Source organism: Macaca mulatta, chromosome X, assembly GCF_049350105.2.
Source record: "Macaca mulatta isolate MMU2019108-1 chromosome X, T2T-MMU8v2.0, whole genome shotgun sequence".
In the NCBI taxonomy this organism is placed as follows: domain Eukaryota; kingdom Metazoa; phylum Chordata; class Mammalia; order Primates; family Cercopithecidae; genus Macaca; species Macaca mulatta.
This window is the reverse complement of record NC_133426.1, coordinates 148,662,112-148,734,200: the sequence shown is the minus strand read 5'-3', so window position 1 is coordinate 148,734,200 and position 72,089 is coordinate 148,662,112. Positions and strand designations below refer to the sequence as shown.

The window sequence follows — 72,089 nt, the reverse complement described above, 5'->3', positions numbered from 1 at the left end:
TGCACTAGCAGAAATGATAGAAGATCAGGTGATCAGTATCTGAATCTTTCAGCATATTGCAGCTAGGTGATCTCAAAGACAGTAATATTTGATTGGTCGATAACATGTAATATTTTAATCGTCTTTGTAACATACACACACAGCCCACACATATATATATGCACTTACATATATATATTTGTGTGTGTATGTTTGAAGGCAATGCATATTTAAATTATGTTATTGTACACATTTCTTGCCTATCACTTCTTTTTGCCTGTCAATAATGACCCTGTAATTTTATTTGAGGAGTGGGAGGGGGAAGTAGCTAATTGAATAAGTCTGAAATCAAAGTCCGTTTTCTAAGTATCCACAAATTATTTAGACAAATTAAATGAAAATACAATCTATAATAAAATAAGAATACAAAATAGACAAATGAACAATAAAAATGTGCTAACCACAAGTTCAGCCATGTTCTTTGACAGCCATGGAAGAAAGGAAACAGTTGGTTCTAAAAGATCCTGTTAGAGGAAAGAAGAAACGTTAAGTTTTTTCTAAAGATACGATTTCTTCCAGCACTAAATTAAAAAAGAAATGGCTTATACAGTGCTTGATAAAGAAAGTCTCTGAGTAACATAGAGTAAATTATTCTCAACGATGATGATACAGGGGAAAGAGAGAGTTAGAATCCACATAGCTATTTCTCCAAACTGCCATTAGTAAGCACAGTGGGAATAAAAATGCTTGCTGATCTGACAAAGAACTGCTCAATTCATGCAACTTTCTGGTGGTTTCATTTGTTTTTGGTAAAGAACTGTAAGCATCAAGTGGAATGGATATGGAATCCACGGCCCTTAAAATACTTTTGCTAAATACTACATTTTGTCACAGGAGAAATACTTGATTATATCTCTGAGTTAAAATATGACATTCTTAAGGGAGCTACACTTATTCTAGGCAAAATATATACTATGTAATTATGGAGCCACCACATAGCCATTTAAAATCTCATAAATGAGGCATGTATACCCTTATCTAGTTAAATTACTTTCAGAAAAATCTATCACAGCTGACATTTGCCTAGGACCCAAAGGAATAGTCAACCTACTTAAAACATGTGTCCATTAAGCCAAGGGCTTTTCGAAAGAGTTGTCAGGTTTTACTGACATCCACTCACATTTTTCTTAAGGCAAATTGACTCAGTTCCTTACTACTCCACCAAAACTGTTCTTAATAAGGGCATTGATGATCGCTGTTTTGCTAAATTCAGTGAATACTTTTTGCTTTTTTCATCTTTTCTTTATTCATTCCACAAATATTTGTTGATTGCCAATTATGGGTCATGCTCTCTCTTCATAGATAGAAAGATATCAAATAATAAAATTTCAACGATAAGTTCAATGATGCAAAAGTACAGGGTACTATGGAAGTATGTGACAAAAGACATCATGGGAAATCAATTGACCTCTCAGTAGTGCTTGCCCTCTGTGACACTACAATTCCCTGTGATTTCCTCCTTCCCTATTGACTGTTCTTTGTTTCCTTGCTGACAATGCCTTCCCTATTTGACCTTTAAATATTGGCTAAGGATATTTGTGGTTTACACAAAACAGTTCTGGTCATTCTGGCCTAACTATGAACTCTCAAAATTCTCTCCCTTTAACTCTCAAAAGAGTCCAGGTTTGGACTATAAGTGATACGGCCATTTTTCTATGTGATCTCATTCAGTACCAAAACATTAAATAACACATATGTATATGCTGATGGCGCCCGAGCCTTTTCCTCCAATGTGCCATTTGTTTTGAGCTACTGAACTATATGATGAACTGCCTGCTTAGTAACTAACAATTTGACCTCTCTCTGGGAACTCAAGCTCAGAATGGCAAAAACGGAATTTAATATGCGGTCCCCACTACATATCTAGCTGTTGAAGCCACAAACCTGGCATTCAACTTTGAATCCTTCCTCTCTGACGTATCCTTATTGTCAGCCAACCACCAAAACCTGTATACTACATTCTATGCATACCTTAAGTGGTAGTGCTCAAGTCTATCCAACCAATGTCTCTCACCGACATTGTTACAACCATCTCCTAACTGTGCTCCCATGTTTTATGCCCACATTCCCATTAGTTACTCTTCCACATAGCAGTCAATGTGATCTTTCCAAATCTCATTAGATCAACATCTCTTTGAAAACTCTAGTGATTTCTCACTGAATTCAGAGTAAAGACCAAACCTTCAACACATCACATCCCTGCCTTTATTTCTAGTCTCACTTTGTAGCTAATTCCACCTTTGTTCACTACACTCCAGGCACCTTCCTTCTTTCTGCTTGAGAAACTTTGCCTACTATTCCAATGCAACTATCATTTCCTTAGAGAAAGTCATATGTCCTCTTTATGCATTCAGATGTATTTATTTTCATAGTAATCACTACCAGTAAATAGATCACTGTGTCTTAAGTAAGCTAAAAGTTACTTATTTTTGTGTCTGTTTTCTTTTCCTGGCTATACACTCTGCGAGGACAGCAATTTTTGTCTGCTTAAATATTTTTTGTCTGCTAGAAATATTTTTAGCACAGTGCCTGACACATTTTAGACCTCCAATAAATATTTCCTAAAACATGAAATAACGGAAGGGCCATGGTTAGATGGGGAAAAGTGTCTTTAGTCACTTCCTCATGACCTGAAAAGAACTTCAGATCTCTGATACTTCAGAATACACTCTAGATTGAAAGTTTGAAGATAAAAGAAGTATAGGGCTCAGGATGAACTCTTGGAGAAAAGCTCCCTTCCCATTAGAAATACTTGTTTTGCACTTCACATGAGAAAGAAATTGCTGTTGTGTTAAGTCATTGTGATTTATTTCTCTTCAGCAGTTTGTGTTGTCTTAAATATCCTTTGCTTAATACTTCAAGGCAAATTTGAGTTTCTATTTGACAGATGAGATTATCAGTGACTGCAGAGCTGTACCAATTAGTTTCAGATATTTGATTTATGTTAAATTGACTGTGATGATGAGAATGGTTAGAACAAAAACAATCAAAAATATACCTTGATAACCATTAATGATATGTCATGAAACTTTTGCAAGAATATTTCTACATTTTATAATGTTTCAGGAAAATGATATTATTAATTGTTTTCACTGAGCAGGAGCCCTGTTAACTAGAGTAAACTTTTAGATTCAATCCCTTAGTATCTTAATAAATTGGGACCATTTATTTGTAATTGATAGAGGAGGAAGGGTTTGGACGGAGAAGAATACCATAAGCAAAAACGAGGAAGATATTCAGGTTGGTAGGACATTCATACTTGTCTAGTCCTACGGATTGCTTTGAGTTCCTAATGTTAGAAGAACCAGATATTTGCGGAACTGGAGGCCATTGTGTTAAGTGAAATAGGTTAAGCACAGAAAAACAAATAATGCATGTTCTCATTCATACGTCAGTGATAAAAAGTGGAGCTCATGAAGACAGAGGACAGATTGGTGGTTGCCAGGGACCAGGAAGGGGAGGGGAGGACAAAAGGTAAAAAAAGAACACGTGTTTCTGTATTAAGTGTACACTGAACCATACACTTAAAAATTGTAAACATGGTAAATTGTATATTATTAAAACTACTTATGATTTGGGGAAGGGGTGAGGGCAAGGCTGGACACAAATTTGAAGGGAAACTTAGATTGTAGGCACAAGCAAAGCTAAGCTGCTTCAGTTTCCAGGTAACAAATTTTAACAGTTTTTCCCCACCTCTGCATAAAATTTAGACACGTCTTGGCACTTGGAGGGCTAGAAGCATCTACATTTAACATGCTTAGTATAAGCAATAATTTTCTTAGAACTGGTGATAGTCTTTGCAAGATGTCTTCAACGGGACTGATATGCAGCAGATGTAGACCAATGGAAGTAAGTGCAAGAGAGAAATCACAGCCGCATGGTGACTCCAGCTAACAGTCAGGTTAGTGCACATATGTAAGGCAGCCCTTCAGAGATTCCAAGACAGGGGCTAAAATGCAAGCAGTTTAACCAATGGGATCCACTTTTATTTATGAAAAATAAAAGTGTGTGCTTACTTATTAGTGACAAGTAGTCAATTTTGAAATATTTGGGTTATCCTAATCAGCATGAAATTCAGTAAAGTATAATGGAAAAAATTAGCTATTTCATGAGGTTCCTTAATTAGAACTACCATATAATTTTTGTAAATTAGTTGAAAAACTGACCGATCCATCTAATGGCTTTCATGAGGCCACTCAGCTAGTATTCAAAATGAGTTTCTGTTTCTTTTACACTACACTGGAGTAACCTGACCTCCTTGTCTGGTAAGCTCCCATAATAACAACCTCACCTTTTCAGTTGGGCATTTTTACTTCTCTGAACTTTGCATTACTGTTTATATTGTTTGTGTACAAAGTTTATCCTTCCTGCTAAAATGTGAGCTCCTTGAGGACTGAGATAGTATCAGAATTGTTTCTGTGTCGTCAGTGTTAAAACATCTCCTGGTCCATAGCATATGTTCATTAATCTTTTACTGAGTAAACATTTGACTTTTTGTCAAATAAACTATTTAGATTTATAAAAATAGCCTCCTTTCAAACTCTCTATCTCAGCATAATGAAACTCAAATTTAATATCAAAGTATCCTGGGACATTAGTGGCATAGGTCAGTAGACACATGCAAAAAGCCAGGATTTAAGTGGGGCAAAAATGAAGAAGCTAATCAGTCCCTAATGCTGGATGGCTAGAGTGGGACAGACAGCCATCAGTCCAACAATCAGTTCAACAATCAGTGCCCAAAGTGGCATGGTGAACTGGATTTCAACCTAAGCAAATGTTGCTATTTAAGTATATGAGAGCTGGTATCACAACAAGAGTAGAGTTGCATTCTGATGCATGTTACTGGTTTTACGTGGTCCTTCTAGTATAAAGACCCCAGCCACTGTTTACAGTTATGGAGAGCAGAGGCTTGTGCAAGCATTGCAACTGAACTTCACCTTAGGTGTCAATTGAAGTTAATAGTAGAGGATGCCCCAGCACTTATTTGAAAAGGATTATAAAACCACATTTGGCTTCCAAAAAGGGAAAAGCTCATAACTGATTATTAAAGTCCAGCCAGGTATACAGGATGAGAAATAAGCATGGGTAATATTTGTACAGTATTGGCAAGCACACAGCAGAAAATTTAAGGAGATGGTTTCGGCTTAATGAACATGCCAGATTTAAAACTTGGGATAAGATTAATTTTAAAACACACCCTAATTCTGAGGGTTGTACTCCAGTTATCCTGATTGTCCTGGCAAGTATTTGTCTAAGAACTACATGAGATTTGGCTAACTCATTATAAAAATCATTACCAGAAGCTTAGTGGGGTTGAGGAAGGTGGAGGCTGACAAGTTATCTAAAGTTTAGTTAAATCTTAATTTTTGTTTCACACCTAATAACAGATCTAACATATTTAAATGGACAAAAGTTCCTCTTTCTTCTTCTGCAGGGCTCATAAAGTAGGTTCTTGACCCAGCTTCACACCTCATCAGTGATTTGTGATTGTCGAGAGGATGCTGTTTTTTCATTTGTCCCCAAGTTTCCTTGGACGATGTCACCAATGAAATCTTAGTGTTATATATGCCCTTAACTGAGTACAAGCTGCTGGCATAGCCAGTTCCAATGGGAGGAGGAGATTACCATGGATTTCCTGTGCATCACTCTTGGATAACTCGAAACAGGTTTGAAACATTTAAGGCAAAATAAAAACAACATTCAAAAACAGAACGTTCAAAGCCACTTTGGGCTGTTTGCTTCCAAAATACAGTGACAACAACAGTCCTGGTCTACAGTGGCTTGTTTAGAAAGTGTAATATATGTTTTATCTTTTTGCTGTACTGAATTTAAATGTACTATAGGTAAATTAGGACATTCTGGCATAGTCCTAGTCAGTAATATAAAATGTATCTAGAGCAACCAAGTCCTGGCATAGTAACTGCTCTACCACTAAGCTTTCAAGAATAAGAACTAATAATATATTAGACATTAAATGTTCAATGTGCTAAAAATGAAATGAGAAACAGATTGTGTTGATTTTGTTGTTATTTCCAACCATGTTCAATGTCTCAACCCATAAGAAAGTATGTACTACTTTTTCTGTTTTACAAATGAGGAATCTGAGTCTTCATTAATTTAATGTCCATGAAATCACACAATCTGCAAACAAGAATTTGAATAAAAGTATCTTTCTCCTATGTTCTTATATATATATATTTTACTGCTCACTGCTTTCTCAGACTTATCCCTGCCATTGAGCCATGTGTTGGCAGCATAGACCCTAGAATTTAGAGAGGGTTGGGATTGGTCTAGAGGGAGATATTAAGTTGGTGCAAAAGTAATTGCAGTTGTTTTGCACCAACCTAAAATACTGGAAAGTAGCATTGATTTCGTGCTGTAATTGAAGAGTCACTGAAGACTGAAGCAGATTTTAACAAGGAAGCAGATGTTTGTTGGTAGTGGTGGTGTAGGGGGGTAATTTAACCCTTGTGCCAAAAGCGGGCCCAGGAGTAGAGAACTCAAATGGAGAAAGGAAATGTGGAATGCTATAATCAAATGATTGCATTGAAGCAGTAAACAGTTGAAGTAGAGTTTTTGATACTAGAAATAGGAAAGAACGAATGCATAAGAAATAAAATAGATGCTTGGATGTTTAGATGAGCAACAGCAAAGAAAGGCAGAATGACTTGGAGTCATGATTCTGGTTGACTAAGGAAAGGACAGAATTTTTAAACCAAGTAAGAAAGCCAGAAAGATCCAGTTAGAGGTATTGTATCAATATCTAATGACAAAATAAAATGAAGAACTTCCAAGAATAGCAGCTTTGGGATCACTGCCATCCTCATTCCCACATTCCTGATTTTTCATTGAAACTAGTAATGGAATATACAAAAAATGAATACTGGAAAAAAAGGCATGGATACTATTTAGTTATCAGAAACTTCAAGGAATTCTCACTAGATATAATGAGAATTGGATCAGATTGATGAAGGATGTAGAGAGCTACTCAACATTATTCCTCTTGAGAAAGAGTAAGACATCTTTGGCGTAAGTAGGAGAGAAACAAAATCCACCTTAACATGTCTTCATTCAGAAGGTGCGAGATGAACATGGGGAGACTACGGGGCTCTGATATTATATTATAGTCGTATGCTCACTAACGGGTATAGGCCAGAAATATTTGAAACTTATTAGGTCATTGTAGTGACCTAGGATTTGAGCAAACTAAGAAAACCCAAGCACTGGCAAAGTGGCAGGGCCAGGCAGAGTTGTAACACCGCCAAGGATCGTTCAAGAGAATTACCACCAAATTCTAGATCTATATCAAATAGTCACCCCATTTAAAGGCCATGGAAATAAATGTAATTTATTATTTCATTCAACAAATATGTGAGAGCTTTTATTACATTAGTCTCTTTTATTGAGAGTCACTCTTTATCGAGTCTTAGCCTCCTTACTGAGAGTCTACCATGTGTCGTGTGCTGGTGTAGGCACTGGCAATAACTTAATGAAGATGACAGGCAATGTTTCTGCTCTCATAAACTCTACATCCAGTGGAAGGAGATAGGCAATAAATAAACATATGATGTTAAGTAGTATAAGTGCTACAAAGGAAATGAAAACAGTGCAAAAGCATTAGAATGTACTACAGTGAAGAGTGGAGTCTTGCTATTTTACAGAGAGTGAACAGGAAGACTTCCCGAATAATATTTCTCTGAGCAGATAGCAGAATGAAGTGTGGGAGGAAGCTATGCAAAGCCCTAAGGAAGATCATTCCAGACACAAATGATAGAGAAAAAAACACAAGGCGGGAGCATGCCTAGTGTGTTGGAAAAGTGGCAAGGGAACCAACGTGGTTAAGATGGAGTAAAAAAGAAAGAAAATGCTATGGAATGAGGTCAAAGGTGGAGGGAATGAGATCATAGTTCTTAACTGGAGGTATTGAAGCATGAGGCTGTCATAATAAGACTTTCAAATTTTCAGAAATTATGCTTTCCAAAGAAATTACTTAAATGCCTTGCCTGAAGAAATAAAAAAAGAATCATTGAAGAACTGAAGAATGAGGGTATCACCTCTAGAAGAAACTGATGAAGTATGAAATCCAATAAAATATATGGAACTGGGTAGAAATATTTTTTCTAGAGATGGTTATATATTTGATGATATATTTACTTTGAATAAGATGTTTTTATAAAAAAAGGTCATTTCAGGATAAATAAAAGACTGCAGAAATGAAGAAAGAGGTGGATGACATTTGTTAACTACTTTTCTACAACAAACAATAAAAACATTGTTCTGTTATTTTCACTTTGGTGGCAAGTTCGATATAAAATTAAGAATGTTTTGAAAAGTTTTGAGATCACCACTTCTGAAATTAAATTCAGATTGCCTGTCTTTTAAATCACTGCAGAAAATAATAATGAACAAAAATTCCTATAAAAAGTCTAGGTAATATAATTGTATATTATAGTTGAAATGTACTAAGAGAAAAGATATTGCATGTTTTCACCACGTAAAGAAAGGCAACTCTGTGAAATGATAGATACCTTCATTTGCTTGATTGTGGTAATTATTTCACGATGTGTACATAAACCATCACATTGTATACCTTAAATATATACATTTTCATTCATCAATTATACCTCAATAAAACTGAAGGATAACACCTAAATGGAAATTTCAAAATAAGAAGCAATAAAAGTCAGCTTATAAGAAGGTGGGAGAAGCAAAATCAAACATAACATTAGCGATGACAAATGAACATTTATTAACTATCTTATTGAAAAAAAAATCCTCAGGCTTTCAGTTGCTTTATCCTAAAATTAGCTACTTATGAGACACATAGTGACAATAAAACAATAAACAAAATTCAGGGAAAGCACTATATGAAATAAAATAATGTATATCAATAAAATACATTACCTATAATAAAAAAGCAAGTGTGGGACTTTGTGTGTGATAACGACACTAAACTATACAAAAGCGAGAAGTTCTATAAATTGAATTTAAAAAGAAAAATAGGAAGGAAAGTAGGGAGAAAGAATGAAAAGAAAGAAAATACTGATAAAAACACAGCACAGTCCAGTGCAGTGAAGATTATACATAACAGTCAAAATATGATACATCAAGAGAAAAATCACAAGTAAATAATTATATAAAAGATGTTATAGTCTGAGTAATAAATGTTCAAATATATGTATGAGTTAAATTTGTTGGGAAGCCCTTTGACTGTACTTAAAAATATAAACAGAATCCGGCCAGGCACGATGGCTCACACCTGTAATCCCAGCACTTTGGGAGGCCAAGGTGGGTGGATCACTTGAGGTCAGGAGTTCGAGATCTGCCTGAACAACATGGTGAGACCCCATCTCTACTAAAAATACAAGAATTAACTGGGCGTGTTGGCACACGCCTGTAATCCTAGCTACTTGGGAGGCTGAAACAGGAGAATCGCTTGAACCCAGGAGGTGGATATTGCAGTGAGCCAAGATTGTACCACTGCACTCCAGCCTGGGTGACAGGGTGAGACTCTGTCTCATAAAAGAAAAATTATGTAAACAGAATCCATCTGTACATAACAGCCTGCATGGCTACCATCCTCATCCAAGCCAGAGACAACTTTTCATTTTACTCAGAAGAAAAGCCCTGGTTTATGATGTCTTACAAGATGTAGAGTTACATTAACTCTTTCTCGAAACTCCTATTACTGCCCATACCCCATGGAACACTTGATTGCAGCTACATTGGTATTCTTACCTTTCTGTGTATAGGGCCTTTGTAATGGCCCTTTTCCTATTTAAATGTTCCTTTTCAAAATAGCTGTACAGACGCCTTTCATCAAATATGACCTTCTCTATTTACTCCTACTCTCTTTCCTCTTCTTTATCTTGTTCCATTGCACTTAACACCTTCTAAGTATTATATAATTTACTCATTCATTATGTTGTCTGTATACACACACACACACACACTCAGTAGAATAGAAGCTCCATGGGGACAGACAGGGTCATTTGCCTGTTTTAGTCACTCATATGTTCCCAATTTCTAGGACACTGTCTCACATGCTGCAGGTGCTCAATAAATATTTGATATATGGATAAAAACACTATAGATTGTGAATAATATTTACTCATTAGTGACGCATGATTTTGTAGAAATATATAACGCGAAAGGTAATTTTAACACAGTATTATATGAGTTAAAAGACATACCAATATATTCAATATGCTATCTTTTGCATGAGAAAATATGTCTGTATTTATGTTAATGTGTGCACAATAAAATATATTGCAAGGATATATATCAAATTTCTTTGGTGTTTTTATGTAGGTGGCGATTATGGGTGTTTTTATTCTGCTTCAGTCTTTGTATCTCCTAGACTTTCTATAAGATGCATACATTAATTTTTAATCATAAGAAAACATGAATGTTATTTTTAGAAGCGATAAGACTGTCTAGTCCAAAATTATTCTAAAAATCTTTATAAAACTACCATGGTTGACTTGCAAAACTGAAATAAGAACCAAGAGATAGATCAATGGATTAAAATATTGAATAGATTAAAATATTCACATAGGAAACCACCAAAGTCTAATCCCAATCAAGATTCTGCAAACAGGTTTCATCATATATGTTAGTTTGATTAGATACTAGTAGCCATCTGGACCTGGAGTTGAGAAGGCTTGTGAGGCCAGATACAGGCTTGATAGGGAAGAGTGCGGTGAATGTTTAGGCATATCCACCATGAATACAAGAGAAAGCAGCAGCGTTTCTAACATCCTGAATGTAGTGTTTGCAAAATGAATGTTCTTAAATCCATGGAGCATGGTTAGATTATGTAATAAATTTTGTTTGGAGTAATTATTACTTCGAAAATTGTCTAATTTGGTTTTCATCTCAAACATCATGGTGTACACCAAAGGAGGGTGGGGAGACTTAGATGGATTAAAGAGCTGTACAATTTTAAAAACTTATGAAAAAGAGGGAATTAACACTGATTTTTAGGTTATAAAGGGATGCTTCACTCATAAAGAAAATAGAAGTAATAAAAAGAAAGTAATAAAAGTTGATAGTGTTAACAGTAAAAAATATATACCTAGATATGCCTAATAATAAGAATGAAAGGAAATGTCCTATACTTAGCACATTTAATTTCTTTACATTTAAAAAAATTTCTTCCAATTTCCTATTGTAAGTATGCATTTCCTTTGAAATTGGAAAAGCACATATATTGTACAATTAAACATATATCCTCCACATATGTAGAAATAGAGAATTAGAGCTCCAACAAAAAGTGAGGTCTGATGAAGTATTAGAAGTAAATATATCCAGGAATGGTGGCTCAAGCCTGTAATCCCAGCACTTTGGAAGGCCAAGGTGGGTGGATGACTTGAGCCCAGGAGTTTAAGAGCAGCCTGGGCAACATGGCAAAATCACAACAAAAAAAAAGGAGGAAGGAAGAAAAGAAGGAAGGAAGGAAGGAAGGAAGGAAGGAAGGAAGGGAAGAAAGAAAGAAATAGTTAGCCAGGTGGTGGTGCGTACATGTAGTTCCAGCTACTCCGGAGGCTGAGGTGGGAGGATCACCTGAGCCCAAGGAGGTCGAGACTGTAGTGCACTGTGATCATGCCACTGCACTCCAGGCTGGGAGACAGAGTAAAATCCTGTTTCAAAAAAAGAAGGAAGGAAGGAAGGAAGGAAGGAAGGAAGGAAGGAAGGAAGGAAGGAAGGAAGGGAAAAAGAAAGAAAGAAAAAAGAGAAAGAAAGAAAGAAAGAAAGAAAGAAAGAAAGAAAGAAAGAAAGAAAGAAAGAAAGAGAAAGAAAGGAGGGAAGGGAGAGAGAGAGAGAAGGAAGGAAGGAGAGAGAAAGAGAGAAAGGAAAGAAAGAAAGAGAAAGGAAGGAAGGAAGGAAGGAAGGAAGGAAGGAAGGAAGGAAGGAAGGAAGGAAGGAAAGAAATAGCCAGGTGGTGGTGCATGCATGTAGTTCCAGCTACTCCGGAGGCTGAGGTGGGAGGATCACCTGAGCCCGAGGAGGTCAACACTGTAGTGCACTGTGATCATGCCACTGCACTCCAGGCTGGGAGACAAAATGAAATCCTGTTTCAAAATAAGAAGGAAGGAAGGAGGGAGGGAGGGAGGGAGGGAGGGAAGGAAGGAAGGAAGGAAAGAAGGAAGGAAGGAAGGAAGGAAGGAAGGAAGGAAGGAAGGAAGGAAGAAAGGAAGGAGGGAGGGAGGGAAGGAAGGAAGGAGAAAGAAAGAAAAAGACAGAAAGACAGAAAGAAAGAAAGAAAGAAAAGAAAGAAAGAAAGAAAGAAAGAAAGAAAGAAAGAAAGAAAGAAAGAAAGAAAGAAAGAAGTTAAGACACAGAAAGTACTTCGGAGACACCTCTTCAGAGTAGAAGCACGAAGGATGAAAGAAACTTCCAGTTTTCTTAACTTAAAGCTGATGAAGATCTAGGAGTGTTCTGCCAGCATGAAGGGCTTTCACTGCATTCTATAGATTTGGAGCAATGAAAGCTTCTCCTTTTCTTTTCTATTTTGTTTTCGTTTGTTGGATCATTTGCTTTTTCATCAGTCTTCCTTTTTTTAGTACAGGCAGGGAATGAGGATGACCCTTCCTGCTAAGGGGATTCTCCCTCCCTTTACTGGGCTCCTATGGGTTTGGGCACTTACCTCAGTGCCAGGGTTTCCTACAGGGTAGTGGGACCACAGGACACATCTCTCTCTCCATCAGGCTGAGTACCTGAAGAACACAGCCTGCATCCTTTTATCTCTGCCAAGCATCTGGCACATTGCCTAACCATTTATGATCGTGGAAAAAATGTTGACAAAAAATGGTGAATGGCATGGTGACAGAGAAAAACAAAATCCTAGTGGCATTTTCGCCCAATCAAGTCCTTTTAACAGATTTAAAGGATATCTGCGTCAACATCTAAACAAAGTAGTAGAATAGAAAGAGGATAGGCCACATTAAAACAGAGCCCAGACTTTGGAGTCAAACAGATCTCAGTTCAAATCCACACTATCCCTTACCTGTGTTGACTTGAAAATTTATACGCTGACTATCTGTAAATGGGGACCATAATACCCACCTCCTAAAACTGTCACTGGGGTGAATGAAGTATTCAATGTGAAATGCTCTGTAAGTTGTTCAGTGCTACATGAAATAAAGGGCTATTGTTAAAAACTTAATGAAGGTCTAGACGTTACAGTTTTTCCATATATGAACAGCAGAAGTTCCATTGGATTTTCCCAGGATGCCACAAAGAATAAGCTCTGCCCAAAGGTCACAGTGAATTCATGTGGGGATAAAGCAATGTAGATTGTGAATAACTATGTTTAACCACCCTAACCTACTATAGCTGAACTTGTTAAAATTTCATCATCTTTTCTTGTGCCTGGCACACAGTAGGGATTTAATAGTTGTTTATTTAATTTAACCTAATCTTGGGCCTTCACAGAGGCCTAATGAGTGGTCAAGTTACTTCACAATCTACCTTCTTTATTATGTTTTCCTCTTTAGTATAAATGACCTTGTGAGGTAGGTGAAAGGTGAATTTTGGAATGAATGATTGAAAGGTTTATCTTGTGTTATATTTGAGTCAGATCTACATGACAAACAGTTCAAATATATTACTTTATTTTCCTTCTGGAAAATGTGTTCACAATTCCAAATATGAAACCAGAATCTGGCTACCCAAAGGTGTTAAAATAGCAAAAAATGTTACGTGGATAATTATTATATATGAGGAATTGAACTAGAATGGCACACCACACATCGTATCTCTAATATTCACAGCAAACTCGTGAAGCAGGCATGAATAACTCTAATTGACTACAGATGAGAAAACTGATGCTCAGAGAAGCTAAGTTACTTTTCTACCATCAATAGCTAGCGAGAGAAAGAATTAGACTGTTTTAACTTGCAAATGTCCAAAGCTCAAGACGAATGGAAACCAAATAGCAATGTAAATATAGCAAACTAAAACTTTTAAAAGGTGAAAAAGTACAAAGCATATAAGGTGAAATGAGGAAAAATGAGATGATAATAGTCAACAGATTTGGGAGTATAGAGAAAAAAAGGAAATATGACTAATGCAGAACAGATATGAGGTGAATGAAGACGAAAAATGTGCTGGGCTTAATGATGATCTGACATGAAGCTCTCAAACGAGTGTTGTATTTGTTCTCCTAAAGCACAATCCTTGATAGGGCTGTGGGAAGAGTCTATGTCTTCACCAGGAATCCTTTTTGGTAATAAAACAACAAATACGTAGAATGCTTGTGAAGCTATTATTGCCTAGAACACTTATTAGAGACAGATATTTTTAAAAATATATTTGAAATATTATCTCATTTCCTATCAAATGCTTGTTTTTCTTGAATTGAAAGCTTCCCAATAAATTTTATTCTCTGTATTAGTTACTTTTTTTTCTTTTTACTGCACCTGAAATAACAAAATTGTCCCCAGGTTAGCAGACATTTTTCTTTTAAACAAGACTTATTCTGAAAATTAACACACTTTGTAGCTCAGAAGTGCCATAAATATTAATAATGTACACATTTTAATTCAATTTGACCAATTGTTAGATCTCTCAGAAAACATGGCAAATATAGATGCTGGTTACATCTTTTAAGTTCCCTTAGAAATATATCAGTGTTACTTCTCCTAAGGGAAAAATGAGAAAGACTCACATAATCTTCATCACAGACACTAATAAAAGTTATTCAGAGTGATGAAAACTTAACCCTTTATCAGATATGACCAGAAGATAGCATTTTATGAATTTATTGCTATTAAAAATTTCATCACTTGATAATTTCAGGAAATACATAACAATATTTGAATAATAATGTTGTAGACTGCTCATTTGCAAATATGTATAGACTAAGAGAAATAAATTTTACTGCAGAAATTATTAATATTCAAAATGAGATGGCAGTATTTCTGCCATGTAGGAAACAAGTGCCAAAACTATTAACTTTAGCAGAAATTCCTCAACATTTATAGCAAGTGGAAAACATTGTTCTTTCTTTCTTTCTTTTTTTTTTTTCAGATGGAGTTTCTCTCTTGTTGCCCAGGCTGGTGTGGAAAGGCGGAATCTTGGCTCACTGCAACCTCTGCCTCCCGGGTTTTAAGCGATTCTCCTGCCTCAGTCTCCTGAGTAGCTGGGATTACAGGCATGTGCCAGCATGCCTGGCTAGTTTTGTATTTTTAGTAGAGATGAGGTTCCTATGTCTTGGTCAGGCTGGTCTCGAACTCCCAACCTCAGGTGATCTGCCCGCCTCAGCCTCCCAAAGTGCTGGGATTACAGGCCTGAGTCACTGCACCCAGCCCAACATCATTCTTTCTCTACTGCAACATACTCCTATGGTTTTGGTTTAGGTTCTAGAAGGGAGAGAAAGTTCTGATAGCACTTATCCATTTTTGGATTAGCATGTAGTCTATTTATAAGTAAATTCCAAAAAAAGGAATAGTGTGTAAGACATACCATGTGAGTATAATAAAATAAAAGTAAAAAGTACTAGCTAAAATTTACAAACAAAAGAAACAAAATGGAAAGCCTCTATTTAAAAAACTACTGGATAATATAGGAAATCAAAACTTACATGAGATCATTCACAAAATTACAAAAGTATAGTACTTAATAAATACATGATATGAAGCCAATGTATAAGAGTGCTAATCCTTTAGGGCTAAATGCTTTTACTACAAGAAAACACTCAAAACATTAATCTCGAAAGATTGGAAAAAGAACAACAAATTCAATGAAAAATGAATAGAATAGGACCATAAGATCATAACTGATAACATCGAAAAGAGGAAACTGATGAAGTTGATTAATAAGCTAAATAACTTATTTAGAAAGAAAGAAAAAGGTCAATTTTAAAACATCTAGGTACTGTAATCAAGACACAATGAAAAAAAAATAAGTATAGACAGCATTGGATATGTTAATAGGTTATGAACCCGATACAGATGTATTTGTAAACTGAAAGAAATAATTTCAGTGTTAAATTTTGACAAACTGATGATAAACTAGGAAATGAAATTAAACAAAACTGGTTGAAGTAGAAAACCGCCAAAACTTAAGAAAAAGTCAAATAATATGGTCAGGAAAACAGCTGCACATAGTTTTATCATTGTTGAAATTGAAGAAATATGTTATATAAACACCAGAGTAAAGGTAAAAATTGAAATTTTCAAATTTATGGCATCATAACCTTGGCAGCAAAATCTGATAAAGATACGTGAGAAGAAGTATAGGTCAATCTCACTTAGGACTGAAGTTACCTATATTTAGACACATGATGAAATGCATTATTTTGTTTTATCTGGGAAGGATAGAACACTTAAAATTAAGAAAACTTTTTTTCAGCTTTACTGAGGTATAATTAACAAATAAAATTTATATATTTAAGGTGAAATAATTGATTATATATGTATATATTCTGAAATGATCACCACAGTCAAGTTAAAACGTTCATCACCTCAGTTACTCTGTGTGTGTGTGTGTGTGTGTGTGTGTGTGTGTGTGTGTGTGTTAAGAACACTTATGATAGGCCAAGACGGGCGGATCACGAGGTCAGGAGATCAAGACCATCCTGGCTAACACGGTGGAAAAAAAAAAGGAACACTTATGATATATTCATTAATATATGTCGAGCATATAATAGAGTATTATTAAGTATAGTCACAATATTGTATATTAGATTTCCAAAATTTATTCATCTGTACTTACCCTTTGACCAGTATCTCCTCATGTTCCTAAACTCCCTGACTCTGGCAACCACCATTCTACTCTTTGTTATGAGTTTGACTTTTTTAGATTCCACATATAAGTGAGACAATACAGAATTTATATTTCTGTGTCTGGCTTAATGAATTCATTATAATGCCCTCCAGGTTCATCTATGTTGTTGCAAATTGCAAGACTGCCTTCCTTTCTATGAATAAATAATACACTATTTCATATGAGTCTCACGTTTCTTTCATCTATTGAGGGGCACTTAAGTTGTTTGCAAATCTGAGCTATTGTGAATAATGGTGCAATGAACATTAAAGTGCACATACTTCTTTCAGACTCTGACCTCATTTCCTTAGGATACATATGCAGAAGTGGTATTGCTGGATCCTAGGTAGTTCTAATTTGCATTTTTTGAGAAACCTCCCTAGTGGTTTTCATAATGGCTGTACCAATTTACATTTCTAACAACAGTGAACAAGGGTTCCCCTTTCTCCACATTCTTACCAACACTCATCTATTTTTCTTTTCCATAATAGTAATTCTAACAAACGTGAGGTGATGTCTCCTTGTGGAGGTTTTGATTTTCATTAGTCTGATAGTGATGTTGAGAAACTTTTCATTCGTGAACCTATTGGCCACATGTCTCTCTTCTTTGGGAAAATATCTATTCAGGTCTTTTGCCCATTTTTAATGGAGTAATCTGCTCCTTGGCTATCAAGTTGTATGAGGTTTTTATATATTTTGGATATTAATCCCTTATCAGATATATGGTTTGCAAATGTTATCACATTTCGTAGGTTGCCTTTTCCTTTTGTTGATTGTTACCTTTGCTGTGCAGATTTTTTACAGTTTGATGTAGCCTCACTTGTTTATTTTTGTTTTCACTGCCTGTATTTTCAGTGTCATATCCAAAAAAAACATCACCAAGATTGAAGTCATGGAGATTTTCCCCCTATGTTTTCTCTTAGGAGTTTTGTAGTTTTCGGTCTTAATTTAAGACTTGAATTCATATTAAGTTAATTAAGTGGGTAGTATGAGAAGGGGGGTCCAATTTCACTTTTTCCCAGTTTTCCCAACACTGTATATTGAAAAGGATATCTCTTCCCTATTGTCTATTCTTCATGTCACTATCAAATGTTAGTTGACCTTATATAATTTGGTTTATTTCTGGCCTCTCTATTCTTTTTTCTACTGTGATTAACATACCTTCGTAATAGACTTTGCAATCAGGAAGTGTGAAATCAGCTTTGTTCTTTCTCAAGATAGCTTTGACTATTTGGGGTCTTTTGTGATGCCATAGAAATTTTTGATTTGTTTTCTCTTCCCATGAACAATGCCATTGTAATTTTGATAAGGATTGCATTGAATCTGTAGTTTGCTGTGGCTAGTATGGACATTTTAACAATATTAATTATTCCAATCCATGAACATAAGATATTTTTCCATTTGTTTGTGTCATTCTTAATTTCTCTTATCAATGTTTCATAATTTTCAATGTTCATATCTTTCATTTTCTTGGTTAAATTTATTCCTAAATATTTTATTGTTTTGATGCTTTGTAACTGGGATTGTTTTTTTCGTTTTTAGATAGTTAATTATCAGGGTGAATAAATACAACTGATTTTTGTATGCTGATTTTGTAAACTGCAACTTTACTGAATTTGTTTATTAGTTCTAACAGATTTTCTTGGTTCAGTCTTTAGGATTTTCTGTACATTAGATCATGCTATTTCCAAAGAAAAACAATTTAACTTCTTCCTTTTCTATTTCAAAGTCTTTTATTTCTTTTTCTTGCCCACTTGCTCTGGTTAAAACTGTCAGTACTTGAATAGAAATGGAGAGAGTGGGTATCCTTGTCTTTTTCCTTATCTTAAAGGAAACGCTTTCAGCTTTTTATTATTGAGTGTAATAATATCTGTGTGCTTTTCATACATGGGCTTTATCATGTTGAGGTTCACTTCTTTTATATCCAACTTGTTTATAGTTTTTATAATGAAAATATGTCAAATCTTTTCAAATGCTTTTTCTCCTACTATTGAGACAATAGTATTCATTCTGTTAGTGTAATATGTCAATTTTATTGATTCACTTAGTCTTCTATCTGCTTCATTGAATCTACTGTTGAAGCTTTCATTGAAATGTTGTAGTGTAGTCACTGGGTTCTTTATGGAGAAATTCTGGTTTTCTTAATGGTTTCAGTCTCATTTTTTTTTCCAATTACATTTAGCTGTCTGTGTTTCCTTGTGATTCACTGAACGTATTTCAGAGGATTATTCTGAATTCTTTGTCAGTAATTTTGTAGATCTTCATTTCTTTATGTTTGGTGATCTATATTAGCTATAACATTAGCTATAACATGGATCTAATATACTGGATCTATATTAGCTCTTTGGTGGTCTCATGTTTCCCTGATTCTTCAAGATTCTTGTATTCTTTCATTGATGTCCCTGCATTTGAGAAAGACTCACCTCTTCCAGTCTTTACAAGATTACTTAGGCAGGAAAAGGCCTTCGCTAGTCAACCCACCGTGGAGGTTTTGACTTGGCACCTGGTACTGTCTGCAGGGAAGAGGGGTTTGCTGCCAGCATCTCTGGTCTTCTGAAGCCACAGCCCATGCTCTGAGGTTGTATAGGGCTGCTGACTGGGTTCCATGTTTAGAGGGGGCCACATGATGTGCTCTGCAGCAGGGTGGTAAAGCTGAATGGTTTCCCTAGGTGACTGAGGCCGCAAGCTTTGCTTTGGAATTAAGTAGAACTCCCTTTTGTATATATATGTTACATTTTAAGTTCTGGAATACATGTGCAGAACATGCAGGTTTGTTACATAGGTATACATGTGCCATGGTGGTTTGCTGCACCCATCAGCCCGTCATCTAGGTTTTAAGCCCAGCATGCATTAGGTATTTGTCCTAATGCTATCCCTCCCCTTGCCACCCACCCCCAACAAGCCCCATTGTGTGATGTTCTCCTCCCTGCATCCGTGTGTTCTGATTTTTCAACTGCCACTTGTGAGTGAGAACATGTGGTGTTTGGTTTTCTGTTGCTGTGTTAGTTTGCTGAGAATGGTGGTTTCCAGCTTCATCCATGTCCCTGCAAAGGACATGAACTCATTCCTTTTTATGGCTGCATAGTATTCCATGGTGTATATGTGCCACATTTTCTTTATCCAGTCTATCATTGATGGGCATTTGGGTTGGTTCCAAGTCTTTGGTATTGTAAATAGTGCTACAATAAACATACCTGCGCATATGTCTTTATGGTAGAATGATTTATAATCCTTTGGGTATATACACAACCCCATCAAAAAGTGGGCAAAGGATATGAACAGACACTTCTCAAAAGAAGACATTTATGTGGCCAACAAACATATGAAAAAAGCTCATCATCACTGGTCAATGGAGAAATGCAAATCAGAACAGCCTTTCTTATATCTTCACCCACAATGGGCTACTAGCTGTCCTCTGTGGTCAGGTACAGTCATCAACTATGTTCAACAATTAAGCAGGGTTAACAGACTGGCTCTGTAGCCAGACTGAAATGCTGGCTGGGGACTCTAGCTGGGCAGAACTTCTGACCACAGGGTCAGCTCTGTAGCTGGGCAGGATCGTTAGTTGAGTTTTCTAGCTGGGTGAAGTTGCCAGCAGGGACAGAGTGCCACCACAAGATTCATGTTCGCGGGCCATGATTCTCATCCCTCTTCTTTGTTCCCAGTAACCCTGAGTGGTCTAGCCCTGAAAATTTCCCCAGTGTTCTTCATGAGGTGAGACAAATTGGACCTCCCAGGGAACATTCCAGAATGCCGGGGAAGCTTAATGTTTACCTCAGTCTGTCTTTTCCCCACTCGAGAAACTACATGCCCAGGGGCTCCTTTTTGTTGTGGTGCTGTGCCAGTTTGGGTGAAGAGGAATATGGTCAAAGTGAAACTGCTTCTCTTACCCTTGGAATGATGCTTTTCTCAGTTTCTGTGTTTTGAAGGAGTGTTTTGCCTCACCCTTGGGTTCTGGGATTTTCACAGAGGGATTTTTGTTTGTAGATAATTGCTAATTGTTTTTTCTGTAAAAGGGACCAGAGCTAGGGACTTCCTCTTCTGCCATCTTGTTCTAAAATTAAGAACATTTTAATATAAATGAACTTATTAAAAAGACAAGGGAAGAAAATTATGTGAGTATTTAAGTAAATACCCAAACCACTGAAATTTTCTCATAGAAAATTTGTCCAAGTCAATATTAAATATAATACTATACAATCAATATCTCAATTAGGTCATTAAAAGGTGGCTTAAAAATTTAATCTAAGATTTATATAATTCAAATAGAATAAAATGCAAATATTAGCAAAGGGAAACATGTAGTATCCATTATTGAAATATTCTACTAAATCATAAAGTAATACAGAAATGGAAAGGAAAATAGGAGGTCCACAAAAAATCTTAGTTTCTATAATAAAGTTTATAACAAAAAGAAATTAAATATATACTAAAAGTGGTTTAAAATCACAAGAAGAAGATGGTGTATTTAACATGTTATGGAACCAATTAGTTAACTATTTTAAAATGCATTTTGTGTGTGTGTATAAAAATATACATATATGTATGTATGTTATTTATATGATACAAATTTGATAAATATACCACACACCCAAAGTCTAGATTCATTAAAAATATATGTAATAGGCAAGCCATGAAAGACCTAAATTTTTTAAAATAGGCTAATATGTATATATGTATATAATCTCAAGTTGATTACAAACAAAAACAGAAGCCCAAACAAAAAGATTGATGAGCTAAGCTACATACCAAAATATCAAAGTATATATTTTAGTTATTCTACTTACTCTAAGAAGTAATAACTGTTATTAATGCTATTGGTTCAAAACATTGTGTAAAATCAGTTAAAGGTAAATACTAAACTTGAAAAAAGCTTAAAACATATATGATAAAACCTTACTGATTATTATATAAAGAATAATTGTAACTCAATAAATACAGAGAAGCAACCCGATAGAGAAAAGGGGAAAAGGACACGAAAAGACAATTCAAAGGAGAAGAAAAACACAACTCTTGATCACCGCAGAGCATGAGGAGAAAAGGGCAGCATCCACAAGTAGCTAAGGTGTCTAAACACAGGTCATCTGCTAAATACCCAGATTATGGCTCAGGACATAAGATGGTGTCTCATATAGCCCTTGAATTTAAGCTGATACCTCTGAATCAGTGTCTTAGTCCATTTACATTATTATGAAGAAATCCTGGAGGCTGGGTAATCTATTTACAAAGAGTTTAAATCATTTTCTGGGCTGTACAAGAAGCATGCCACCAGTACCTACATCTGGTGAGAGCCTTAGGCTGCTTCCTCTCATGGTAGAAGGCAAAGGGGAGCAGGTGTGTATAGGGAGCATATGGCAGAGAGGAAGAGAGAGACAAAAAAGGGAAATGCCAGGCTCTTTTTAACAACCATTACTGTGAGGACAGCACCAAGAGATTCATGAAGCATCTGCCCCCCATGACCAAAACACCTCCCATTAGGCCCTTCCTCCAATACTGAGGATCAAATTTCAAAATGAGATTTGGATGGGACCAAACAAATTAAAATATAGCAATCAGCAAATATTTGGATAATAGTCCTTTACTGCAAATGTTTCCAGCTTAAATTTTCTCCAGAATTAGTTCTCTGTATGTTTAATTCTATTTGCCTTCTTTCTCTCTTTAGTTTTTTTAATTACTTCAAGTATTGGGTCTCTCCATGACACTCTTGCCTTCCAGCACGGTTGTATAAAGTTATTACTTGAATACTATCTTTTCTTATACTTTATTACATAAAATATAGTGTAAACATATTAGCTCAGTCTGTCAACTAGAAATCATTCATTATCCTTCAATATTTTATGACAGTTTCAATCATATGTACTAAAGCTTTCAAATTTACTGCTGGTCAGCCCACAACTTTTTTCCAAAATAAAGCATCCAGTACATAGGCCTTCAAGACAAGCCTTTGGTGAATGTGATTTTTACCTAGTCACCCCACCATCTTTTGACCACAACTGATTTTATTTGTATAGATAGGTAGATAGATAGATAGATAGATAGATAGATAGATAGATAGATAGATAGACAGACACATATACATATACACACACACACACACACACACACACACACACACACACCCTACAGAAGGATTCTTTATACACTGATTTCCTATTTTTAAAAGAAAAAAGAGAAGTGATAATTGAAGCAATTACTTATGAAAGCCATAGTTTAAAGCACAAGATGCTTTCAGCTATGACTGTGTAGGTCAGAATTGTGTTGCAAGCCAAAATTATTATTGAAGCTACTCAATACATAGTATAACAGAGGATAAGCCTGGAGAAAAGCAAGGAAACCATGAGTAAAAGTTATGAGTTCTAGAGAAACTTCAGTCCTTGCCAGCTTTGAATTCATGTTCTCATCCAGAATGCACTACCATACTATTACAGTAAATTAAATTAATACATTAGTTTTCTATTTCTGTACAACATATTACCACAAACTTAGCAGCTTAAAATTACACACATGTATTATTTTATAGTTTCTGTGTGTTAGAAGTTTGAGTAGAGCTTAGCTACATCTTTTTCTCAGGGTCTTAAACAACTGCAATCAACCTGTTGGCCAGGCTGCGTTCTATTCTGGGTCTTACAGTCCTATTCAAAGTTGAATCATGTTGTTGGAACAATTAAGTTCTTTGCAGTTGTAGAATTCACATCTCTGGTGTCTTTCTGGCTAAGGCAGGACCCATATTCAATTTCTAGAGACCCCACAATTCCTTGCCATGTGACCTTCTCCTTTGGCAACTTACAACAGTAATGCTGGATTTTTTAAGAACAAGAGGGATTTTTGAAGAACAAGAGGAGAATTTCTTCCTCCAGCCTGCCAAGATGGAGGCTTATAATAAGAGTGACATTTCCTACTCTTCACCCTATTATACTGGTTATGAGATGAAGCAGGGATCTTTATTATGGTCCTGCTTGCCTAGGCCCCATCTTAAATTCCTCCAAGGGAAATTCCAGGTACCTAGCTAGCCCTGAGAAGTCAATGAGCAACTTGATAAGAAAGAAGGAAATAATAGCTTAAAACAATAGCCAAAAAGTTAAAGTCACAAGATGTTTGATTTCCTATAGAAACTAAAGCATCTTAACATATGTCCCTGAGTTGTTTTTCAGAAATGCAGATCCCAACCAAATGGATTTGCTTGCATATAGACCTCAGATCAGAGGAAAACAAAGAGTATTGTTCTAAATTATTCCTGAAGGGCCTGAAGTAAATAATGCCCACAGGCCACACCTTAACATTCCTTTCTGCTGACCTCAAGTTTTTAGACAAAGTTTCCTTTACTAATTGCAAATCAGAGTCTTTGAATCTGCCTATATCCTGTAAGCCACTATTTCCCCTTCAAGACGCCCTGCCTTTTTAGGCCAAACCAATGTATAACACCATGTATTGATTTACAAAGCCTGTAACTTCTGCTTTCCTGAAACTTACCGCTGCCTTTAAAAATTCCTGCTTATAAGCCATCAAGGAGGTCACGTCTTAAGCATGAGCTGCCTGTTCGTCCTTGCTTGGCACCCTGCAAATTAAGGCCCTTCTTTCTCCCACTGCAAAACCTCAGCAGGGTTGTTTGGTTTTACTGAGCTGACTGAGCAGATGTGGATTTGGGTCAGTAACAGTTAGTAGCAAGTCACAGGTCCTGTTTAGACTTAAGTGGAGAGGACTGTACAAGAGTGTGGCTCATTTGGGGTCACCTTTGGGTGTATGTAGCACAGTGAGTTTTTTCTGCTTGTGATCAAAAGTGGCTAGTGAATATATTACCTCAAACTCTGTGAAGGAGGCAAAGCCTTAACAAATAGATATGAAGACACTCATACATTGGCTTTTAATTTTTTTTTTTTTTTTTTTTTTTTTTACTTTTTATCAACATCTACTCACTTTGAACAAGAAATAAGAAACCATTTTCTTCATTAACATAATATCTCTACAAACAGAATGCCAGTTGGCAAAAACTACCGGTCTGAACGTCAGGGGGTTTGGTTAAACTAATTGAAGAGGTATGCACTCTGTTTAATTAACCATTACTCATTGATTTCCTTCTTTTTAAAGTCTGGCCTTAGACACTGCATTGCTACTTAGTAAGTTGAATTTATGCTCCTAGAATTGCCAACATATCACCTTACTTTTAAATCTGCCTAACTTTATCAAACATATAAAAATAGAGGGGAAATACTTGACCAAATACAAAGCTACTTAGAGAGGTTAAATGATTCCAGAATCTAAAATATAAACAAGCAGCTGTTATGTAAAAACACATTTTATTGGTTTTCTGAATGAAGTATTTATTTTTACTAATTTAGACTAAGTAAAAAATGTGACAACTAATTGCAAGAGCCTTGGTTTTACTACCAGGAAAGAAAGAAAAAAAAAACATTCTATAGAGAATAAATATAAAGCCCAAATTATGTAAAATGGATATTTTAGCATGCTTTCCCAAAAGACAGTTGTTTCATTATTTTTGAAAGTGTGACTTTACTATGTTGGTGTCAAGCAGAACTTTGCCTTCACCCTCTGAAAGTTCACTGAAAATCACGGATGAAAGGCAGATTAATGGAAGAAAAGGCATACGAATTTATTTGGCCATATTTTTACACAACATACGAGCCTTCAGAATGAAGAAAGAAGATCCAAAGATATAGGAAAAACCTTCTATTTTTGCACTTACGGTCAACAAAGTATGGAAAGCCACGTAGAAATAGGACTGGACGAAAGGGGTATAATCTAATGTCAATAGACTGAGTAGGGAAACTCAGCAGTACTTGTCTGTCTAGATTCCCGTTGTCCTCTCTGAGCATGCACTCTGCCCTTCTGGGTGTGGGGCAGGACCCTCTATGGAATGGGAGTCTTACAACCTACAATCAAACAAGGTAGGTCAGAAAATTTCTGTATGGTCAGTTTTCACATGATAAGATACAGAAAGTTAGAGTAATATTTTTAGGTTTTGTGGCTAGCTTCGTGGGAAAGGAGTCCTGGTTTCTGTGACCTACCTTAGGGAAGAGGGATTCTGGTTTCTGTACGTAGCGTTAAGGGAAAATGAGAGGTCAGAAACAGGAAGGCAGAAGGTCAGAAAGAAACTTATTTCTGAGGTTGCTTCTGAGGCCTTTATTTGGGATATTGTTTTCTGGGTCCTAACAACTGTGTAGGAAGAAACAAAGTTTGCTTCTATACTCTTTTAAGTTTTTACTTGGAACAGACACTCTAACAATATACAGATTATCCAGAGAAAAATAACCAGAAGTTTATTAACATGTATACATCACGTATGCATGGAAGATACCCAGGGAATGAGTGACACTTCAAGATATGGCATAAAGTTCAGGCTTAACTCCCATTGTCTACTGCAACAAACAAAGAAGGACATGGGAGGCCAATTATGGGGAGATACCCAGAAAAAGCATGGCGAATAAGGATAGATTTGTCTTGCAAATTTATGTCAGTGCCTCCTCTATTGACAAAGGTCTCTACTGATTTAGAGTGATCATCCTCTTTCTGGTACATGGGGACAATACCCTTACAAATGGAGATTTTCTTTATAGATATAAATTTCCCTTATAATGGGATAACTTCTACTCTGTGTAAAGAGTTTCTTTTGTTCTGCAGTTTCTCAAAGTAATCAGCTCTAAATAATACTTACACCATAAAGGTTTATTTTGAAGTGGCATATTCTGGTATCCTAAACTTATAATTTGAATTGCCATAATTTGGTCCATAAATGCAACCTCTAAGTCTAAAGAAGATAATACACTATATATCTTTTTTTTTTTTAAATGTGCAATCCTATTAGGAAAGGAGAAAGATGACTTGTTAAATATTAAATTAATATAGCCTACTTCATTGTATATTTATAAATGCAAATAAAACTCATAAAGTCAAAGGAGTGTATATTTATTTATTTTAAAAGATAAATTTTCTTCATCTAAACAAGCTGTGATAACATTAATTTTAAGTATTTATCTTTCTGTAAGAAAATCTTTTGTGCAACCTTAATTCAAGGCAATTCACGTATTAACATCCTAAAAAAGTTAATGGCTACTATAAATCATTCTACTATAAAGACACATGCACACGTATGTTTATTGCGGCACTATTCACAATAGCAAAGACTTGGAACTAACCCAAATGTCCATCAATAATAGACTAGATAAAGAAAATGTGGCACATATACACTGTGGAATACTATGCAGCCATAAAAAAGGATGAATTCATGTCCTTTACAGGGGCATGGATGAAGCTGGATACCATCATTCTCAGCAAACTAACACAAGAACAGAAAACCAAACACCGCATGTTCTCTCATAAGTGGGAGTTGAACAATGAGAACACATAGACACAGCAAGGGGAACATCACACACTGGGGCCTATCAAGGGTGGGGGGCAAGGGGAGGGATAGCATTTGGAGAAATACCTAATGTAGGTGACAGGTTGATGGGTGCAGCAAACCACCATGGCACATGTAATGTAACAAAACTGCACATTCTGCACATGTACCCCACAACTTAAAGTATAATAATTTTTTAAAAAGTTAATGGCTACCTTTCTGAAATGATTAAATCAAATTTAGTTGACATGTGTTTTCTATTTAATACACATCCTTCTTATTGATACATTATGAAGGACAGCATAAATAAGGAAGCATACAATCCTCGCTTATGAGTAGATTACCATCAAGTTAAAAATTCCAGTTGTCAACATAGAAAATGGAACAAATGTGGTAAAGATGAAACAACGATAAAAAATAGAAATATGAGAAAGGGGACAGGGTAGTCATGACTGATGTTTAAATGAGTCACAGAAAATGGCTGCAGGATCTTAGATGAGGGATAATTCGCTAATAAGAATGGTATTTCATTGAATAAAGCACCATCACTTAGATGGTTAGAAAGAGTGTTCCATTTCTACTTCTGTTAGTTTCAGTAGTCTAGTTGTATGATCTACAGAAATCTATTTTCCTTCCCTTGGTTTTGTAAGGATAACAGGAGGGCTTTACCCTCTGTCCTTGGATGATTTGCTGGAAATAAACAGACAATAGGCAGATTAATAGGAGAAAAAGTCATACAAAATTTATTTAATGTCCGTAAGACATTAAATGTCCATAAAACACAGAAAAGTGTTTCTACAATAAGTTAATAAGGTTCAGATGCTTATATACCCTTTGTCACAGTGGAAGAGAGATGGAGGAAATGTGGCAATTTTGAGTGATAGTAAATTATTTTTAGGAGGTATGAATGGGCCCAATATTCAGGCAATTGATAGTAAATGATTCTCTTTGGGAATTTAATGAGGACTAGAGAACAAACAATGGTTTGGGACAAAGTTTGAAGTTCCTCTTGTCTCTGGGTGTGGTGTTTAATTTTCAGTCTCTTCCTTTGTAATATGAATTTCAATATTTTCTAATTAATGACATTTCAGGGAGGGGATCAAAAGCAATTGTGTTACTCTTGGACAGGTCAGGCTTCTAGGTAGATAAAGGGACTTCAGAGAACGACCTGATTGTGTGAGAGACATTGAGGCTGATTCTTTAGTTTAGCATGTCAAAGCATCATATATTTTGGTATTGTTTTCTAAGCCCTGACATTTTCAATTCCTACATTTATAAAATGAAAACTGGCTATCATGGATGGTATACAAAGTTCTTTCACCGTATCAAAATATATGCTCTAATTGTGGCATCAACCAAAATAGTCAAATTCTGTAAAACATTTGAAGAGATTTATTCTAAGCCAAATATGAGTAATTAATAGCCCATGACACAGCCCTCAGGAGACCCTGAGAACATGTGTCCAAGGTAGTTGGGACACAGCCTCGTTTTACACATTTTAGGGCAACATGATATATCAATCAAATACATGTAAAATGTACATTGGTTCAATCTCGAAGGGTGGGACTGCTAGAAGTGGGGACTTCCAAGTCATAGGTAGGTTTAATAATTTTCTGATTGGCAGTTGGTTGAGTTATTATCAATGAAAGGATTGTCAGGGTTATGAGAAGGGTTTGTGGAGACCAAGATTTTATCATGCAGATGAAGCCTCCAAGTAGCAGGCATCAGAGAGAATAGGTGGTAAATGTTTTTCATCACACTTAAGATCTGTATTGATGTTAATACTGGTGGGCTTTTCCTGAATTCCAAAAGGGATGGGGAGTATAATGATGTAAGTCCGACCCCGCTTCCATCACGGCCTGAATAAATTTTTCAGGTTAACTTTGGAATACCCTTGGCCAAAAGGAGTGATCCATTCAGATGGTTGTGGAGTCTTATAATTTAATTTTGGGGTATAAATTTTCCTCTTTCCAGCCAAGATTTGCCAGGGGCAACATCAGTGGCCACCTAATGTTTTTTTCCCACAGCACTGCCAGGGTGGCATGACTGCCTGCCCTGGGTCCATCTTGTCCCTTGGTGGGATTCCCCCCATGTCCAAGGGACTTACAGTCGAAAAACTTGTAGCCAATTTAAATATTCTAGGCCAGATGGGAATGGAAGTGAACAGACATTCACTAACCTTCAATTTTTTTTTTTTTTTAAAGTAAAAGACCAACAAAGAGCCAAGGATGAGGTCACAAAACTGAGCTACTGTAGTCCTGGTTTTAGTTACAGATATATAGTAATTAGCAGTACAAAAAATAAGCACTGTTAAAAATTTTTAAGCTAAATCATTTTAGAGACTTGTTTTGCTGCAGTGCTTTTTGCAGTCTTTTAGTAATTTGCCCTAAGGGGGTTGATAAAAATTTTTAATATATATCTGCATAAATTTCATAACTAGGAATATTATATCCAGGAGGCTTTCTCATGAGGTATCTTTATATTCTCCCAGCACTAATTTTAATTCTACAAGAAGCAGAAAGTTCTTTATGGTTGGGATGGATGAAAACGTACCACACAATAGCTCAGAAGGCAAGGTCCCTTGTTTTACCAGCTGGTTAGGCATCTGTGTACTCATTCCTGATTTAGAGGGTCTGAACTAATTTTATCTTTCAAACCAGCTATTACAACCTCATGTGTCTACCTCTTCCATGATAGTCCCTGGGTCTAGAATAAGGGTGTTTGTATAATCTTAGCAGCAGGGAATTTGTGGTGAAAAACAAATCCCACCCAGTGGTATGCCATATGAGGGAGAGTCACATCTCCAGTCTTCAGAATCCCATGATTCTGGTTTCCTCGGTAGTAAAACAAGGTGAGATAAATAACAATATTTTGACAATCAAAAGAGTACTTGTGTGACAGAACAGAAAAAGAAACCTATTCCATTAGAGCACCAAAATTAAGAAGAAAAATTATAATCTGGTACTCTTCAGAGAATTATTGTAGCCAAGAAATAATTCGTGACTCAATCTGCTGCAGTCAAAAACAAATGTCAGGGCTGAAATCTAGTAACAAGTGTTACACTCTTGCATTGAAATGATTTTTTCTCCCTTTCTGGCCCTCGTTTTCTGCTAAAGATAAATTATAGTAAGACCAATTTGTTTGCAAAATAAGTTTTAGGCTTACTATACGTGGCTTGATTATGTGCAAAAAGTGTGGTAGGAATTCATTGGCCACATAGGCTCTTTTAAGTTGGCTTTGCTGAAACTTTACTTAAAAATAGGTTACTCTAGTCAAAGTCTTGGTAAAATAACCAGTGTCTCCAATTGTCTTGTTTTAAAAGAAAACACTCTTACTACACTTATAAAATCCTGAACAGTTTTTCAATTTTGGGGAACTCAAAGAGAGAAAGGTAAATTTGCTTACAAAAACATAGTTCACCCAAATGCTCTCAACTATAACTCAAAAGAAAAAAAATTTTGACTCTTCTTTAACCAGAGCAGCAGGTTTCCAAACAAGATGTCGTTTATTCACCTTGAAACTGCCATTCACACTCTAAGCAGATCTTGTTAGATGAGAGCTGTTTATCAGGCATTGTAGAATCTAGCAGTTCCCCACATAGAGTCCGCCCTAGAGGGGAAGAAAAGGCTTCCTGCTCATGAGATCTCCTTGTATCCCCAGGTAACGAGATCCTATGTAAACCACTTTTATTTTAACATGGAACTCTTTGGGGCAGCATTATTTCCATTAGCATAGGGGTAGCTTCAGTTACCATTCTACAACATGCCAATAAATGTCCCGTAAGTAGAAATTCTCTAGTCCAGCAGTTGTCTTTTGGAAGTGCTCACAGTCTTTTGCCATAAGGCCCGATAAATGCTCCAGAAAGAACTACTAAGTGGAAGATTTGTCTTAACTAGCACTTCAGCTTTTATCCTATATTCTGCAGGCTCGGGCAATCTTATTAGTTCCCATTTAGCATGTCCAGCTAATATTTCTCAAAGGGCAGATTTATATGCCTTCAGTTTTATAGTACTAGACAGGGGAAGCATCCGCGAATTAGATACAATACTGATTTTCATAAGACATTTAGGTAAAAGAGTCACACCTACCTTACATAAAGCCTGTTTAAACATCTCACATTTCACAATCCTGTAATAACCTGTACTGTTTGATGGTCTGGTCCCAGGAGCTTTTCTTTTCTACGCTCATACCATTTTACCTTTCCTCGTGGAAAAATATTAGGGTTCCAAGCACAGAGTTGAGCCAAGAGACTCAGGCTCTTTTGTCAATTTTTATCTTGCCTCAGGAAATGTCAGATTTTTCATTATAACCTTTGGCTTTTGATGTCTTCAAAGTTTCCTCAATCTGAGGCAAATGCAGAAAACTGGTGCAGGGCCTTTTATGTTGGGGAACCAGTGAGGGTTCCCTTTGGTTCACTCTACCTTTGATAGCATTGCAAAAAACTTTCTTTTAAACTCATCACCTTTCTGGAGCGAGTCCATGGACTCCCTTTTGCCTTTCCTATTTTTCTTTCTTTTTTTTTTTTTTTGTTAATTACCCCAATATTTTATTAAGTATCTATTAAGTCCCATGAGAGATAGCAAATTTGATAAGGCTTCTCAAACAGTTGTATAATTCTGCAGGAATAATGTCACCTGTGGTGATCATGTAAAAGTGACCCCTTTAACCCCAACATTTACCATAACCTGGGTAATAGGCATATTCGGTGGGAAAATATCCCACTGAAAATATCATTATAAATCCAGTCCCATATTGCTTGAATATGAAACATATCAGCTGCTTCATCAGGTGCTCCACTTGACATTTTATAAGGAGAGGTGGGTAGCCCCCTTCTCAGGGTAAACAGATCTTATGGTGGTCATTTACGCAGTCCACTAGGCTGGTCATTCTCTTCGGAATAACTACCTGTGCATTTGGATCACATATATACATTAGTGATTGCTTAATAGTGATCTGTGGGCCTTGCGTCAACCCAAACATGGTCTTTCATTCTGTAGCATTTAAAATTAAGCACAATTCCCCTAAAATAATTATTTTTACATTCCATTATAGTAAAGGTTTTTTAGGATGCTTATGACACCAATCTACAAAATAGAACAATTCCTTTATATCATATCCTCTAGTTTTAATAGTTACTGGGGTTTGCCCTTTCCCCACATTGACTATCTTTTTGGTAACCACAGGTCTCAGAGGTAATTTTTCGTTGTCCTGGTTTAATTCCTTCTTTTGTGGATAGCATTGAGGCTAGTGGCCGGAGGTGAGACAAAACCACATCTGAGCATAGTCCAGGCTTAAGGCCCAACCCAGCACACTTTTGCTTTCTTTTTTTTTATTTTTAATTTTTGTGGGTACATAGTAGGTGTATATAATTACGGGGTACATGAGATGTTTTGAAACAGGCATGCAGTGTAAAATAAGCACATCATGGAAAATGCAGTATCCATCCCCTCAGTCATTTAACCACTGAGTTGCAAACAATCCAATCATACCCTACAAGTTATTTAAAAATGTACAGTTATGTTATTATTGACAATAGTTACCTGTTGTGCTATCAAACAGTATGTCTTATTCATTCTAGTTATTTTTTGTACCCATTAACCATTCCTGCCTTCCCTCCAGTACCCCACTACTTTTCTAAGCCTCTGGTAACCATCCTTCTACTCTCTATGTCCATAAGTTCAATTGTTTTGATTTTTAGATCCCATAAATAAATGAGAACATTCGATGTTTGTCTTTCTGTGCCTGGATTATTTCACTTAACATAATGATCTCCAGTTACATCCATGTTGTTGCAAAAGACTGGAGCTCATACCTTTTTTACGACTGAATAGTACTCCATTGTGTATATATACCACATTATCTCCATCCATTCATTTGTTGATAAACACCTAGGGTGCTTCTAAATCTTAGCTATTGTAAACAGTGCTGTCACAACCATAGGAGTACAGACATCTCTTCAATACACTGATTTCATTCCTTTTGAGTATATACCCAGCAGTGGGATTGCTGGATCACATGGGGGCTCTATTTTTTTAGTTTTTGAGGAACCTCCAAACTGTTCTCCATAATGGTTGTCCTAATTTACATTCCCACCAACAGTGTGCGAGGGCTCTTTTTTTGTCCACATCCTCGCCAGCATTTGTTATTGACTGTGTTTTGGATATTAGCCATTTTAACTGGAGTGAGATGATACATCTGTAGTTTTGATTTGCATTTTTCTGATGATCAGTGATGTTGAGCCCCTTTTCACATGCTTGTTTGCAATTTGTATTTCTTCTGTTGAGAAATGTCTATTCGAATCTTTTGGGCTGGGTGCATTGGCTCATGCCTGTAATCCCAGCACTTTGGGAAGCCAAGGTGGGTGGGTCACCTGAGGTCAGGAGTTTGAGACCAGCCTGGCCAACATGGTGCAACCTCGTCTCTACTAAAAATACAAAAAATTAGCTGGGCATTGTGGTGGGCGCCTGTAATCCCAGCTGCCCAGGAGGCTGAGGAAGGAGAATCGCTTGAACCCAGGTGGTGGAGGTTGTAGTGAGCCAAGACTGTGCCATTGCACTCCAGCCTGGGCGACAACATCAAAACTCTGTCTCAAAAAAATAAAAAAATAAACAAATAAGAAAATTTTTTGCCTATTTTTTGATCAGATTATTAGATTTTTTCCTAGAGTTGTTTGCTAAGCCCCTTATATATTCTGGTTTTTAATCCCTTGTCAGGTAAATAAATTGCAAATATTTTCTCCCATTCTGTGGGTTGTCTCTTCACTTTGTTGATTGTATTCTTTGCTGTGCAGAAGCCTTTTAACTTGATGTGATCCCATTTGTCCATTTTTGCTTTGGTTGCCTGTGCTTGTGGGGTACTACTCAAGAAAGTTTTGCACTAACCAATGTCTTAGAGATTTTCTCTGAAGTTTTCGTATAGTAGTTTCAAGATTTGAAGTTGTACATTTAAGTATTTAATCCTTTTTCATTTGATTTTTGTCTATGGCCAGAGATAGGGATCTAGTTTTAATCTTCTGCATATGGATATCCAGTTTTCACAACATTTATTGAAGAGACTGTCTTTTCACCAGTGTATGTTCTTGGAACCTGTGTTAAAAATGAGTTCACTGTAGGTGTGTGGATTTGTTTCTGGGTTCTCCATTGTGCTTCATTGGTGTGTGTGTCTGTTTTTATGCCAGTACTATGCTGTTTTAATTACTCTAGCTCTGTAGTACTATTTGAAGTCAAGTAATGTGACTACTCTAGCTTTGTTCTTTTTGCTTAGGATGGGTTTGGCTATTCTGGATCTTTTGTAGTTCCATATAAATGTTGGGATTTTTTTTTCTATTTCTGTGAAGAATGTCATTGGCATGTTGATATGGATCAAATTGAATCTGTAGATTGCTTTGTGTAACATGGACATTTTAACAATATTGATTCTTACAATTCATGAACATTGGATTTTTTTTCATTTTTTGGTGTTCTCTTCCAGTTTGTTCATCAATGTTTTATAGTTTTCATTATAGAAATCTTTTACTTCTTTACTTAATTCCTAGGTATTTAACTTTAAGTATGATTGTTGTAAATGACATTACTTTTTAAACTTATTTTTCACATTGTTCATGACATATAGAAATGCTACTGACATTTTATGTTGATTTTGCATAATACAACTTTACTGAATTTATCAGCTATAATAGTTTTCTTGTGAAGTCTTTAGGTTTTTCGAAATATAAGATCTTATCATCTGCAAACAAGGATAATTTGACATTCCTTTCCAATTTGGATGCCCTTTATATCTTTCTCTTGTATGATTCCTCTACCTAGGACTTACAATACTGTGTTGAATAACAGTGGTGAGACTGGGCATCCTTGTCATGTTCTGGATCTTAGAGAAAGACTTTTCAGTTTTTTACATTTAGTATGATACTGACTATGGGTCTGTCATATATGGCTTCTAGTATGTTGAGCTATAGTTTTTCTAATCCCAGCTTTTTTTAGGGTTTTTATCATGAAGGGATGTTGAATTTTATCAAATGTTTTTTCAGTATCAACTGAAAAGAACATATAGTTTTTTTTTTTTTTTTTTTTTTTTGAGACGGAGTCTCATGCTGTTGCCCAGGCTGGAGTGCAGTGGCGCGATCTCGGCTCACTGCAAGCTCCGCCTCCCGGGTTCCCGCCATTCTCCTGCCTCAGCCTCCTGAGTAGCTGGGACTACAGGCGCCCGCCACCGCGCCCGGCTAATTTTTTGTATTTTTAGTAGAGACGGGGTTTCACTGTGGTCTCGATCTCCTGACCTTGTGATCCGCCCGCCTCGGCCTCCCAAAGTGCTGGGATTACAGGCTTGAGCCACCGTGCCCGGCCGAACATATGGTTTTTATCCTTTATTCTGTTAATATGATGTATCACATTGATTGATTTTTGTTTGTTGAAGCATCTTTGCATCCCAGTGATAAATCCCACTTGGTCATGATGAATAAACTTTTTAATGTACTGTTGAATTCAGTTTGCTAGTCTTTTGTTGAGGATTATTGCATCAATATTCATCAGAGATACTGGCCAATAGTTTCCTTTTATTGATGTCTCTTGATCTGGTTTTGGTTTCAGGGTATTACTGGATTCACAAGAATGAGTTTGAAAGTATTTCCTCCTCCTGATTTTTTGGAATAGTTTGAGTAGGGTCGGTATGAGCTCTTTAATGTTTGATGGAATTCAGCACTGAAGCCATCAGGTCCCAGGCTTTTTCTTACTGGGAGACTTCTTATTACAGCTTTGATCTCATTACTTGTTATTGGTGTGTTCAGGTATTGAATTTCTTCCTGGTTCAATCTTGGTAGGTTTTATCTATCTAGAAATTTGTCTATTTCTTTTATATTTTCTGATTCATTGGCATATAGTTGCTCATAGTAGTCACTAATGTTATTTTGAATTTCTGCAGCATCAGTTGTAATGATTCCATTTCATTTCTGATTGTATTTATTTTGATTTTCTCTCTTTTTTTCTTAGCCTGGCTAAAGGTTTGTCAACTTTTTGTAACTTCAAAAATAATCTTTTTGTTTCATTTATCTTTTGTATATTTTCACTTCAATTTCATTTATTTCTGCTCTGAAGTTTATTATTTCTTTTCTTCTCCTTATTTGGGGTTTGTTTTTCTCTTGCTTTTCTAGTTATTTAAGACACATTGTTAGATTTAAAAAAAAAATTTTTTTTATATATAGGTACTTATAACTATAAACTTTCCTCTTAGTACTGCTTTTACTGTATCCCATAGGTTTCGGTATGTTGTGTTTCCATTAACGTTGATTGCAAGACATTGTTAAAATTTCTTCTTAATTTCTTCTTGACCCACTGATCATTAAGGAGCATATTGCTTATTTCCATGTCGTTTTATAATGTCCAAAATTCCTCTAGTTATTAATTTCTAAATGTATTCTATTGTGGTCAAAGAAATTGCTTGATATCATTTGAACTTTTTGAATATTTTAAGACTTGTTTTGTGATCTATTATATGGTCTATTCTTGAGAATGATTTATGTGCTTAGGAAAATGATATGTATTCTGCAGCTCTTGGATAACATGTTCGGTAAATATCTATTAGATCCATTTGGTCTATAGTGCAGATTATGTCTGATGTTTCTTTGTTGATTTTCTGGCTAGAAGATCTGCCCAATGCTGAAAGTGGGGTGTTGAAGTCTCCAGCTATTATTGTATTGGGGCCTCTCTCTCTCTCTCTAGCTGTAATAATGTCTCCTTTATATATCTGGGTGCTCCAGTGTTGGGTGCATACATATTTAAAATTGCTTTGTCCTCTTGCTGAATTGACCCCATTAACATTATATAGTGATCTTACTTGTCTCTTCTCATAGTTTTGGCCTTAAAATCTATTTTTTGTGTTATAAGTATAGTGATTCCTGCTCTTTTTTGGCTCCCACTGGCATGGAATATCTTTTCTCATCTCTTTATTTTCAGTCTATGTGTGTCTTTTTTATTATTTAAATAAGAAAAAGTCTACAGTACCCAGTATTACCAGACAGTCTCCAATCCAAGTATTAACCAGGCCCAATCCTGCTTAGTTTCTGAGATCACACAAAATCAGGCATATTCAGGGTGGTATGGCCACAGACTCTATGTGTGCCTTTATAGGTGTTTCTTGTAGGTGACAGATCAATGGGCCTTGTTTTTTGATTAATTTAGCCAGTCTATGGCTTTTATTGTAGACTGTATTTCATTTATATTCAATGTTATTACTGATAAGCAAGAACTTACTCCTGCCATTTTGTTATTTGTTTTCTGGTTGTTTTGTTGTCTTCTCTTTGTTTTTTCTTTCACTCTTGTCTTCTTCTAGTGAAGATGATTTTCTCTGGTGATATGGTTCAGTTTCTTACTTTACATTTTGTGTATATCTATTGTATGCTTTTTGGCTTGAGGTTACCATGAGGTTTGCAAATTCTATCTTATGACTCATTATTTTAACCTGACGACAACACTATTTGCATTAACAAATAAGCAAGAATAAAACTAATAAAAACTCAGTTTAACTTGGTTCTCCTCATTTCTTAACTTTTTATTGTTTCTATTTATATCTTATTGTACTGACTACATCTTGAAAAGCTATTTTAGTTATTGACTGCTTTATCATTTAGTCTTTCTACTTAGAATAAGAGTAATTTATATGCCACAGTTACAGTGTTATAATATTCTGTTTTTCTATGTATGTAATATTGCCAGTAAGTTTTGTATCTTCAGGTGATTATTTATTGCTCATTAAGGTCCTTTTATCTCATTGAAGTATTCTCTTCAGTATTTCTTGCAGTGGGGGTCTGGTATAGATGAAATCTCTCAGCTTCAGTTTGTCTAGAAAAGTGTTTATTTCTCCTTCATATTTGAAGGAAATTTTTGCAAGATCTAGTATTCTAGGATAAATGTTGTTTTCTTTTTTTTCCTTCAGCACTTTAAATATGTCATGCCATTCTCTACTGGCCTGTAAGGTTTCCACTGAAAAGTCTGCTGCCAGATCTATAGGAGCTCTAAAGTGTGGTATTTGTTTCTTTTCTCTGGGTACTTTTAGGATCTTTTATTTATAATTGACCTTTGGGAGTTGATTATGAAACTCCTTAAGGTAGTCTTCTTTGGGTTAAATCTGCTTGGTGATGTATATCTTTTTTGAACGTGGATATTGATATCTTTCTCTAGGTTTGGGAAATTCTCTGTTATTATCCATTTAAATACATTTTCTACACCTAGCTCTTTCTCTCCCTCTTCTTTAAGGCCAATAACTCTTAAATTTGCCCTTTTGAGACTATTTTAGATCCTGTATGCATGCTTCATTGTTTTTTATTCCTTTTTATTTTGTCTCCTCTGACTGTATTTTTAAATAGCCTGTCTTCAAGCTCAAAAATTCTTTCTTCTGCTTGTTTCAGTCTGCTATTAAAGAACTCTGATGTATTCTTACATGCACCAATTGCATTTTTCAACTACTGAATTTCTACTTTATTTTTTAAATTATTTCGATCTATTTCTTAATTTTACCCAATAGAATTCTGAATTCCACCTCTATGCTATCTCAAATTTCCTTGGGTTTCCTCAAAACAGCCATTGTGTATTATCTTTTTGAAAGCTGACATATCTCTGTTACTCCAGGATTGATCCATGGTGCCTTATTTAGCTCATTTGGTGAGGTCATATTTTTCTGGATAGTGCTCATGTTAATAGATGTTCCTCTGCATTTGGGCATTGGAGAGTTAGGTATTTATTGTAGTCTTCACTGTCTTGGCTTATTTGTAGCCATCCTTCTTGGGGAGCCTTTGCATATATTGGAAAGGACTTAAGTGATGTTATATAAGCTGTATCTGCTTTAAGGGGTGCCCCAAGCCCAGGTCTTGCAGACTCGTAGAGGTACCACATTGACGGTCTAGGACAAGATCCAAGAGAATTCTCTAGATTACCAGGCAGAGAGTCTTGTCCTCTTCCCTTACTTTTTCCCAAACATATCGAGTATCTCTCTCTCTCTCTCTCTCTCTCTCTCTTCTAAGCCATATACAGCTGGGGATGGAGTGACACAAGCAGCCCCTGTGGCCTCCACCACTGTGACTGTGCTGGATCAGATCTGAAGCCAGCACAGTGCTGGGCCTTGCCCAAGGTCTGTTGTCACCACTCCCTGGCTTCTGACTATGTTCACCCAAGGCCATTGAGCTCTACAATCAGCTGGTGGCAAAGCCAGCCAGGCGTGTATTCTTCCCTTTAGGAGAGTGAGGTCCTTTAGGCACACAGTGGGTCCAGTAGTGCCATTTGTGAGTCCAAGACTAGAGTCAAAATCTTTAGAAGTCTACCTGGTATTCTATCATATTGCAGCTTAGTTGGCACTCAAGAAGACAAGAAAGCAGGAGAGCTGGGCCTTGCTGAGTGTGATTTGACCAAACAAGAGGCAGCAGGAGGATATTCTCTGGATAGGAAACTCCCTCATCCAAAATGTAGAGGCAGGTAACACAGGTATAATAAATTAGAATTCATTGACATAGAATCAGCATTTTTCCTCTTTTTCTGATTTTGAAGTAACATTTTACTTGTTTTATTTTGTATAATCAAAATAATAAAGAGTTTTATTATAATATAAAACTCTTTATGAAATGCCTACGCTTCATTTTCCAAACCACAACCAACATTACAACATTGGAAAGCAACTCTAAATAGACATTCAGCACTATTGCTTTAAATGAACTGTGGATTGCTTAAAGTAAGACATAAAAAATCCAAAACTTTTCTCTTCACAATGGATCTCAGGTCAGATCTATTAATTTCCAGTTTTTCTATTTGAAAGTTAAAATGAGAAAAAGAAAAATGTAAAACTTAGACCGATCAGAATCTTTCTCTTTTCAGGAGATGTGCCAAGCCCTAGTCTTTATTAAATTTCTTGTCATTTGATGAATTAAATATAATTACAATAAACTCACTTGGGATTTGATTATAATCTGTGTGGTTTTTCCTACCAATTATATAGCTTCATATTAACTCTTAAATGTAAATGTGTAACCTTTCTCTAAAACCTAGTGTCACATAACTCTGAGTACTTTACAGAATTGTTATTTGAAAGAATCGTAAAGACCCTCATTACATCTTTCAATAGCACTGTGAGGCAGGTAAGTAGCACATATTATACTTTCTTTTTTTTCATAGGTTGACAGCTCCAGACCCTAACTCATTCTAAGGACTCAAGGGACTGATAAAAGGTCTCTGAGCTTTTGCCTTATCCTCATGCTCCTATTGGTCAAATGAAAGCCCATATTCACTTCTCATTCACTAGATATTTAATTTTGGCCATTAAGTGAGAGAAGTGGCAAATGAAGACTATGGGAAAAGCCTGGCTCTGTCATCTTAACAAATGAATTGTTAACCTCAGGCCTCAGGTAATATGAGAAAAGAAAACTTGAATGTTTTTGTATGGTTGAATGGATACTTGAACAAAGAGTTGATATCGAGCCTTCAATGTTACAGAATACATAGGGAAGACTTCTTTTACTTGTTCATTTATTCATTCATTCATTTTGCTTTTGGAATATCAGTTTGAATGTTGATATGGCTTATCTGTCAACCTCTGAAAACATTTATAAATTTTATCTTCAGAAATTTTATAAAATTTATTTAATTCTTTTTTACTATTATTATTATAATTAAAGTTATGGGATACATGTGCACAATGTGCAGGTTTGTTACATAGGTATACATGTGCAACAGTGCTTTGCTGAACCCATCAACCTATCATCTACGTTTCAAGCCCCACATGCATTAGGTTTTTCTCTTAATGCTCTCCCTCCGCTTGCCCCATACCCCTTGACAGGCCCCGGTGTGTGATGTCCTCCTCCCTGTGTCCATGTGTTCTCATTGTTCATCTCCCACTTTTGAGCGAGAACATGCAGCATTTGGTTTTTTGTTCCTGTGTTGGTTTGCTGAGAATGATGGTTTCCAGCTTCATCCATGTCCCTGCAAAGGACAGGAACTCAGTCCTTTTTTATGGCTGCGTAGTATTTTATGGTGTATATGTGCCACATTTTCTTTATCTAGTCTATCATTGATGGGCATTTGGGTTGGTTCCAAGTCTTTGCTATTGTCAATAGTGCTGCAATAAACATATGTGTGCATGTGTCTTTATAGTAGAATGATTTATAATCCTTTGGGTATATACCCAGTAATGGGATTGCTGGGTCAAATGCTATTTCTGGCTCTAGATCCTTGAGGAATTGCCACACTGTCTTCCACAATGATTGAACTGATTTACACTCCCATCAACAGTGTAAAAGCATTCCTATTTCTTCACATTCTCTCCAGCATTTGTTGTTTCCTGACTTTTTAATGATCACCATTCTAACTGGCATGAGATGGTATCTCATTGTGGTTTTGATTTGCATTTCTCTAATGACCAGTGATGATGAGCTTTTTTTCACTTGATTGTTGGGCACATAAATGTCTTCTTTTGAGAAGTGTCTGTTCATATCCTTCCTCCACTTTTTGATGGGGTTGTTTGGTTTTCTCTTGTAAATTTGTCTAAGTTCCTTGTAGATTCTTGATATTAGACCTTTGTCAGATGGATAGATTACAAAAATTTTCTCTCATACTGTAGGTTGCCTGTTCACTCTGAGGAGAGTTTCTTTTGCTGTACAGAAGCTCTTTAGTTTAATTAGATCCCATTTGTCAATTTTGGCTTTTGTTGCCATTGCTTTTGGTGTTTTAGTCATGAAGGTTTTGCCCATGCCTATGTCCAGAATGTATTGCCTAGGTTTTCTTCTAGGGTTTTTATGGTTTTAGGTTTTATGCTTAAGTCTTTAATCCATCTTGAGTTAATTTTTGTATAAGGTGCAAGGAAAAGGTCCAGTTTCAGTTTTCTGCATATGGATAGCCAGTTTTCCTAGCACCATTTATTAAATAGGGAATCTTTTCTCTGTTGCTTGTTTTTGTCTGGTTTATCAAAGATCAGATGGTAGTAGATGTGTGGTGCTATTTCTCAGGCGTTTGTTCTGTTCCATTGGTCTATATATCTGTTTTGGTACCATTACCATGCTGTTTTGGATACTGTAGCCTTGTAGCATAGTTTGAAGTCAGGTAGTGTGATGCCTCCAGCTTCGTTGCTTTTGCTTAGGATTATCTTGGCTATACAGGCTCTTTTTTGGTTCCATATGAAATTTAAAGTAGTTTTTCCTAATCCTGTGAAGAAAATCAATGGCAGCTTGATGGGAATATCATTGAATCTATAAGTTACTCGGACAGTGTGGCCATCTTCACAATGTTGATTCTTCCTATCCATGAGCATGGAATTTTTTTCCATTTGTTTGTGTCCTCTCTTATTTCTTTGAACAGTGGTTTATAGTTCTCCTTGAAGAGGTCCTTCATGTCCCTTGTAAGTTGTATTCCTAGGTATTTTATTTTCTTTGTAGCAATTGTGAATGGGAGTTCACTCAAGATTTGGCTCTCTGTCTGTTATTGACGTATAGGAATACTTGTGATTTTTGCACATTGATTTTGCATCCTGAGACTTTGATGAAGTTGCTTATAAGCTTAAGGAGTTTTGGGGTTGAGACAATGGAGTTTTCTAAATATATAATCATGTCATCTGCACACAGAGATGATTTGACTTCCTCTCTTCTTATTTGAATATGCTTTATTTCTTTCTGTTGCCTGATTGCCCTGGCCAGAACTTCCAATACCATGTTGAATAGGAGTGGTGAGAGAGGGTATCCTTGTCTTGTGCCGATTTTTAAAGGGAATGCTTCCAGCTTTTGCCCATTCAGTATGATATTGGCTGGGGGTTTGTCATAAATAGCTCTTATTATTTTGAGATATGTTCCATCAATACCTAGTTTATTGAGTGTTTTCAGCATGAAGGGTGTTGAATTTTATCAAAGGACTTTTATGCATCTATTGAGATAATCATATGGTTTTTGTCATTAGTTCTACTTATGTGATGGATTACATTTATTGATTTGCATATGTTGAACCAGCCTTGCATCCCAGGGATGAAGCTGATTTGATCGTGCTGTATAAGCTTTTTCATGTGGTGCTGGATTCGGTTTGCCAGCATTTTATTGCGGATTTTCACGTCTATGTTCATCAAGGATACTGGCCTGAAATTTTCTTTTTTTGTTGTGTCTCTGCTAGGTTTTGGTATCAGGATGATGCTGGCATCATAAAATGAGTTAGGGATGAGTCCCTCTTTTACTATTGTTTGGAATAGTTTCAGAAGGAATGGTACCAGCTCTTCTTTGTACTTCTGATAAAATTCAGCTGTGTCTCCTTCTGGTCCCAGGCTTTTTTTTGGTTGGTAGACTATTAATTACTGCCTCAATTTCAGAACTTGTTATTGGTCTATTCAGGGATTTGACTTTTTCCTGGTTTATTCTTGGGAGGGTGTATGTGTCCAGAAATTTATCTACTTCTTCTAGATTTTCTAGTTTTTTTCTGGGGTAGAGATGTTTATAGTCTCTGATGGTAGTTTGTATTTCTGTGGGATCAGGGGTGATATCCCCTTTATTGTGTTTTATTGTGTCTATTTGATTCTTCTCTCTTTTCTTATTAGTCTGGCTAGCAGTCTATCTATTTTGTTAATCTTTACAAAAGACCAGCTCCTGGATTCATTGATTTTTTGAAGGTTTTTTTTGTGTGTCTCTATCTCCTTCAGTTCTGCTCTGATCTTAGTTATTTTTTGTCTTCTGCTAGCTTTTGGATTTGTTTGCTCTTGCTTCTCTAGCACTTTTAATTGTTATTTTAGTGTGTCAATTTGAGATCTTTCTAGCTGTGTCATGTGGGCATTTAGTGCTATGAATTTCCCTCTTAACTTCTTTTATTTGTTCATTTATTCATTCATTCATTTTGCTTTTGGAATATCAGTTTCAATGTTGATATGGTATATCTGTCAATCTGTGAAAACAATTTTAAATTTTGTCTTCAGAAGTTCTATAAAATTTATTTAATTCTTTTTTAAAAAAGTCTTTTTATGTATCTAGGCTGATCAAAGTTCAAACTTTCTTTGCTGCTTTAATTTGAAGTTAAGGATTTATTTATTTCACAACTATTTTCCATGCCTCGTGCTATGCAGTGTGACGAATAAAACAGTGTAATGTCTCAATGCCTGCTCCAAAAATCTTAATATACAGTGAAAATCAGGCAATTTTTTTTTTTTTTGAGACGGAGTCTCACACTGTCACCCAGGCTGGAGTGCAGTGGCGAGATCTCAGCTCACTGCAAGCTCTGCCTCCTGGGTTCATGCCATTCTCCTGCCTCAGCCTCCCAAGTAGCTGGGACTACAGGTGCCTGCCACCACTCCTGGCTAATTTTTTTTTTTTTTTGTATTTTTAGAAGAGATGGGGGTTTCACCGTGTTAGCCAGGATGGTCTCGATCTCCTGACCTCGTGATCCACCCGCCTCTGCCTCGCAAACTGCTGGGATTACAGGCGTGAGCTATCGTGCCCGGCCGCAAATTTTTAAACAAGTAGTAATACAGTAGAATTTTAAAATAACCAAGCTGAACTATATACAAATTGCTATGGGAACCCAAAGGATGGAGTATTCCTGCATCAGTGGAGAAGGTAAGTAAGGCCATTGCCCTCTATCAGTCCTGAAGGCAGCATTCATGGTATAGTGTATGTGTTGTGGAGTTTTATAAAGTATCAATATATAAGGGAAATGCCTAGAAAGGCTTTCTTGAGGAAGTAGTGCGTAAGTTGATCTTTGAACAAACAGTAGAAATTTGTCATCCAGAGAATGAGAAGAAGAACATTTCAGGTATGAATACAGCATATTCACAGACTTGGATGTGTGAAAGTGCATGTCATATCTAATGAACGACAACTCAGGTGTTTGGGGACTCTCGAATTAAGTTCCAAGAAACGTCAACTGTCTCCAGAAATGGGAATGATGTTCACAATTTTTTTAAAGGCCCAGACTTAAACTTTGATATGACAGGATATGATACTAGTGTTTGCTTAACTCATTGAAGATATAGCTTCTCTTCAACTTTGTGTGAATTATCAATGAGCAATGCAGATAAGAAAGGAAATTTATATTTATGAATGGTTCTCTCAGTGAAGAAACTTTTTTTATATATATAGTAAAATTTTATCATAAACCACTTTATAAAATATGTTAAAGATAACCCTATGGAAATGAATCAAATATATGTTTAGCTTTATTCTGTTGTCCATTTTTCTGTTTCCATTCCCTTGGCATGTTCTCCTTCTCTCTCAGTTAATAGGTTATGTTTTGTAAAGCTAAATTATTCACAGTGTCTTTTAAAGGGAGTGTCAAATGTCTACACCACTCTAGCCCAAAGGATCTTCTGCCTACTTCATTAAAAAATCACAACACGCATGTCTGTAAAATATAATAGCTGACCTTGACGCTCCGTCTGTTCTTCAGAGCAGGGCCTGTATTCCTTTGCTCCTATATTCTTTCTGAGCAATGGATGAAAATCTGTGATAATATCAATGTTTTTATACTTACATAAGTGGCTGCTGTACATCATAACTCCTGTCAAGAAAAATTTGCTTGGTCACCCAAGATGATACTGCCATGATGATTGTGTCTTGGTTAAACCATGGCCCCACAGATTATCAAAGTGACTCTTAGGCCAAATAAGAAACAGAAAACAAATTTTCAAAAAGGAGAATGTGCTATACTTAGAAAAGACTGATGAAAAATCTAATTATGCAGTGTTCAACACAGGTGCATCTTTGTGCTTTACTGGCAGACATTTTATTCTTTCGAGTCTAATCTAACTCCATGCCTTTTCATCCCTTCTATGTCCTCATCCATTTTACATTTCTCTGTGATTTACTACTCACGATGCTTAGCACAGTTTATATTAGGTACAAAGTAAATGTCTGTTGAATAGAAGAAAGTCTATGCCTCTTTATGTGAATCCTTTATATATATTCTAAAATTGTATACCTAATATTACAAACACTACTCCCTGGGTCAGTCACATGGACCAAGTAATTCTTGACTTCTCCTCTAATGAAGACAACAAGAGACATACCATAGGAAGGCCCATGACTTCCATCATTTGCTTAAATATATGGAAACTTTTCATATTCTTATATTCTGTCCCCTCCTGGGTCAAATTTCTCAAAGCTGTGCTTCATGCTGTGTAAAAGTGAACTTCAATAGGGTTTTACTTTATTGATGTGAACATGACTACCTTTAATGTTTTGACTACGGTCAGTTCTAAAGCTTAGTCAACACACATCATTTCTTGTGTCTATTAAACAACTAAGTAATTAATGTGGCTATGGAAAATATCTATTTAAATATGCAAAATATGACACGTGTGAGTAACCACCATGCTCCCTGTACAAAGTGTCTCTTGGATTTCACAAAGTTCTGAATAACAGTTTGAATTGTATCGGAACAGAGGCCATAAAGAAATAACTTTCAATTCTCATTGCTCTACTATGGACTAATAAAAATAGGTGCTGTTAATATTTGCTCTAATTTCAAAGAGAAACACAGGGAAACAAAGATAGGAGACCTGTGTCTATAAGATGGAGAACTCTTGCTAATTGGCAATAGGAATCTGTTTGGTATTACTAAATACAACTTCTGTATACTGGATATCCATAATTTCTAGGTGTAGAAGCTTGGCATAAGGATGACACAAACAAAATAGATGTTTTTCATGGAAAAGCAAAACTGTAAAAGATTAGAATAGTAAGGAATATTATTCCAGTTGACCCAAACATATTTGAACATCATTGTCACTTGCAAAGACAGTTGACTGACTCTAAATGCTAGAAGACCATCAGCCCTAGCAGCCAGGCTGATTAGCATTCTGTAGCTTTGATGTTTAAAAGTTAGCCCCAGTGTGAGAAAATGAAATACGATCAAGCTTTGAACAATTTGCCCATAGTTTATAAAGAGTTATTATATCATAGGTATAAAATGACTTTTTATATATAAAAGTGACAAAGGTAATGCTTAGCAGTGGAAAATCTGTGTTAAAACTGATTATCATTTCAGCTTTCAAAACATCTTGAAAATTATCTGAAGAGATGTCAATATTGGCAGAACCTAATGTATATCTCTGTTATGACTGTTCATAAAAGCCTTCTAAAGTGGTTTTAAAAGAATGTTATTTGAACTTTTTGTTTTTTGTTTTTTGTTTTTTTTTTGAGACGGAGTCTCACGCTGTTGCCCAGGCTGGAGTGCAGTGGCGCGATCTCGGCTCACTGCAAGCTCCGCCTCCTGGGTTCACACCATTCTCCTGCCTCAGCCTCCTGAGTAGCTACGACTACAGGCGCCCGCCACCGCGCCTGGCTAATTTTTTGTATTTTTAGTAGAGACGGGGTTTCACTGTGGTCTCGATCTCCTGACCTTGTGATCCGCCCGCCTCGGCCTCCCAAAGTGCTGGGATTACAGGCTTGAGCCACCGCGCCCGGCCGAACTTTTTGTTTTATTTGATAAAGGACCACTCACAGTTAAGGATAAAGACTTGAAAATGGGTATAAATTAAAATATTCGTTTGAATTTCAGTTTCTGTAGGATTTTATGGTAAATTCCAATTTTTACCTTCAGGAATACTTTAAATTCACAATTCAACAATCAAAATTTTATCTGTTAAATTATATATATATATATATATGTATGGGTATATTAAGATATGTTTAATGATGTCTACATACTGATCTTAAAGGTTGGTTCAAAAGAAAGTAACTTTTATGAAAACCTTCTCTACTTTTACTGCCTTGTCTTTCTAGATCCTGACTTTATAGATGAATTATTCTATAACTAGAAAATTATTACTATCTGTTATAAAACAGATAAGCTATACTTTAATGTTGAGTGTGTGAAAAAACTAAATTCTGTTCCACAGGTTGAGACCTCATGCTATTAGGAATTTGTAAGAGTCATTTATCTAAGCCCCCAAATCCTGACTAATGTCAACAACACAGCTTGTATCTATTGGAAATGCTCTTACACTAAGCATTGTTAGTACAGGAAGCAAAAAGCTCTTTCTTACCTTATGAATCAAATCAAAGAGAATTACACAATGGAAACCAAACAAAATTATTCAGTTTCAGATAATTTTTTATTTTATTTTTTTGAGACGGAGTCTTGCTGTGTCTCCCAGGCTGGAGTGCAGTGGCGCCTTATGGCTCACTGCAAGCTCCGCCTCCCGGGTTCACGCCATTCTCCTGCCTCAGCCTCCTGAATAGCTGGAACTACAGGCGCCCGCCACCACGCCTGGCTAATTTTTTGTATGTTTAGTAGAGACAGGGTTTCACGGTGTTAGCCAGAATGGTCTGGATCTCCTGACCTCGTGATCCACCCCGCCTCGGCTTCCCAAAGTGCTGGGATTACAGGCATGAGCCACTGTGCCCAGCCAGTTTCAAGATAATTTTAAAAATATTTTTATAAGAGTTATGACTCAGTTTGAAGAGTTTCTAAGGAAGAGAAGCCAATTCCCACAAACCCTGACACATTCTTCTATCTAACTCTTTGTTTTCGGTGTTTCTCTTTGATATTCCAGTGACTAAATATCTGCTGTGGGTGGATATGGAGGTGTTATTTTTAACTGGCAGAAATACGTAATATTATACATGGAAATTATAATAATGATGGTGTATGTTTAGGTTTGCTTGGATGGGGTGGGGAAGCTGGAGCAGGGAAGCTTCCTGTATCAGAAAGTAGCCTACTTCGGTGATGTTACCAAGATTGCCAGAACTGGAGATCATTATATTAAGTGAAATAAGCCAGGCACAGAAAGACAATTATTGCATGTTCGCACTAATTTGTAGGATCTACAGATCAAAACAATTGAACTCCTTAAGATAGAGAGTATAAAAATGGTTACCAGAAGGCTGGGCGCGGTGGCTCAAGCCTGTAATCCCACCACTTTGGGAGGCCGAGACGGGCGGATCACGAGGTCAGGAGTTCGAGACCATCCTGGCTAACACGGTGAAACCCCGTCTCTACTAAAAAATACAAAAAACTAGCCGGGCGAGGTGGCGGGCGCCTGTAGTCCCGGCTACTCGGGAGGCTGAGGCAGGAGAATGGCGTAAAAACCCGGGAGGCAGAGCTTGCAGTGAGCTGAGATCCGGCCACTGCACTCCAGCCTGGGCGACACAGCAAGACTCCGTCTCAAAAAAAAAAAAAAAAAAAAAATGGTTACCAGAGGCTGGGAAGGGTAGTAGGGGATTGGAGGGAAAGTGGGGATGGTTAATGGGTACAAAAAAAAAATTGAAGGGATGTATAAGATCTACATTTTTTGTTTTGTTTTGTTTTGTTTTTTTGAGACAGGATCCCACTTGGGTTGCCCAGGCTGGAGTGCAGTGGTGCAATCTCGGCTCATTGCAGCTTCTACTTCCTGGGTTCTACTGATTATCCCACCTCAGTTTCCCAAGTAGCTGGGACTACAGATGCATAGCACCACTCCTGGATAATTTTTTTGCAGGGGGCAGGATCTTAGTACAGATGGTGTTTTGTCATGTTGCCCAGGCTGGTCTCAAACTCCTGAGCTCAAGCAATCTGCCTGTCCCAGCCTCCCAAAGTGCTGGGATTACCGGCATGACCCACTGTGCCTGGCCAAGACCTACTATTTAATAGCATATCGGGGTGACTACAGTCAATAACAACTTCATTGTATATTTTAAAATTACTTAAACAATATAATTGAATTGTTTGTAAGTCAAAGGATAAATGCTTGAGGGGGTGAATAACCCGTTCTCCATCATGCCTATTTCATATTGCATGCTTGTATCAAAACATATCATGTGCTCCATAAAAATATATACCTACTATGTACCCACAAAATTTTTTAAAATTAAAAAAATATATATATAGACAGCTATGCACAAGCCAAAATAGTCCAGGAGACCATTAAAGAATCTGCAGCGACACTGGAAAGAAAAATGGAAAATATCCACATAGAAAGAATTGCTGGTTAGAATGGCAGAATTAAGACATCAGGAGACAGGAGCCAAAAAAAAAAAAAAAAAAAAGAGGTAAGAAATATTATCCATAAGGCGGGAACCATCATGGGCTCAGTGGCCTGCTCCTCAGAGGACACTGGCATCTCTTGCCACTGATCATTACTGACGAAGAACCATGGAGAGGGACACATGGCTACACATCCCTCTCCAGCCCAAGCATGGTTGAACTACATTGGAAAATGAGCCCCTCCACACTATTGCCCTGATCCTGGAGCTATGGTCACCCCGCAAGTGCCCACACTCTAGATACAGGCTCTATGGCTGTGTTGTATCCACCCATGTCTCAGACACCAAAGTAATTACTGTAGTGAGCTAATTCACTCGCTGAGTCCCAGAGTCAAGCTTTCATTGTGTTTGCCTATATTTCAGGCACCTGCTCAGCCATTGTTGAGAGACAGAACCAGTCCAAACCCCAGAGCTGCTGAAGCTAACACATGCCTATGTTTTGAATCCAGGCACCAAGACTGCACCACATGTGCCATACTTCAAACATCAGAGTCACCACCAGAGCAAGCTAGTTGGCACTCTGGGTCCCAGAGCCAAGTTCTCAATGGCTGTACTCCAAGCACTGGCTCAGCTGTCACAAAGAGCTGGGCACCGCCCAGACTCTGGAGTCATTCTAATGCTGCCCCAACCAGAGTTCCCATTCTCATCTCCCAGAGGTGCTTTAAAAGCATCCATGCTTCATATTCTGTCACAAACTAAGCAGCCAGGGAATCAGTACCCTGAGCACAATTGCCATTATCACCCTAGACCCCAGAGCCATAGTCACTCATGCATGCCTGTCCTTCAGGCTTCAGTTAAATGAATGCGGGTTACACTAATCGGATACTGGTGTTACCACCAGTGCAAGTGAGCTCACAAACCAGACCCAAATCTAAGAGAGATCCCTTCAGCCACAAATTCCCTTGTGGAAGCAAAAAAGATTGCAAGGACATTAGCAACCATTGCTACCAAAGATGCCAAAACCCAAGCAGCCATTATATAAATCCAAAGAACTGGCCACTATGCATCCCTGAAATATTTGTCAACACTGACCTCAGCAGCCAGAGCTTCACAGGGACTACACAGGCAGCACACTGTGGTGCCAGAACTACCACACTTCATCAAGCAAGCACTCTCACACCTCCCCATAGGCAACGAAACTAATCCCTAAAGTCTGCAAGATGTGACTACTCCAAAGAATGTGCAGACATCAACACAAAGAAACATGAAAAGTCAAGAAGACATAGCACTACTGAAAGAATATAATAATCTCCTAGTAGCTGACCCCAGTGAAATTGTTAAATGAACTACACCAATTCAAAATAACTGTTTTAAGGAAACTCAGCAAACTTTTAATATATAGAGATATAATTTAATGGAATAAGGAAATTAATAAATAATCAACAATAGATATTTAACAGGTAAATTGAAATTATTAAAAGATGTAAACAGAAATGCCAGAGCTATAAAATACAATAAAGGAAATAAAAATGCAATAGAGAGCATTAATGACTGAATTGATCAAGCAGAAGAAAGAATCCACAGACCTGAAGACTGGTTATTTGAAATCTCCCAGTCACAGAAAAAAAAAAAAGAAAAGAAAAAGAAGAATGATAAGGAATGAAGAAAGTTTACAGGAATTATGGGACAGTATCAAAAGAGCAAATATTTGAGTTAAAGTATTTCAAGAAGAAAAATAGAGACAAAGGGTTAGAAGATTGTTTAAAGAAATAATAACATAAAGCTTTCCAAATATGGAGAAAGATATAAATATCCAGTTACAGGATGATCAAAATTCTGCAATCACATTCAATTTTATTTTATTTTATTTTTCTTTATTTTGAGATGGAGTGTCATTCTTGTTGCCCAGGCTGGAGTGCAATGGTGCGATCTCGGCTCACCACAACCTCCACCTCCCAGGTTCAAGAAATTCTCCTGCCTCAGACTCCCAAGTAGCTGGGATTACAGGCATGCACCACCATGCCTGGCTAATTTTGTATTTTTTTTTTAGTCGAGACAGGGTTTCTCCATGTTGGTCAGGCTGGTCTCGAACTCCTGACCTCAAGTGATCTGTTTGCCTTGGCCTCCCAAAGTGCTGGGATCACAGGTGTGAACCACCATGCCCAGCCCACATTCAATTTTAATAGGACTACATCAAGATATCTTATAATCAAATCATCAAAAATAATAAAGAGGATTCTGAAAGCAGCAAGAGAAAAGAAGCAAATCAAATATAAGGGAGTTTCAATAAAGCTAGCAACGGATTTCTGAGCAGAAATCTTACAGGCCAGGAAGAGAGTGGAATGATATATTCAAAGTGCTGAAGGACAAAATAACAGTCAACAAAGAATACTGTATGCAGTAAAGTTGTACTTTATAAATGAGAAAGAAATAAAGACTTTTCCAGAAGAATAAAATCTAAAGGGAGCTTATCATTACCAGACATGTCTTACGGAAATTCTAAAGGGAGTTCTTCAAGCTAAGAGAAGATAATTCTAATTAGTAATACACAAATATTTGAAACTATAAAACACTGGTAAAAGCAAGTACATAATCAAATTCAGAATACACTAATACTATTTTGGTGGTGTGTAAGCCTCTTTTATTTTCCATATGAAGGTTAAAGGGAAAAACAAAGTACTATTAGCTTGAATAATTTCTTAAGGGATATAAAATATAAAAATACGTAAACTGTGACATCAAAACATTAAATGTAACAAGGTTGAGTAAAAATCTAGAGTTATTTTATGTGATCAATGTTATGTTGTTATCAGGTTAAAATAGTCTTTTATAACTATAAGGAGTTTTAAGTAAGACTTACGGTAACCAGAAAGCAAAAATCTAAAGTAGATACACAAAAGAGAAAAAGTAAGAAATCAAATCCACTAGAGAAAAATCATGTAATCTCAAAAGAAAAAAGCAAAAGGAGCAGAGGATCTACCAAACAATAAGAAAGCAATGAACAAAATGGCAGTATTAGGTCATTACCTGACAATAATTATTTTGTACATTAATCAATTATTTAATCAAAAGACACAAAATATCTGAATAAATTAAAAAGAAAGCCCCGGTCCGGGGCAGTGGCTCATGCCTCTAATCTCAGAACTTTGGGAGGCCGAGGAGGGCAGATCATTTGAGGTCAGGAGTTTGAGACCTGCCTGGCCAAATGGCGAAACCCCATCTCGACTAAAATTACAAAACTTAGCCAGGCATGATGCCGCACATCTGTAATCTCAGCAACTCGGGAGGCTGAGGCAGGAGATTTACTTGAGCCTGGGAGGCAGAGGTTAAAGTGAGCCAAGATTGTGCCACTGCATTCTAGCCTGAGTGACAGAGCGAGACTCTGTCTCAAAAAATAAATAAATAAATAAATAAATAAATAAATAAATAAATAAATGAAAAAGAAAAACCCAACTATAAGCTCCCCACAAGAAACTCACCTCATACTTAAGGCCATGAGTAGATTACAAGTAAAAATACAGAAAATATATCCATGCAAATGAAAACCAAAGAGAAGAAATGAAGCTATACTCATATTAAATAAAATAGACTTTAAAAACTTTGAAAGCTCATTTTATATTAGAAAGATTTCAATTCATAAAGATGGTATCTATAACAGTTGTAAATACATACACATCCAAGATCAGAGCACTTACATATATAAAGCAAATATTAACAGATGTCAAGGAAGAGGTAGATTATAATGCAATAAAGTAGGGTATTTTGACACTCCACTTGAAGCAATGGACAAATCATCCAGACAGAAAATAAATACGAAAACATTGAACTACACTTTAGACCAGATGGACTTAACACACCATTCATTCTGGCAACAGAATTCACGTTCTTCTCAATGGCACACATAACATTCCCCAGGATAGATCATTTATTGGGCCACAAAATAAGTCTGAACAAATTTAGAAACATTGAAATCATTTCAAGTACCTTTCCTAACCACAACGTTATGAAACTAAAAATCAATAACAGAAATTTTGGAAAATATGAAAATATATAAAACTTACACAGCATGCTCCTGAACAACCAAAGGATCAAAGAAGAAAATAAAAGGGAAATGTAAAAATAGCTTGAGACAAATGAAAATAGACACACAACATACCAAAATGTATTCAATGCAGAAAAATCAATTCTAAGAGAGATGTTTGTAGCAATAAACATCTACATCAAGACAGATGAAAGATTCCAAATAACCTAATGTTAAAACCAAAGGAACTAAAAAAAGCACAAACTAAGCACAGCATCCATAGAAAAGAAAGAGAAAAGATCACAGCAAAAATCAGTCAAAGAGAATAGAAAAAAATAGGAAACATCAATGAATCTGAAGGATTTTTTAAAAATACACAAAATCAACAAACCTGTGGCTAGACTAAGATAAAGAGTGAAAAGACTCAAATAAAATTAAAAATGCAAGAGGAGACAGTGCAACTATTACCAAATCAATACAAAATTTCATAATTGACTATTATGAACAATTATGTGACAACAAATTGTATAATTTAGAAGAAATGGGCAAATTCCTAGACACGTAAAACCTACCAAGACTAAATCAAGAGGAAGTAGAAACTCCTGTACAGGCTAATAACAAGTAAAAAGATTGAATTAGTAATAGTTTCCCATCACATAAAACCCCGGGACCTACCTGATGGCTCCTCTGCTAATTTCTACCAAATGTTTAAAAAACTGATATCAATCTTTCTTAAGTTGGGGAATGGGGGAGGGATAGCATTAGGAGAAATACATAATGTAAATGATGAATTAATGGGTGCAGCAAACCAACATGGCAAATGTATACATATGTAACAAACCTGCACATTGTGCACACACACTCTAGAACTTAAAGTATCATTTTTAAAAATTAAAGAATAGGGACAATTTCAAAACTCACTTTATAAGGCCAATGTTTCCCTGATGTCAAAGTCAGACAAGATACTATAAGAAAATAATATTACAAGACAATATCCCTGATGAACACAGATGCAAAAATTCTCAACAAAATGCTATAAAACCAAATTCAAACACATGTCAAAAGGATCATTCACCATGATGAAGTGGGATTTATCACCGGAATACCACAATAGTCCAACACACATAAATCTATAAATGCGGTACACCACATTAACAGAATGAAGAGTAAAATAACTGAAGGACAAAACCATGTGATCATTGGAATACATGCAGAAATGCTATTTGACAAAATTCAATATCCTTTCGTAATTAAATCTGTCAACGATTAGATATAGAACAAATTTATCTCAACAGGAAAAAGGCCATATATGACAAGTTAACTGCTAAAATCATGTTCAACAGTGAGAAGTTGAAGCTTTTCCTCTAAGATCAAGACCAAAACAAGGATGCTGACTCTCACATCTATTTAACATAGTACTAGAAGTACCAGCAGGACAAAAAATTAACGTACAAAAATTAGTAGCCTATCTATCACTAATAGCGAACTATATAAAAAGAAATCAAGAAAGGAATATCATTTACAACTGCTACAAAAAATAAAATACTTAGGGATACATATATGATATATATTATATATTATATATTCCAAGAAGGTGAAAGATCTCTACACAAAAAACTATAAAACACTAATGAAAGTAATTGAAGAAGACACAAATGAATGGAAAGATATCCTGTGTGCATGAACTGGAAGAATTAATACTGTTAAAATATCCACACTATCCATTGTCATCTATAGATTTAATGTAATCCTTATCAAAAATCCAGTGGCATTTTTCATGAGAAAAAAACAAACAATATTAAAATTATTTTATCACAAGAGATCCTCAAAAGCCAAATCAATCTTAAGAAACAAAAGAGCAGGAGATTTCATTCTTCCTGATTGCAAAGTATATTACAAAGCTATAGTAATCACAGTAGTGTGTTACTAGCATGAAAACAAACACATAGACCAATGGAACAAAATAGTCATGACATTATCTCATTTGCATTTGAATAACTAATATTTGACAGTGGCACCAAGAATAAACAATGGGAAAAGAATATTCTCTTAAATAAATGGTGTTGGAAAAACTAAATCTCTACCTTCCAAAAGAATGAAATTTGACCCCTATCTTATACCATTCATAAAAATTAACTCAAAATAGTTTAAAGTCTTAAATATGAGATTTGAACCCACAAAACTCCTGGAAGAAAACAGAAAAATAACTCTTTGATATTTGTCTGGAAATTTTTTTGTATATGACCTCAGAAGCACAAGCAACAAAGGCAGAAATAGATAAATAAGATTACATCAAACTGAAAACCAATCTCAGCCTGGAAACAAGGTTATAAATTCCAGTGGGCTCCTGGGAAGTCCATGCAAAACCGAAGAGCAGGATGCTATAACCCTACATTATATGGCAAAAAGATTGCATGTTCATTGAGTTACAATGCTTAATATAATATCTGGAAAGTGTAGGAACTCAGCAAGTGTTAGCTATGGCGAAACCAAAGAGATTTATACAGTCCATTATTCCAAAAATCCCACAAAATGGAATTAAAGCACATTCCTAAGAAATACGAAATAGCATCTCTTGTCACAAAGCTGGAAGTCAATTTTCATGTGTAATTAAATGGAACTCAACTCATAAAAAATACATATAGATATATACATGTATATATTTATAGAATATGTGTGTTTATGTATATATATGTGTGTATCTTGAAGGAAAAATCTAATAAGTGACCAGCATTAATTAAATTATAAATTTAGCAGAGGGAGCCACTTGACGAAGTCAATTAGTTGCTATACTATTGTCATTAAAATTAATTGACAAGATTTTTAAATGAATATTCTCAAAATCCTGTTTTGGCAGTTATAAGCACTGATTATGTCTCCTGGACATAATTGTTGCCACATTTATTCTTCGACAGCCATAAGGCTCTCACGGTATCAGATGCATGCTGCCTAGACTCATTCTATCATGGCAGGACGGTTAATGTTTCACACTACAGTGCTAACTGCACTTCAAGGACAACTTATCTGAGCAAAGGGCAGTGCAAATCTGCATAAAATACGACAGATGGGAAATGGTCCAGTATTATTTATGTGAATGACCACTGAAGATTTAAGATGCTCTTTTTAGCCATTTCCTCGTGATTAATGCACGTTTTCATACCCTCCTAATTCCTGGCCTTTTAGATGTTATTTAATTATGTAACTTTATAGCCAAATCTGGTAATTACGTGAAAAGAACTTACATGCATACATTTTTCAGGATTATTTTAGATGAATGGTTTGCTTTTCTTCTACTATTAGTGCTTCATATGATAAGGGAAATGAACCACAACAGACATATTTTGCAGAAAAAGCAATTTTCCAGAGGTACCAGTCACTTGATATAGCCGCATCTTTTTCAATACTTTTCACTGAAAATCCAATTCAAGAAAAAGTTTTCTTCAAGAAAAAATATATAGATTATGAATCACACTAAGAGTTGAAGGCATGAATTCTGCTCCCAGTTCTGCAACCAACCCACTCTGTAACTCCTGTCCTCCATTTTCCTTTTCACTCTCTCCCCTTTGTTTCTTCTCTAGAGTTAATGCAGTAGCTCCCTTTTCACATTTTCCAAACTGCAGTCTTGACACCCCAAATGATGATACACGCTACCACCAAGTTTACCTTTGTAAGATATAATTATTAATAATTATAATTATTCTCAAAAGTCAATGGTTCCCAACTGTCTGAAGAATGTTGTCAAAACATCTCAACTTGTCAGTCAAGGCCACGTCAGCATAGTGTCAACCTATGCTTTCTGTCTTATGTTCTACATCTGCCAATCATCCAACGTATATGCAAAGTCAAAATCCCAGTGGATGTGTTGAATGTGCTGTGGTCTTTACCTGAGTTACTCTGTTTTTTGGTTTTTTTTCTGCTTACCTGGATGAAAGTATAGTAAAAAAGCAATTTAATTAAAACAACTAAGTCTCAAATTCCTCAGTTCTAAAATGGAGATATCAGTACAATACTTCTTGTAGAGTTGTCGTCAAGCCAGTCATAATTCATACAAATTATTGCACATAAGTCTTCAATAAGTTACTAATTATATTTTTCCTTTCAGAGTATAGGTACTGGAGGTGGATGCACCTGGATTAAGATGCTGGGTCTGTCATTCCTCAGCTGTGTGCCTTTGGGAAAGTCACTTAACTTATTTGAGTCTGGTTTTTTTTTTTTTCATCTCTTAAATGGGAACATAGTAGTACTGCTCATATGGGGGCTGCAGTGAATAATTCATTTGAAGCATTCCATAGTACGGAAAGAAGTACAATTTGATGAATACTCTTGATTATCAATACTTCCTTCTTCCAAATTCCTGTTCAAATATCCTTCTTCCAAGATACTATTCTTTATATGCCCATCCAAAATTTACTTTTTTTCTGCTTTGCAATCTTGTAAAACATTTTAATTCATTTTTACAAACGATATATTATTTCTTATAACTCCTTTTATGTATGTCTGAACTAATCTTTCCTACTATACATTCTAAGCTCTTTGAGGGCAAAGAGTGTTAGCTTGACCAGGTTATTTAGGTGTGACAGTGGTACTGTTCTTCACAAGTAAGTGTTAACTAAAAGAAAAAAAGAAAAGATTTGTGAAAAAGCATTCTTTAACTAAAATTTGAGACCTCTTCTGTGGAGACTATATATATATTTTTTTTCTATCTTCATCTCAGTAAGTGGAGGATTTTACTCACTCTCCTATAGGATACTATCTGTAGACTAGTGTTACCAAGTCCAGCATAGCTGTTTCTCTCACAGTATGCCATATATCCACCAGAATGTCTAAAATTTATATATAAAAAAAGACAATGCAAACTGCTGGTTAAGATGTAGAACAACAGAAACCCTCATATATTTCTCATGTCAGTGCAAACTCTGAAAAACATTTTGGCCTTGCCTAGTGAAATTTAATGTATGTGCTTTATGATCTACTTAAACTCAACAAACATGTGAACAGATGTTTATCAAAAGACATAAAAATATTTATAACAACATTTTTATAATAGTCCAAAACTAGAAATACCTCAATCCCCATCAACAATATTATCAGTTAGTAAACTGATATTTAATAGAAGACTATACAGGAATAAAAGGGATGAATTTTATGAATACAAGCAACAGAATTCAGACACTAAATACATACTGTATAACTCAACCTATTTAAAGCTCAAAAATAGGAAAAATGAATCCACAGTTTTTACACATACTTCGGTGGGAAAAATTTTTTTAAAGGAAACAAGAAACTATGATAGAAAACAGGACACTTACTATCTTTAGTGGCATGGGGGAGGAGTTGTGATTGGGAAAGAAGATGTTAAGTGCTTCTGGCGGGCAGCAAAATTGTATTTCTTAAACTGAGTAGTGGTTAAATGAGTGTTTGCTTTTATAACAATTAATTAAATGATGTATTTATCTTTTACGGATGTTTCTGTGTATTTCAAAATAATTTTGAAATAGAGACACACAGAATAAAGATACAAGTCTTCAGAAGAAACCCTACCACGTACTTATCTGGATACAAATGAATAATAATAATTTAAACAATAAGAACAACATGTAAAAAACATTTTGAAACCTTTCACATTTTAAGGATAAAAAAGAACCCAGAGTTATAGAAAAAAACGTACTTGTTGGCTACTTACAAAATAACGAAGATTAGAAAGGCCTCAGACTTCTCAGCTATAGCACTGAATACTTGATAATGATGGAATAATGTCTGAAATTCAGAAGCAAATGAGTTTCAACTTTGAATTCAAAATTTAGGTCAAAAAATTTAATTAAGGCTTTGAGCAAAAATAAAAGCACTTTAAACATGCGCTGACTCAAAATGTTTTATTTATATACGACATGTTTGTATCAGCATGTATATTACTTGAAGAGTTAATTCAAACTAATTTAAAAGACATAAAGGAAAACTGATTCAAGATATAAGCAACTGAGTTTGACCTGGAAAAGGCAAACGTAATTAAAGAGAAATTAAAAGAGAATGCCTTGAATTTGGATTCTTGAGATAGTCTCCTAGAATCTGGGGCTCAGTAACAAAAGAATCTCTTTCTATGGATTCTGTCAGTACTTGGTTTTGAGGTAAATATATTTACATAATAACAATAATGTTAATAGTTGTCAATCTGTTTTGTGTGGCTATAGCAGGATACCACAGACTGGGTAATTCGTAAAGAGAATAAAAGCATTTCTGACAGTTCTAGGGGCTGGGAGGTCTAATATCAAAGTGCCAGCATCTGAAAAGGACCTTCTTGTTGTGTTATTCCATGGTGGAAGGATAGAAAGACAAAAGATCACGCCGCAGAGACAGAACTAAAAAGGGCTGTACTTGCTTTTATAACAAGCTCACACTACTGATAATGAATCCACTCCCACAATAACCACAAAGCCCTCATGATCTAACTACCTCCCAAAAGTCTGACATCTCAACACTGTTGCAATGAAGATGAGCTTTCCCGTACATGAATTTTGTGGGACATATTAAGACCATAGCATTCCACCCCTAGTTCTCAAAGTGTGTGGTCTTCTCACATGCAAAACACATTAATTCCCTCCCAACACCCCAAAGTATAAACTCCTTTCAGTACCAGTTTGAAAGTTCAAAGTCCAGGATCTTACCTGAATCAGATGAATGAGATTCAAAATACAATTCACCTTAAGGCAAATTCATCTCCAGTTGTGTGAATCAGTGAAATTAAGTTATGTTTTTCCAAAATACAGTAGGGGGACAGGCATAGGATAGACATTCCCATTTCAAAAGGAAAATAATACGAAGAAAGGAGCAACTTGTCCCAAACAAGTCCAAAGCCAAATAGTGAAATCAATAGTAAGTGTTAAACTGAATAATAATCTCCTTTCACTTCATGTTCTGTATCTACACTAAGGTCGTGGTTGGGCCCCCAAGACCTCAGGCAGCCCCACCCCTGTGGCTTTGCTGGGCTCGGTCCACCTAGCAGCTTTCACAGTTTGGTGTCTTGTACCCGCAGCTTCCCCAGGCTGGAGTTACATATTGGTGGCATTACACTTCTGGGATCATGATTGCTGCCCAACTCACATGGCTCCACTATGCATTATTCTGTTGGGGACTCTCTGTGGTGGCCTCACTTCTCTGGCACTACTGGGCATTGCTCTAGTCGTGGCTCTCTGCAGTGACTCCACCCCGTGACATGTCTCAGCCTTGACTCCAAGGCTGCACACAATATTCTTTGAAATCTAGGAGAAAGCCATGCCCTCACAGCTCTTACATTCTGCATGCCTGCAGAATTCGTACCATGTGGATGCCGTGAAGGTTCACAGCTTGTAGTTTCTGGAGAAGCTGGTTGAGCTACAACTGGGCCTGCTTGAGCCATGGCTAGGGCAGCCAAGGGGCACTGCACGAGAATTCTGGAAGCAGAGACCCAAGGTAGCACAGAAAAGTGAATTATCAGGTCTCCCAGGAACCTCTCTGGAAACTTTGCCCTCAAAGTCCTAGATTGCCTTGACGATCTCTGAAATGATTTTCAGATCACTCTCCCACTGTCCTGATGGCTGGATCCTGGCTTCCCTCACCCATATTAATCTCTTTAGAAAATGGTTGCATGTCGTATTCTCTCCTGAATATTCTTTTTCTTCTTTATATATCCAGGCTGAGAGTTTTCCAAATCTTTCCATTCTACTTCCCTTTTAATTATAAATTCTGTCTCAAAGTCATTTCTTTGTTCTCTCTTTTTTACTGTAATCAGCCAAAATAAGCTGTGAAGCATCTTGAACATTTTGCTGCATAGATACTTTATCTTCCAGATATGCTAGTTCATTGCTTTTAAGTTCTGCCTTCCACAAAATCCTAAAAAATCAAACAAAATTCTGCCAAGTTCTTTGTGGCTATATAACATGGATTGCCTTTACTCTGGCCCTTCCTTCCTGCCTGCCTGCCTGCCTGCCTTCCTTCCTTCCTTCCTTCCTGCCTGCCTTCCTTCCTTCCTTCCTGCCTTCCTTCTTTCCTTCCTGCCTTCCTTCCTGCCTGCCTTCCTGCCTGCCTGCCTGCCTGCCTTCCTGCCTTCCTGCCTGCCTTCCTGCCTTCCTTCCTGCCTGCCTGCCTTCTTTCCTTCCTGCCTGCCTGCCTGCCTTCTTTCCTTCCTGCCTGCCTGCCTGCCTTCCTCCCCGCCTTCCTGCCTTCCTCCCCGCCTTCCTGCCTTCCTCCCCACCTTCCTGCCTTCCTTCCTGCCTTCCTTCCTGCCTTCCTGCCTTCCTTCCTGCCTTCCTGCCTGCCTTCCTGCCTTCCTTCCTGCCTTCCTGCCTGCCTTCCTGCCTTCCTGCCTGCCTGCCTGCCTTCCTTCCTGCCTGCCTGCCTTCCTTCCTGCCTTCCTTCCTTCCTTCTCTTCCTTCCTTCTCTTCCTTCCTGCCTTCCTTCCTGCCTTCCTTCCTTCTCTTCCTTCCTTCTCTTCTTTCCTTCCCTCCCTTCCTCCCTCCCTTCCTCCCTCCCTTCCTCCCTCCCTTCCTCCCTCCTTTCCTTCCTTAATAGCCTCCCTCTGCTGCCCATGCTGGAGAGCAGGGTTGTGATCTCGGTTCACTGCAATCTCCGTCTCCCAGATTCAAGCAATTCTCCTGCCTCAGCCTCCAGAATAGCTGGGGTTACCGGTGCACACCACGACACCCAGCTAATTTTGTATTTTTAGTAGAGACACAGTTTCACCATGTTGGCCAGGCTGGTCTCAAACTCCTGACCTTAGGTGATCTCCCTACCTTGGCCTCCCAAAGTGCTGGGATTACAAGCGTGAGCCACTGCGCCCAGCCTAGAATGGCCTTTACTGTTCATATTTCTACCAACATTATTATCACAGCAAGGTAAGCAGCTTATCTTCTTCTGAGCCCTCACCAGCATTGCCTTTAATGTTTCATTCACAGCAATCCAGGCTTTTTCTAGCCTTTTCCTTCAAATTCTTCCAGTTGATACCCCTTACCAAGTTCTAAAGCCACTTCAACATTCTCGGATATTTGTTATAGAAACCCCACACTCCTCGGTATCAATTTTCTGTCCTAGTCCATTTTCTGTTGGCATACAGAATGTCTGAGATTGTGTAATTTATAAACAACAAAGTTTTTTTGTTACATTTCTAGAGGCTGGAAAGTTCAAGATCATGGGACTACATGTGGCTAGGGCCTTCTTACTACATCATTCCATGGCAGAAGGGCAAAAGAACACACATATGGGAGAGAAAGCAAGAGGGGGCTGAAATAACTTTTTGTTTGTTTTTGTTTTTGAGATGAAGTCTCCCTCTGTCACCCTAGCTGGAGTGCAATGTTGCTATCTTGGCTTACTGCAACCTCCGCCTCCTGGGTTCAAGCGATTTTCCTGTCTCAGCTTCTCAAACAGCTGGGATTACAGGCACCGCCCCACCACCACATGAAGCTAATTTTTATATTTTTAGTACAGATGGGGTTTCACCATGTTGGGCAGGCTGGTCTCGAACTCCTGACCTCAGGTGGTCCAGTTGCCTCAGCCTCCCAAAGTGCTGGGATTACAGGTGTGAGCCACCGTGCCCGGCCATGAAATAACTTTTATAGCAAACCTACTCCTGCAGTTACCACATTCAACAACTTAGGAGCACAAAGCCCTCATGACCTAATCACCTCTGAAAGGTACCACCTCTCAACACTGCTGCATTGAGGATTAAGTTTCCAACACATAAATTTTGGGGGACACATTCAAACCCTAGCAATACTGTTTTGTTATTTCAGTTTTAAAAGAATTAACCTAGAAAGGAAGCACAGAAGACTTGGTCATCATTACTGAATCAATTGTACATGATACAAACTTCTTTAGAAATAATATAACAAAATAAAGAGGAGGAGAGAAGGTAGGAAGTAACAATGTAGTAAAAAGTTTCATCGTTAGGTAGTCAACATGTGTTTTTACCTCTTGTTCATTGTGCAGTCAACATGTCTTTAAATCAAGAAATAGTAATATAAGAATATTATTCAAAGTGTTAATAACAGCAAGAAAAAAAACCAATGTGGCAAAAATGCTTACATTATATAAGTGGGACTAGTGAATAAAGTGGGAGAAAAAAAAAGTCCTTAATTTTAGACCCTTCAGGGTAGTTTAATTTTTTTAAATATGTGTGGGTATTTTATTTTGAGAAGATTGGGTTTAAAAAAATGAATGGGCCGGGCGCAGTGGCTCACACCTGTTATCCCAGCACTTTTGGAGGCCGAGGCAGGTGGATCACGAGGTCAGGAGATCAAGACCATCCTGGTTAACACGATGAAACCCCGTCTCTACTAAAAATACAAAAAATTAGCCAGGCGTGGTGTCAGGCGCCTTGTGGTCCCAGCTACTCAGGAGGCTGAGGCAGGAGAATGGCGTGAACCCAGGAGGTGGAGCTTGCAGTGAGCCGAGATCGCACCACTGCACTACAGCCTGGGTGACAGAGAGAGACTCCATCTCAATCAATCAATCAATCAATCAAATAAAATAAAATAAATAAATAAATGATACTTTCATAATTATTTTTAAAATTGTAGTATATTCCACGAGTCAGCAAGCTGCAAACCATGGGCCAAATCCTACACTCCCTGTGTTATATACGGCCTGTGAACAAAGCAACATTCATTCATTTATCCATTGTATATGGCTGCTTTCACACTACAATAGCAGAATATGTGATCGTTTGGACTGCAAAACCTAAAATATTAACTTTCTGGCTCTTTTTAGAAAGTGGTTAGCAATCCCTGGTCTATTCTTAACAATAAAATGGTAGGCAACCATTGGCAGAGTAAGACAGGTCAATATAGACAGTAGTATGAAAACATGTCCAAGATGTAATCTTGAATGAAAATTTCAGAAGATCATGACTAACATATTCATGACTAGTATAAGAACTATGTTCATCTGTAAGTGTATTTGCATATCAATAAAAGAACCTGGAAAAATGCAAACCAGAAATTTTGGTATTGGAGCATGGGTTCAAGAGAACTCTTATAGTTTTTTTCCATATTTCTGCACTATTTTTTTAAAATGAACATATACTATTTTAGTAAATTTTAAAAATAAGTACGATTATATCAATTCCATGCTTAGTACCTGTCAGTGGCATCTTGCAGCACTCAGGGTAAAATTCAATACTTTCCATGCGTCCTATAAGGCCTTTTTTGAGATGACTGAGGTTTGCTTCTCCGGCTTCATCTCACGCCACTGGCAACACTTTTTCTCTGCGCACAGTCACAGTCTTTATTTCATTTTCTAAGTGTGTCAAGTTCTGTCTTGCCACAGAGCCTCTGCACATACTGCTATTCTCCCACCTCTATGTTTATCTTGGTTAATTCCTACTCATTCTTCAGATCACAACTTCAGTCTCACTTCTTCAGGGAAATTTTTCTGATCCATCAATTTAAATTAAGAAACCCATTTTACTTTATTAGTGTAATTGCAAATTTCCTTTGGTGCATTTATCACTGTTTTTATTATCTAATTTACATAATTATTTAACATCTGTCTCCTCTGGATCTTACCTTTTTGTATACCATTATGATCCATTGGACCTGATTTTAACTATTGAATTTCTTTTTTTGAGTAATTCTAGATATTTGTAAAGACTGATATTTTATGACTTTTATTAGTTCTTAGAGGTCTTCCAAGGAATAAAAAGAAACTTAAAAAAGGTAAAACACATTGTATCTTGCAATTATTTGTGCATTCCCTGTATCCTTTAATACATCTACCACAGCTGGGTATGGTGGCTCACACCTGTAATCCCAGAACTTTGGGAGGCCAAGGTAGGAGGATCGGTTTATTCCAAAAGTTGAGACCAGCCTGGGCAAAAAAGTGAAACCCTATCTCTACAAACAAACAAACAACAACAACAAAAATTAATCAGGTGTGGTGGCATGCACCTGTGGTCTCGGCTACATGGGAGGCTGAGCCAGGAGTACCACCTGAATTCAGAAGGTCAAGGCTGCAGTCAGCCGTGTTTGCACCACTGGAAAATAAGTAAATAAATAAAGAAATCTAAGACAACATTGTAGAGTCTTAGGTAAAGTTATTTTCTCAATAACTTGAAAGCTTTTTCTATTTTATCATCCCAGAAATTACTTCAGCATAACTCATGATAATAACTTATCAAAAATTCCAAACTATGTTTAAAAACACTAAAATAAAATGCAAATAGAATAACAGATTATAAAAATGATGCAATAGAGAAATAGACAAAAATAGACAACTTTCAGTTTTATTAATGCACTGTCCAACATATTGAATCATCTTTTATTAAGGTATAAAAGACGACCAGATACAATATATTCGTAGTCTGTTTTTAGCATTTGAAACCAGCTCAATTTTCACACAGAACTAATATTTACAGTTTTTAAATAAACATAGAAATTGGCCCCCCGTGGTCTTAAAACTTGAAATTGGCTGGGCGCGGTGGCTCACACCTGTAATCCGAGCACTTTGGGAAGCCCAGGTGGGTGGATCACGAGGTCAAGAGATCGAGACCATCTTGGCCAACATGGTGAAACCTCATCTCTACTAAAAATGCAAAAATTAGCTAGGCATGTTGTCATGCGCCTGTAGTCCCAGCTGCTTGGGAGGCTGAGGCAGGAGAATTGCCTGAACCCAGGAGGTGGAGGTTGCAGTGAGCCAAGATTGTGCCACTGCACTCCAGCCTGGTGACAGAGTGAGACTCTGTCTCAAATAAATAAATAAATAAATAACCCTGAAACTTATATTCATCTTATCTGAGTTTCTTCCTCAAGAAACTGGTCCTCAGGCAAGGAACTGAAACTCATCAGATCACTGCACCCAGACAATGTGATGCCAGACCCCACATCCATCATGATTACTTCGTTACCCCTCCCTGATTCCTGTTTTCCTTCCTTCCTCACTATATAAACCCCTCAATTTTAGTCAGTCAAGGAAATGGATTTGAGACTTTATCTCTTGGTTTCCTCAGCTGCAGGACTCAGTTAAAGCCTTCTTCCTGGCAGTGCTCATTGTCCCCATTACTGGCCTTCTGTGCAGTGAGCAGCAAGACCTAGATGGAACCCCTAGAATTTTGATAATAGTAACACATTCATTGATCACAACCGATAATTCAATTTTTTTCACATATAGTGACAAGGAGAAGGCAATTGAAAGGGGATAATGTTTCACAAATATTAGCCACATAAGATAAATGCAAAAAAGATATCAGTACTCTAGGCTCTAAAGATGATGATAAAATTGATCCTGTAAGAAGTGAAATCTCAGATTATATGAATTTTCTTTCTTTTTTTTTTTTTTTTTTTTTGAGACAGAGTCTCACTCTGTCGCCCAGGCTGGAGTGCAGTGGCCGGATCTCAGCTCACTGCAAGCTCCGCCTCCCGGGTTCACGCCATTCTCCTGCCTCAGCCTCCCGAGTAGCTGGGACTACAGGCGCCCGCCACCTTGCCCGGCTAGTTTTTTGTATTTTTTTAGTAGAGACGGGGTTTCACCGTGTTAGCCAGGATGGTCTCGATCTCCTGACCTCGTGATCCGCCCGTCTCGGCCTCCCAAAGTGCTGGGATTACAGGCTTGAGCCACCGCGCCCGGCCTATGAATTTTCATACGATATTAACCAAGGTGAATTTTCTCAAAATCAAGAATTCATGAATAAAGAATATATTTCTGAGGACATAAAGGAAATGTTATATTTTCTTACAGTTAGTTCTTCAACAGAAAAAACTTCATTATACAATATTTTTATGTAAGAACCTGGCCCATCAATTTTGCCACGATTATGGTATAAGACAGTATTCTTTTACATTTCCTAATATTTGCGTGTCAAAATTCACATGGTAAAATAGGTTTACTGTGTTTACATTCTTATTAAATTTTGTAATCAAGTCATTTTTCTCAATCCTTTGTTTATTTCTCTAAATTATTTGTAAAATGCTTTCAAAATGCGAAAAATTTTAGAAAGGCCAATTGGACACAAATATAAATGTTGAGACCAGTTTCCCTCGGTATTAGGTCACTTTTGTATTGCTATACAAGAATACCTGAGACTGGGTAATGTATAAGGAAGAAAGGTTTTATTTTGGCTCACAGTTCTGCAGGCTGTACAGGAAGCGTGATGCCAACATCTGCTTCTGGTAAGGGCCTCAGGAACCTGGCAACCATGGCAGAAGGTGAAGGGGGAGCAGGAGCACCACATGGGGAGAGCAGGAACAAGAGAGGTAGGGGGGAGGTACAATATATAATTTTTGAAAAACAGATTTCATGTGAATTCACTCATCACCAAGGAGACAGTGTTAATCCATTCATGAACCATCTGCCTCCATGAGGCAAATGCCTCCCACCAGGTCCTACCTCCAACACTGGGGATTATATTTCAACATGAGATATGGAGGGGACAAATATCCAAACCATATCACCTCATATACTGAGGGTACAATTAAGCCATATAAGGTCATAGACTTTGTTTGTTTTGTTAATTTCTGAATCCTCAATACGTAATACCTATTATCTACTAATTGCCTAATATATAATGGATAGTATTCTAAATTTGTTACATATATTAAGTCACTTTAAGGGAGGAGACCACCCCTCATATTGTCTTATGCCCAATTTCTGCCTCCAAAGAAAGAAAAAGTAAAAACTAAAAGGCAGAAACGAAATCCACAAGCAGACAGCCTGGCGCCACACCCTGGGCCTGGTAGTTAAAGATCGACCCCGACCTAATTGGTTATGTCATCTATAGATTACAGACATTGTATAGAAAAGCACTGTGAAAATCCCTGTCCTGTTGTGTTCCGATCTAATTACTGGGGCATGCAGCCCCCAGTCACGTACCACCTGCTTGCTCAATTGATCATGACCCTCTCACACACACCCCCTTAGAGTTGTGAGCCCTTAAAAGGGACAGGAATTGCTCACTCAGGGAGCTTGGCTCTTGAGACAGGAGTCTTGCCGATGCTCCTGGCAGAATACACCCCTTCCTTCTTTAACTTTGTGTCTGAGGAGTTTTGTCTGTGGCTCGTCCTGCTACAACTTAACCTTTAAAATAACCCAATTATACATGCTATAATTACCCCCATATTACAGATACAGAAACTGAGGCATGGTGAGAATAAGTAATTTGCCCAAGATTGCATAATATGTGGAGAGCCAGGATTCCAATCCAGGTGATCAGGCTCCAGAGCTCACAGCCTTACTCAATGCACCGCCTCTCCAACAGAGTGTCTGAAAGATAGTACATGTCCAAAACATATTTATTGAATAAAAATCGGCATTGTGCACTTGGCAAAGCAATATGCAATAGCTCTGAGATGGTCAGAGCATTAATGAAAAATCTACAATGAGCCAAAATTGATTTAGTTGAAACATTCATGGACAGGGTTGAACTTTAGATAGTTTCAGTGAAATCAAAGTTCTGAAATAACATTTGCATCTAAGTCTGTACTATCATTGTCAGGCCTCTGAGCCCAAGCTAAGCCATCATATCCCCTGTGACCCGCATGTATACATCCAGATGGCCTGAAGTAACTGAAGATCCACAAAAGAAGTGAAAATGGCCTGTTCCTGCCTTAACTTATGACATTACCTTGTGAAATTCCTTCTCCTGGCTCAAAAGCTCCCCCACTGAGCACCTTGTGACCCCCGCCCCTGCCTGCCAGAGAACAACCCCCTTTGACTGTAATTTTCCTTTACCTACCCAAATCCTGTAAAAGGGCCCCACCCCTATCTCCCTTGGTTGACTCTGTTTTCAGACTCAGCCCTCCTGAACTCAGGTGAAACAAACAGCCTTGTTGCTCACACAAAGCCTGTTTGGTGGTCTCTTCACACAGACGTGAGTGAAATTTGGTGCTGTGACTCAGATCAGGGGACCTCCCTTGGGAGATCAATCCCCTGCCCTCCTGCTCTTTGCTCCGTGAGAGAGACAAACCCCAGCCACATTGCCAGCACACAAGAACTCCAAATACCTGTACCGCAGCTGCCAGAACCTCCTCCCCCAGGAGCTTGCTTCAAGTGCCAGAAATCTGGCCACTGAGCCAAGGAATGCCCACAGCCCCGGATTCCTCCTAAGCCGTGTCCCATCTGTGCAGGACCCCACTGGAAATCGGACTGTCCAACTCGCCTTGCAGTCACTCCCAGAGCCCCTGGAACTCTGGCCAAGGGCTCTCTGACTGACTCCTTCCCAGATCTTCTCGACTTAGCGGCTGAAGACTGATGCTGCTCCATCACCTTGGAAGCTTCCTGGACCATCACAGACGCTTTGGGTAACTCTTACAGTAGAGGGTAAGTCCGTCCCCTTCTTAATCAATACGGAGGCTACCCACTCCACATTACCTTATTTTCAAGGACCCGTTTCCCTTGCCTACACAATTGTTGTGGGTGATGACGGCCAGGCTTCTAAACCTCTTAAAACTCCCCAACTCTGGTGCCAACTTGGACAATATTCTTTTATGCACTCCTTTTTGGTTATCCCCACCGGCCCGGTTCCCTTATTTGACTGAGACATTTTAACTAAATTATCTGCTTCCCTGACTATTCCTGGGCTACAGCCACACCTCATTGCTACCTTTTCCCTAGTTCAAAGCCTCCTTCACATCCTCTTCTTGTATCTCCCCACCTTAATCCACAAGTATAGGACATCTCTACTCCCTCCTTAGCGACGGATGTTGCACCCCTTACCATCCCATTAAAACCTAATCAACCTTACCCTGCTCAATGCCAATATCCCATCCCACAGCACGCTTTAAAAGGATTAAAGCCTGTTATCACTTGCCTGTTACAGCATAGTCTTTTAAAGCCTATAAACTCTCCTTACAAATTTTCCATTTTACCTGTCCTAAAACCGGACAAGTCTTACAAGTTAGTTCAGGATCTGTGCCTTATCAACCAAATTGTCTTGCCTATCCACCCCGGGGTGCCAAACCCATATACTCTCCTATCCTCAATACCTCCCTCCACAACCCATTATTCTGTTCTGGATCTCAAGCACGCTTTCTTTACCATTCCTTTGCACCCTTCATCCCAGCCTCTCTTCACTTTCACGTGGACTGACCCTGACACCCATCAGGCTCAGCAAATTACCTGGGCTGTACTGCCACAAGGCTTCACAGACAGCCCCCATTACTTCAGTCAAGCCCAAATTTCTTCCTCATCTGTTACCTATCTTGGCATAATTCTCATGAAAACATACATGCTCTCCCTGCTGATCGTGTCTGGCTAATCTCCCAAACCCCAATCCCTTCTACAAAACAACAACTCCTTTCCTTTCTATGCATAGTTAACTACTTCCGCCTTTGAATACTAGTTTTACCATCCTGAATAAACCATTATATAAACTCACAAAAGCAAACCTAGCTGACCCCACAGATCCTAAATCCTTTCCCCACTCCTCTTTCCATTCCTTGAAGACAGCTTTAGAGAGTGCCCCAACACTAGCACTCCCTGACTCATCCTAATGCTTTTCATTACACACAGCCAAAGTGCAGGGCTGTGCAGCCAGAATTCTTATACAAGGACTGGTACCGCGCCCTGTAGCCTTTCTATCCAAACAATCTTGACCTTACTGTTTTAGCCTAGCCCTCATGTCTGTGTGTGGTGGCTGCCACTGCTTTAATACTTTTAGAGGCCCTCAAAATCACAAACTATGCTCAACTCACTCTCTACACTTCTCATAACTTCCAAAATTGATTTTCTTCCTCCCACCTGATGCATATACTTTCTGCTCCCCAGCTCCTTTAGCTATACTCACTGTTTGTTGAGTCTCCCACAATTACCATTGTCCTTGGCCTGGACTTCAGTCTGGCCTCCCACATTATTCCTGATACGACTCCTGACACCCATGACTGTATCTCTCTGATACACCTGACATTCACTTCATTTCCCCATATTCTTTCCTCTTCCTCACCTGAAGACACTTGGTTTATTGATGGCAGTTCCACCAGGCCTAATCACCACTCACCAGCAAAGGCAGGCTATGCTATAGTATCTTCCACACCTATCATTGAGGCTACCGC

The 72,089-nt window shown here is 37.2% G+C and overlaps 1 pseudogene; it reads right to left on the bottom strand.

Moving 5' to 3' along the window:
- Window positions 1-37,146: 37,146 nt before the first annotated feature.
- Window positions 37,147-37,265, bottom strand: LOC114675147 (5S ribosomal RNA; annotated as a pseudogene).
- Between the last annotated feature and the right edge of the window lie 34,824 nt (window positions 37,266-72,089).